We start from the raw sequence: 61,603 nt of genomic DNA, 5'->3' as shown, positions 1-61,603 counted from the left end.
TCTCAATGATTGTCTCGCATTTCAGTTCTATCAGCAATGATTTGAGTGCACGAAGCACTTGCTAAAGAAAGCATAGCTACGACAAGGACGAGCTAGCGCTTATAGCTCTTGCTTCACAACGCAAGGAACTATTAGACAAGCTTTTGCATGACCTTGATGGTTTGAATCTCAAAAAACCACAAACGAAGTGGACAAGCGCTCGTCAAGCAATACGTAGCATGTGGAAGGAAGCTTATATACCCGAGATCTCGAAACGGCTGGATGGTTTTCGAAATCAATTGATTCTTAGACTTGTAGCTCTTTTGGCGTACGCTTTCACGTTTCAGTTTTCAGATAGATTTCCATCAGACATTGCAATAAAAGCTAACTATGTACTGTGTTTAAGTGATAAGCATTCTGCTATTAGTATAGCACTCATGGGATTACAATATAACCAAGATCGCACAGAACCAAACATCATGGGTTATATTTCAGGCTTAAGAGATGATTTATCTACCCTGTCTCGAGATGATCGCAATTATTAACAGACCAAGGCTGCATTATGGGACAAATTATTCCAACATATCGAAAATGGTAGTACAGTTGCTACTGAGCGAGCAGTCCTTGAAAATTTCAAATACGAAGGAATGGGTCGACGAATTTCCAACCTTGTTGAAGCTCATAATGGCACCTTCGATTGGATATTTGATCCTCAAACGACTGGATTCTTACAATGGCTCCGTGAAGGCGATGATATATATTGGATCGATGGAAATGCTGGCTCTGGTAAATCTACACTCATGAAGTACCTAGTGGGCAATAACGTTGTGAAAGCTGCGCTACTGGCTTGGGCCGGCACAAACCCTTTTTATGGGCAATTACTTCTTTTGGTATGCTGGGAATGAATTTGAGAAGTCTTGAGGAGGCCTCCTACAATCTCTACTTTACGACATCTTCTTGAGAAATTGTCCTTCGGTATTGCCAAAACTGCTTCCAGAAAGGTGGGCATCGCCTCACCACCCGGGTATTAATATGGATGGCTCTTGGTCACGAAAGGAGCTTCTTGACGCATTCGAAAAATTTACCAAGAAGTAGTTATGGCCAGGCAGGTTTATTTTCTTCATTGACGGTGTGGATGAGTACATCGGAGATTCGGCAGAGATTGCACGCCTTCTGAAAGCATTTGCGACATCCTCAGATGTCAAACTTATCGTCTCGAGTCGGCCTTGAATAGAAATTGAGACGTTTATCGACCCAATCCCTGGCCAATTGCTGCCCTTACATACTTTACCCGAGCAGACATTCAACATTATACTATTGACTTAATCACCAACCATCCTGATTTCCGCATCATACAAATAAACACACGTTATTGGAATCTTATCGAGCAGATATCCAGCAAATCTAGAGGTGTTTTTCTCTGGGTTGTCCTCGCTGTCAGGGAGATACTGAAAGGGATGACATCTCAAGATACAAGTTCTGAGCTGGAAGCTAGACTGAAAGATATTCCACCTGGGCTGGAAGAAGTCTTTGATCGAATACTCAATACCATCGAGAAACGTTATCGCCACCAAACATCACAAATTATTCAAATGTGTTTACTTACTAAAGGGATGTGGCCGGTGATAACCTTTGCATTTTTAGATGAGGAACAAAGCAATCCTGATTATGCTACTCCAAGGTTGAACCTATGGTCGGTAGCTCACTAGGACAGAGCGCAATACATTACAAGAATACAAGTTATAGCTCGATGCCGTGACTTCCTGGATTTCACTGACCACAACGTCTGCTCACCATTGCATCAGTGTTGTGTTATTTTTCTGCGCAGATCGGTAGAGGAATTCTTTCTGCGGCCTGCCATGCAAAAGCTTTTGTTGGATTGGACAAAATATCCATTTGATCCTCATCTATCACTGTGTCCCTCATTAGTCATGTGATTGAAAGTCTTCCCACCGGCCGCAGATACGACATTATACTCGAGATACGATGGTAATTGTGATGGTCAGCTAGTGTCACTAATATTGACCTTTTTATGTCATTTTAAGAAGCAGGACCTTTGCTGTCATACAAAAGTATCAATACTGATCGAAGAGGTTGATCAAATCGCGACTTGTCGGTCCAGTGGCAATGATTTCAAGAATTTATTCATGATGGGGTACCAGAAGCGGTGGAAACAGGGTTGAATTCGGGCTTTGTGCGTGAAGCGCCGTATATCTGAATATGTTCGGCAGAAGCTTCAAGGAGATCCAGCTTTGGCAAACGACCTTGACTGGTGCTTTCCCCTGCATATCGCTTTGTGTAGAAATACCATCTCATTTCTAGACGATCCAAGGGACGCAGATGATTGGGTGACGATAGTCAAAGTGCTTTTAGAAGCCGGAGCTGATCCGAATCAGCCTTCTATAATGCGTACGACCCCAGGCGAGATCCTGACCAACAATTTCATGGAGAAACCCCTACTTAAGGGGACATAGGGTTATTTACAGAAGTCTGATTCAGGGAACAGATTCAGATTGAGTATCATGCTAGTAGTTCGAACAAAACCATTCAGATTGCTACTTGATTATGGCGCCGATCTTTCCGTAAAAATTGTTGATCGGCAAAAGAAAAGGGCGTAACAAAGTCATATATGTATCACAGCCTATCTGAATATCTGGAAAATGTGCTTTCCGATTCAGTTAAGTGTTACAACCTCCTCCTCGAATGAATAAGGAGGGTAAAGTAAGAAATTGAAAATGAAAGAGGATTGAAAACAAATAGGCTTCTATCGTTTATTAGATCTCTGATTTACTTTTAGACAGCTTAAGAATGCGGATAAGATGAGACGAGATAGAGTGAGTGCACATCAAATTTCCCCGATAGCTGATAAACGAGACGGTTCTACAGTTTCCGCGATCAGAATAAATATCCGATTTAGAGGACTGTATATCTCATATTCCAGAAACTTTCCACGCTAGAAACATATACAGATACATATGCCCAGTATATACGCCCTTTCTGATCATCATCATCATCATTGCATATAGATACACATACACACATACCTCAGAAATCCACATCACTCCAGTCTAAACCCAAACCCAAGCCAGCTCAAATCAGACCAGTCTTTAATCACTTCCCCTTTCATCCGAGTAACGAAGCGAGTATAACGAATCGACGATTTCCATAATTCATAGAAATTTTATTGCATTGCGAATGAATATATGATTACCTCGGTAGATAAGATGCCTCTTTACTAGAGTACAGCAGAGAGAAATTGATACGATATTCTAGTCTACTTCATCTCCTTCCATCTCCTTCCATCTCCTTCCATCCCATCCCATTTCATCTTATCTCAATCCCACCAAGACCAAAATAAACAATTTTCCACATAACTTAATAGAAAATTGATAATTTAAAGAACATTACTTCCACAAAAGTAAATCTTTTCAACTCCCTTGCTCATTCTATCCTAAAATTTTCATTACATCCGCAATAACCACATACCTCACAAGACTTCTCGTACAATTCTCGCTATGCCACTTCCTCATTGTCTTTCCATTAATTTTTAATACAATTCTTCGAATCAATATAAGATGCTAAATATGATACAACACAAGATAAAATCCCACTTCCCAATCTACTAATTCCTTTATTCTTTATCCTACAACATAGAACAATGCTTTGTTTCAACAAGCTGGGATCGCATGCCTGATTGTTAAAATTTCAGTCTAGTATTATATAAGATCTTACAAGAACAAAGAGGGAGAAGAAGAGCAATAATAGCAGAAGTAGCAATTATAGGGACAGCAACAAGGACAATAAGGACAGAATAGGAAAAAAATATGTACGAAAAAAATAAAAAATTGAAAGCATTATTCTCCCATTACAGCACCACCACAGTATCAAAACAACATCACAATCTGCACTATAAATGCACACTCCCATCCCATCTATCACATTTTTCTTCAGGCACTTGCTATCTACTAACTTACATCCCACCTTCCATCTTAGACTTCCCACCCAAAATCCAAGCCAGAAACCCACAAGTACAGCGATATCCCAAACCCAACCTCAACATGCCTAACCCCTCTCAAAACAGGCTTTTCGCATTCCGAAGAGGAAGTCTCGACAGCAACGACCGCAACAGAGCAGCCATCGTTCCTCCCCCGAGAATTCGCTCGAATTCTCTCCCCTCTCCCTCTCCCTCTCCCTCCCCAATCCAAGCCAGACCCATCAATCGCGGCCGTCATCCGCGGAACATCAACGCGATCCGACCCCGAGCACGACGAATCGACGAGATCCAATCTCAGAGACAACGACTCGAAGAGATCGACTCGATCCAATCTCAAAGACAGAACATCAACACGATCCAATATCAAAGACGACGACTCGAAGAGATCCGATCTCAGAGACGACGAAACGAGGAGATTCAAGCTCAGGAAGCTGAAGAGGTTCAAATCCTGATGATGGAGGCGGAAGCGGAGAGGATGAAAAAGAAGATCGACGAGACGAAGAAGAAGTTAAAGGAGTTGAAGGATCAGCTGGAGGCGGAGAAGAAGAAAAAGGAAAGAAGATCTTCTCAGTAAGTGGATGAGGTTGATAGAGCGAGAAGAGGCGGTTGACGGTAAGTTGATCTGAGTGTTTCCTTTGTAGTTTTCTTCTCTTTTTCGACGGACTTTAGGTAAGTCAGCAGTCTTCTCCCAAGCACCGAATATCTTCAAACACCCTTTTTCTAAATAAATAACAATCTTTAAAATTTAGCAACATATTGACCCTTTTGTGAACGGAACTTTTGACTTACAGTGAAATTGGAACTTTGAGAAGAGCTTTTGAACTCCATCTCCATCTTTGAATTGAGGAAACACTAATCAGTGTATAGTTGAATTGTATGTACTCTTCCAATCACGACCTTGAATCTCCATCTTGAAGTTCTCCTTACATTTTCCCCAATCCCTAAAACAATCCGAATTCCAAAATATTTCTCATCCACCTTAAAATAGAGCTGGGATCGATCCTTCATTATTAGAATCCTGACTGCCACTACGTTTGCGCTGAGATCTTGTTTCAGCCAATGCTGCCTGATTAACTGCACTTTTAGTATAGATATCCACTGCACAACTAACTTCCACAAAATCTTCCATCTCTTCACTAACTGTCTTAAGCTTTTCTTTTACCGATGCTATCCCTTCATAACCCACAATATGTCTTGCTGGTGGATTTTCATGACCCCCAATCGCCGTCAAAGCATGAACAGTTTCCATGACCAGCTTATCTCTCGATTCGCTAGGTAGATTAGGAAATCTCGACTGAATGGTAGTTTTCCCAGTTTGTAGTTCCATCCGAGTATCTGGATGTGAATTTAACACGTGCGTCAAGACTTCCCTCAATTGTGGAGCCGGATTATTTTGAGGTTCATATTGTGGTAATTGTGGAGCGAAAGTAATTTTGTTCGTGAGTAGGGGGATCTCTTTATTTGGTTGAACAATTGTCAATTTTATATTGAATGGGGCAATTTCATATGTCAGAGCATCACAAAATCCTTCCAGAGCCCATGTCGCAGCACAATACATGGACATTCCAGGTGTTCCTATGTGACCAGTAATTCCAGTAAGAATGAGAATATGACCATCACGTTTTTGTCGAAGATGAGGTAGAGCGGATTTGATAAAATTGATCTGACTGAAGTAGATGGCTTCGAATTGATCACGAACAAGACTTCGAGTAGCTGGATTTGTCGAAAGTTCCTCTACCGTACCGACAACAGCTACACGGGTATCAGCATAGTATCAGCATAGTATTGAAATGGAAACTTCGTCATAAAATACCTTCTGATGAAGAACACAACAAAATATCTATACGACCGAATACTTTGATGGCTTCTGCAATAGCTGCTAAACATTGTGATTTGGCCCTATTAACAAATTAGTAAAAATTCATCCCACATTACGGCAACGGGATATATACTAACCTTCCATCAACCCTTATACCTCGAATTCTATCTTTCCATCCCTCACATTGCTTTTTACTACTATTGCAATCATTAATGAGTTCCTTAAACTCTATACATCGCTCATCATCCTCGATTTCACTTGGCGGTAGACCAGCAGCCACATAATCGCCATGCTTGAGGAGAAGTCTGATTAATCGGACAGACAATGGGGATAAAGCGGAAGTTAAGAACCAAACTCGAGGTGAGTTATGTGTAGCTGTTATTTTTTAGTAAAGGAACATTCGTAGGCAATGAATGACAATACACACGAAATGATGCAACGGGGATTTTTATAGGACTGTTTGAAGGGCCAGCTTCTGAGTTCTTTCGTTCCATTGTCATATCGTACCGACATACAAAGTATATCTATAAATAATCGAGGACGATTTCACGATTGAAGTTTGATGAGCTAACAAGAGCGGTTTGAGGTGGTTGAGGAAAAGTACGTTGATGAGATGTATCAAGATCACGTGAAGCGTTCTTCTAACAAGGGTTCACCAGTGGGTGTACGGACTCACGGGATAGCGTGATAGTAAAGCACAATTTCACATCTCAATTAATCAACTTCAAAATTCAATAAATTTTTTAATTATAATTGAATATTATTTAAATAATTATGTTATATTTTTTAAATATCAATTTTTTTTTAAAAAAAGTTTGATTTGGAAAAATAAAGATTTGAATTCAAAAACTTAATAATATATTTTCTTATTAAATATTTTAATGAGAAATTATATAATTAATTATAAAAGCTTAAATTTTTTTGAATCTTTTTTTTAAATCAATTTTTTTTTAAAAAAAAATAGAATTTTTTTATTTAAAAGATTTAATGATAATTTTAATTTTAATTGAATTATTAAAATCGCTTTTTTTGTATAAGAAATTGTACTTTCTTCTTGAGTGTCCTGTGAGTTCGTGCACCCACTGGTGGTTGCCTCACATAATCTGCGCCAATTTCACTGAACGAATCAGAGAATCCGGGGTAAAGCTACACATCACATTTCTCCTCCCTCCACTCCATCAGACATTAACAACTCTCCTAACACAACTTTCATGAAGCATTTGAACTCTAGTCTTCCAATCTGATTTGAGACAAGAATTGAGGATGAGTAATTTTTGACCGAGCATGTTAGATTTAATAACGTTATTCACTTCTATCACATTCTCTGACATTTTGTCGTACATCGGTTATGATGACTGTGGATTCGATTCCATCGATACAATTAGTCACTCATACAATCCCACAATCATAATGAAGAAACACAATCTCCAAGCTTCTGAAAGAAAACAAGATAAGACTAAAATTGTTTTGTAAGCCCTTGTCTTGTTTTGGACTTCGAGCCGATCGGCAAGAATAATAACAAGCCAGATTGTGAACAAACTGATCCAGCAAAGCAACAAATAGACACCATTTCTTTCCCCTCAACGTCTTTTTCTTCCCTCCCACTCTATCTTTTCAATACTCGTACACCAGCATGAGCAGTATGCGATAAATGAAGAGCCCATACTCACCAATTTCGAATCAAGTCAAAAAATGATAATTGATGACAATCATCAAACTAACTAAGCATTGCAAAGACGTAGAGAACCCTATTTTCCATTTACCACTAGCCGCAAGACGAGATACGGGATTGAGGTTTATTTCCACCCGTTATCGGCGACGTAGGTCATATATGTGCATAATTCCAACTCTTTGTTTGTGTGCATGGTCGTCTATAAGAAGCATGCAGCAAGACCACCAGCAATGACAGCAAAACTCAAACCAAGAGTGGCAGCACCTGCTGTGACTTGAGTTGGTTTGGGAGCAGTCACAGTACTGTTGATATGATTTGCAGACCCAGGACTAGAGGGCGAACCTACGCCATTGGCTACCGTTGCGGATCCGAGACCTGAAGGTGGATTGGTGGCATTAGCGGTAGCAGATGCAGAGCCCAATGGCGAATATGTGCCGCTAGCCATGGTAGCATTTCCGGTACTAGTCCCAATCCCAGTCCCAGTGCTCGAGCCAGTGCTAGGTGATATGTTAGATGATTTAGGCTTGGAGACTGTTTGATCGTAGAAGTCACAAGTATTGTTTGGCGCTAGAGGGCATGTATTATCTGTGCAAATTGATTGCAATTGACGTCCTTGTTTGGGAATAACAGTCGTTGGTGGCAGGCAACGGTATCCAAATGACTCTTGGAGTGAGAGACCGATGGTCATAAGATCTGATTCAGAAACACCAAAGGATGCAGCGGACAATGCAACTTGTTTGATGAAATAATTGACTTCAGCATCAGAGAGATACATGAACCTATTCAATGCTGTCAGAAGTTTGCCTTTGTTGATTTTGTAAACTTGAGTTTACAAGAAGAGAATATTATGATCAAGGTGACATACTTATGTAGGTTATACTGAGATGCAGAACCAGAATATGCTGGGAAATCAGTGCCACCCTGTTTAGAGCATGAAAGTAGTACGCCAAAGTACTGGTAGAGATGGGTCAAGAGGAAACTATATTATTAGTCTTGTTTCCTATTAATTGTCAGGGGAGCTCACTATTGATTGGTTGTATCAGAATTGGCAGGCTGGTAATTACGAAGACTGTCTGCTCCTCCTCCATCGAGAAAGTTGACAGAAAATGGTTTGTTCCCTCCGTTGGTAGAGACGAGCGCACCGTTGAAGTATGGCAACAAACTGACTTTGATACCGTTATAAGTTCCGTTGGTGAGAATACCGGGGACATTGACACTAGGGGCTGGTTGATCTCCTGCAAGAGATTGATGAGTGAAGAATTTTGCAGAATTTTGCATGGGGACTTACCCATATTACCAATAAGAGCCCTATTGACTACGTGGATCAATAGTTTCTGTTGATTGGAGGCAGTATTGTCTTTAAACAAAGTAGTGGTATAATAATCACAAATACTACCGCCTATCCGGCCTTGTGCAGCAGCTGTACCAACAAGGCTTAATGCCGCAACAGCAAGAAATTTGAAATGCATGATGAGTGAATTTTAAGAAGATTCAAATGGTAATCTTCAAATAATAAACGCGAGAACAAGGATCGAGGTTTGATTTAACCAAAATTGACGAAGCAAAAACAATCAAGTAATAAAGCCAGACGAACTTGATGATGATGTTGGTGATGAAGAGAAGAAGGATTGGATTGGGAGAAGAGAAAGGGATTATAAATGGGATGTAAATAGACTGGGTGGGTAAGAAGACTTCGTTCTTTCCATAATGTGTTGTCTTTGCAAATTGAGAAGCGACGTTTATGAGTTTGAGCAGTTACTGACTTACTGTGAAGCATCGAGGAAGGAACCCAACCCAGATGCGAAAGAAACAACCTTTTCCGTAGCTGGTAGTCAAAATTTGAAATCTTCCTTCGATAGACAGGGTAATGAGGCAGGTGCTCGGGAGAGAAATCCTCGAGCACCTACTCAGCATCTCCTTGACCATCGACATCGGGCACCCGTAGAAAAGTCTTTCTTTGTCAGAAAGACAGATCCGTAGATATTTTTTGCGTATGGAGCAATTCCGTACTCGATTAGTAGGTACCATCCCACCCAAAATCAGGAGATTGTAAGAGTCGACGACTAATGCCACATATCGAATCACAATAATTGCTAGTAGAAGCTGCAGAGGAACTCGAAAACTAGTATCATTTTACCCCTAAAATGCTTCTTCCTCTGATAGTGGCAGTGCCAGATTTGAAAATGAGAAACAAGAGCAGCATTGAAATAGAATCGGCCGAAGAAACTACCAAAGCTATTATTCAAAGTTCTGGAAAGTGTCTAAATTGTAGTACTTGGTACTGTGTCATCCTTATATGCAAGTCTCTGCACACACGAACAGATACCGCATTTCGAACAATGATACTTATTTCAGGAAACAGACAGTTGGATATAGAGTCGAATACATCCAAAACAAATTAGAGTAACTCCCTCTCAAAAAATACATCTTGTACTTGTTCTCCAGATCATTACAATTTGATGAGAATATCCTTCGAGTATGAGCTTGTAGAGAGAGTTATATCCCGGTTCACCCAAAGATGTGATTCCACCTTCTGTACTTTTGTACCGAGACAACTCGATATTTATCTGAATGACTTCACAGCCTCAGAAATACATCATTTGACTTATTGTAACATGACATCTTAACGATAGTTAGTAAGAGGTGATGGTTATCACTCTGTACTCGTGTATCCTATCCATCATCACCAACGCACAAAGCACAAGAGCCCAGGTGATGCACATCCTACATCTACTTTACATTCACCTCACACTCAAATACACTGACCTATCTAGGTACAAAGAGAAAATTGCAACTCAATAACATACGTAATCTTACATACCTAGTATTACGCCTCACCATACACCATCCAACATCCAGCAGTCAAAATATCAGCCCTGTGAATCCCAATCGAGTACAATTTATTATTTCGTATCTCGTGAAACGGACAAACAAACCAGCATTAGAACATAAATAATACCACTTACCTTAATTATACTAAAAAATAATGATTTTATACATCTTGTATAATAATTTATTAATATTAATAATTATATTTTTCAATTAAAACTTTTTAAATGAATTATTTATATAATAAAGACTTATATTTTTAGTTTTTTAGTTTTAATATAAATTATAGAATTAGTATTTTATAGTTGAAATAAAATCTTATAAAAACTCTTCAAATTTCGCTCATTTTATTATTAATAAATTTTAGAATTTCTAAATTACTATATTTTAAAACTATATAATATAATAAATGATAATCCTAAAATAAAACTATTTATTTTCTTGAAATCTGTAGTTAGAACTCAATAGGATTCTATAAATGTATATAACAAATTCAGATATAATTGTATTTAAATTCATTCGTTTTAAGAATGAATTTTGGTGTGATTTAGTATCTGTACACAGTGAATGTAGTTTGTTATATTTTCCTGTGGAAAGAAAGATTGAGATCTAATCATATCGCATCGCATCGCATGATATACGATGTGTTGGTACTCACTCAAGTGTACTCACCAAGTGTGCTCACTCGCTTACTCAATGTATGTATGTATGTATGACGAAGTTTCAGCTCGTCATCTTTGTTCGTCATCTCTGTCAGGATCAAGATTTGGTGTTTGGTATTTGTTGCAGACAGACTTGGGTATAATTATAATCGGGGATGACTTACCTAGGTACTTGCATGGTGGCTGGAAAAAGGATTAGTAATACTTGATTTGATATTCGGTGATGTACTTGAATAGCTAGAATGGAGAAGCTCCTCTTATGAACATGCTATCTGGGCATTTGGTACAGTTTTCACCGTTTGAGAGACACCGCATTTATGCATTGGTGACATAAGGAATGATGGGACTAAATAATGAGAGTCTCGGTGTATGTCTTCGTAGTTCCGTGAACATGATTCTAGAAGGCTTTTGGATGGGATTGGAAAGATTCCAGGTGAGTTGTGTATGTGTAGGAGAGCGGGTGGTGTTGTAGATGGGACTATGGACTTCTGCATGGAGAAGGGAACAATGGCTGGATTATGTAGTATGGAATGTAAAGTGTGGAATATCACAGACTATAGCTGACTATGGACTGGATGGACTATGGATGGTATGGCCTGGACTGTGGACTATGGTTGACCACTCGTATGGACTGGACTGTGGATTATTATGGTATTCCGAACTTTGGTGGATTGTGGAGAGAGAGAGAGAGAGAGATCTCCCGGAATCCTTATCGGTTGATGGATAGATGGATGAACAGACGAATGGCTTCTACACCCGGTATAGCTTCAGGACCAACATATAGTATCTAGACACTCCGTCAACAGTTGATTCATAAAAACAAAGTATAGCCTCAAGCAAAACCAAGCAATCTCTCCTAATAAATGTCTAATAATAATTTGAAGAAATACCGGTACGGAGATATCTGATCCACATCTGTCAAATGCCCCCCAGCCACTTTCAATCTTTTCTCCATGTTCCACCCACCCACCTGGGCATGGAAGCTTCAATTTCCCTCCCAGTGACTACTTTGTATATATCCAGATTAAAATCAATATTAGCGTCAAAGTATCAATTTCATAATAATTTTGATAAATTTATAATGTTACCCAATCTGGAGTTAATTTTAAGCCAATTTTGAGCCAATTGTGAGCCAATCTCTCCTAAACACATGCAATACGATCAATCATTCGTCAATTTTAGTTTGACTTTTCTACCATTTCTTTTTCCCATGTCCTATTTACTATCCTCTATCCTCTTTTTTTTTATTCAATCCGTCTCCATCGTCTCCTCTTTATTCCTGGTACCTACATTAAAGTCAACCTACCTCTCGTACCTATTAATCATTCCATATGCTCTCACCACCAATCTATTATACTCGTTACACTCTTTATCGTATTCCTTGAAACTTTCCGCTTTCCGAGAGCTCCGTCTCCATTCATCTCCATTCGTTTGCATAGAATAATTGATAGGGGGAAAAAGAAAAAGAAAAAGAAGAAGAAGAAGAAGACGAAAAAAGAAAAACTCGCAACTTCCAAGAATTCTCCACACCCAGAAAGAACGAGATCACAAAATCAAGAACATCGTCTCGTCTAGTCCCTTCTGCAAGGTGCGGTGTTCAAGACAACTTGTGTACAACGACCCACCTGAAAGAAAATCAATCAATCATGCAAGCAACCGCCTTGAACGACGAACTACGAAGCCTGTAACAGGGCGTCACTCGATACAGCTTGCATTACCTTTCAACCTCTCTTGATCACCACACTATTATGTTTCAACCTTTCTTATGCTTGTAGACAGACCATCACTCTTTTAAGGTCTCTTGTGAGCAATGCGCCTGCGATTTCCTCATTAAATTAATACACCTCTAATCAGAAAACATAATCAAACATGGACAGTACAACAGTTATGACTCCTTCTACCTCGAGGCTTGCTCCTCCACTGCTACACCCCAGATCTTCCTCAAGAACAAGATCCCCAAATAGATCCTCAAGCCGATCACATATTGCCGATGACCTCCTATCCGACCTCACGCCCACCACAACCCTGCAAGCTTTCACTTCACCCACAGGAAAATTGAAGACGAGCATCGAAGCAGCTTCTCCTGCCGATCGAGCATTTGGCTTACGAGCAACTTTAGCATCCAAGAAAGTACAAGAATGGTTGGATGAATTATCAGATTGGCCATGGCCCAAAACTGGAGGATCAGCAGGATTCGAAGCTCCCGTCTCTTCAAAGAAGATAAAAGTATCAATACCCAAGTCGGACAATGAAACAGAACAACAGGATGAAGAAGATACAGAGCCGCAGTATTGTGGAAGTCTTTTGCTCGATCAGGTTGTACGATACGAGTATCGGATAGAAGAAATTGGAGAAGGTATGGATGATTTGAAGGTGGAAGAAATAAAACGACAGGTCTTGGACACACACTTTTCTGCGAACTCTCGACCTTCCTCTTCGACTTCTACCGTGGCCATACCAGCTTTCCTTGCCTCGTATACAATGATGGATGATTTCACAGCTATAGTTACGGCCACGGTATTGCAGGCATTACCGAATTTGGCGAAATTGACGCGTTTATTGGATATATGGGGTATTCGTCTATCTGTACTTCGAAGAGTGCCGCCTTTGTTACTAGGGCTGGATGATGCGGAGATGGCGTTAAATTCGGGATGGCAGGCTATAAAGATGGCAGGGACAAATGCGACTGGTTCTGGTGAAATGGGGGATACAGTTCTTTCTCGACAAACTTTCGAAGTCATGAAAAATGTTTTACAGGCCAAAGTTACGATTCTTGGGAGAGATCTGGATTATATGCTGGATACTTTGGAAGGTAGGATGGATACCTTACCGGATAGCTGGTTGGACAGGATGGAACAACTTGAACGGGATTACGGAGAATGGGTCGTTTCAGCAGATTGTAAGATTACAGATGGAGAATTGGCCGCAATTGCGACTAAACAGGCCGAAAATGATGCGACGCGGGCAGAAAATGCTAGAACCCTATCAACATCTGCGATTGAAAATGGTCCAATGGAAGGAAATGTCAATCTTCACGAAGTGGAGCCTACTACTCCCCATCAATCAGAGTCTATTAGTATCTCCAATGGGTTATTGTCTACACCGGCGAAAACACCAAATCCATGCGCTGCTCAAGTTCAAAACCGCGAAGCTACGCAAACTTCAATTACGAAAAGCCCATCTCCTCCTCAAACGCCATCTCCATTATTAGATTCTCATCACTTACAAGCTGGCAGCGGTGCACTCTTACACACTCCATTGACTCGCTCGTCTAGCGTCAGGAGCTTCACCAAAGTTCCCAAATTCGGACATACTTTCGCAAACGCATTGAGACGTACCATTTCGAATGACGAATCACCACAAAACTCGAGTCATAATTTACACGTCACAGCTCCAAAAATTTCTATACGATCGTCATCGGCGATTCTCGATACGTTTCCGAGCCCAACTATGAAGTCCCCTACAAGATCTAGACTGCCAAGATTGCGTAGTTCGAGTTCACCCCATATCATCGGAATAGAACGGGGATTCTTTGCTTCCAAGGATTCAATCATTTCTCCAAAAAAGGATTCCGTCTTAAATGCACCAGCTTCTAGCATTGCTTTAGCGAAACAGCTGGGCATTTCCTCTACATCCCACGAATCGGCACAGAATAGTCATCTGAAAGCTCAGAATGTGAAGGCACCAGCATATTCTAGCGCCTCTCACAATTCTGCAATAGCTAGCAGTGATGGTGCTTCAGAAAGTGCTCAAAGGCTTGGTCATGATGCGATAGAATTCGATGTTTTGGATGCACAGATGGAAGCACGCAGACCTTCCATAATTGTTGATGCTTCAGATGATTCACTCTCGGACCGTTGCGAATCTAAAATGACGCCAGAGGCTAGTCCAAGTCCTGTCGATCATGACTCTGATGGAGCATCTACAGTAACATTTGGGGATTCCCCTCTTCCACGGAAATGGTCACATGATCTTCAGAAGTATGATAACACTCCACCCGGTTCTCCACCCGGAGCTCCAACCAAAGCTCTACGTCGCCCTCCTCAACTTCTCGAAAGTCCCGATTTCTCCCACCTAATATCTACAGCCGATTCTTCTTTTTTTCCTAGTGGCAATGCTCTCGAATCTATCCCTGCCTCGCCCGTCAGCAACAACAGCGATGACCAATTGCAACAACAAATTAGTTCTTTACTTCAATCAATTCCAGCGCATATTCGGCTTCGCTCCGAACCGGAAGAAAAGTCGGATACTAAAGGAGTTTGTACTCGGAAGACTCGTCGCTCGGTTACTCCCTCGATGCCTGCAGTTCGTTCGCAATCTTCAATTGGCAGCTTACGTGCCCCAACTCCATCATTTACCCTCGCTCCTGCGTATGCAAAGAGTGGCACTCCGCGTCACAGATCTCAGAACGGTAATCCAGAGATTAAAGTTTATCATCTATCTCGGTCAAGTGGTGAAAAGCCAATTAAGCTTTTTGTTCGCTTAGTGGGTGAGAATGGTGAAAGAGTCATGGTACGTGTTGGAGGTGGATGGGCAGATCTTGGAGAATATCTCAAAGAGTACGCAAGTCATCATGGACGAAGAGCGCCAGTTGATACCGATAAAGTTGAGGTTCAAGATTTACCATCACGTATTCCATCTGGTGGTTCTACTATTCGTGATAATGGACGCACTACACCTGGGCCAGGTCGTAACACACCCGGTCTACGCTCTGCATCTGCGATGAGTGTTCGTCCATCAACTGCCGTTGATCGACCCAAATCATCCCTTGGTGTTCGCAAAACGAGAAAATCTACATTCTCTTCTTCTGATGCCGTGCCTCCCCTTCCAGCTACACCATTTACTGAAGTTCAACGTGAACCAGATACCAATCAGACCCCTCAATCAGCAGTTTCTAGAAGTTCATCAAGGTTAGATTGGAATGAAGAAGATACTTCATTAGGTCTCGCTGGACCAAGAGGTAAACAAAAGGAATTAGATCAAAAAGATTTAGAATGGGTTGAAGGTATGAAGGAGAAAGTCATGCTGGCAAGTACGGAGAAGGAGAAAGAAAGACGTAAGGGTGGCCATAGACAAAGTCTGGGAGAAATGGATAAGGTGGGAGGTACTAAGAGGTTGTTTAGAAAAACTTCAAGGTTAGAGCTATGAGTGAGGTTGTCTACATCTTTGTGCATTGCGATTGGATTATTGTTTTTATTGCATAGCGTGCGTTGCTTGCTTTCTTGGGAAGGAAGGGAAAGGACTTCTACTCATCTCATTTGTATGGAATGGAGATGGAGGATACTGAGTAACAGGATGGGTGGATGGATCGGTATATCTCAATGAGGGTCTAGCTGGCTAGCATGGTCATGATATGATATGACATGCACGATGGATCGGCGGATACATTATATAGTTTTTTTTTTCGTTGGGGGTATATTTTTTCACGGGGAACAGGACGGATTTGCTGGGGTCGGATAAGACAGGATTGATGGATTCATTGTTAATTGGAAGTTCGGACATGGATATAGGGTAGGGTAGGTTAGAACAGAGCATGGCATAGCATTCAAAGCATGGAAGGACAGAACCAAAGATACTTTGACTTGAGGTGCGAGGGATAGATAGGTAGATAGGTACTTGAGACACTTGAAGCTTGAATGAAAGCAAGAGCGTACTTCAGATAGGGGATATGGAATACAAAGATGGATAGAGAAATAAATACCCCTTTTTGTGCATTTTCTTGGAGAGTTATTGGTTTTGTGTTATGTTGTGTGGTACTGTGTGGTGTGGTGTGTTCTTGAGACTTGGTGAGATGAGACTTGGTGAGGTGAGACTTGGTGAGGTGAGACTTGATGAGGTGAGATCTGGTGGTATGAAGTGATATTAATTGATATTAAGTGATATTCATTGAGATTGATTGATAACAAATAAATGGGATGAGGAGATTGTATTATAGATGGGGTAGCTGAGGGTAGTTGAGAAGATGGAGATGAAGAAGTAATGGAGATGAGATGAGTAGTTGAGTGAGGGATTGAAAATGAGGGATTGAAAATGAGGGATTGAAAATGAGGGATTGAAAATGAGGGATTGAAAATGAGGGATTGAGAATGAGCAAGTGGTTATTCAAAAATGAGACTTCAAAATAAAATATAGTAGTAGTAGTAGTAATAGTAAATTCTTAATCGATTCAGTCTATCTATAGCTACGCTACGCTGACTATGCGATGCGCCTAAGTGTATCTAATTGTATGAAGTAGATGGGGAAAAATAAGAATAAAATATATAAATAAAAAATAAGAATAAAAAATAAGAATAGTTAGATAGATAGATAAATAGATAGATAAATAGATAGATAAGTAGATAGATAAATAGATAGATAAATAGATAGATAAATAGATAGATAGATAGATAATAGATAGATAAATAGATAAATAAATAAATAGATATTATAAGTTAATAAATAAATGAATGAATATTAAATATTAAATGTTAAATGTTAGAATATATTATTATTATTAATATTTATTAAAAGTCGTCGATATAATAATTAACTAAATAGATTATAGCTTATCTAGAGATCTTCTTTTTCATAAAATCTTAAATTAATTAATAGATTTAATGAACCTTTTCTTTTATAATTTAATAGTTCGATATTATAAAGTAATACTAATTAATAGTATAATATAGTTTAGTTTAATTAATATGTATATAATTAATATATAAATCATACATTTCATTTTAATTTAATTCATTATATTATAATTCATTATAATATAATAATTTCGATTCAATTCATTTCATCTTTAAGATATATAGAAAGAGAGAGAGAGAGAAAGAGATTCTATAATTACTTCATTTTTTCCCCTATAAATGAAAGTATCTAGATAGTAAAAGGGTGAAAGAGATAATAATAATGATGGAATTTAATTTAAACTATAATATTAGATAGATTATGAAAACGAAAAAGAGGGAGGGAAAGAGAAAGAATAATATATTATTTTGTTTTATTAATATATTAATCAATAATAAGAGTAATAATCAACGGGCTATTAAGTTGAACCTCTTATTTTCTAATCATTCCTATTTTAGACTACTCATTTACATTAAAAATTACTTCTTTAACTTATTAATATCTTTTTCAAAATATAATTGAAAGTTTACTATTGGAACACGTGACTAGAGGCGTAACATGATATATCATACTTTACTTTATATATATACTCTGTATATAAGCGGGGTAGTCATATATATATAGATAGTAAGTTTCTTTTTATATGAAGAGAGTAGACAGAATTACAAATATCTTAAAACCCTATACGCTTTATATATATACCTTATTAAGTCTACTCAACATTTACCTTCTTAATAATCTTATTATTTGTAAGAATTAAAGTATTATATATGTATAAAAGTTAATTCGTTTAGTTTGAGATTCGATTCAAGCAATGTAATTAGTTTAAATCTTTATATATAATATTCTTAGTGTTATAGTGTTGTGATTGAAAATAATTTTCTAATAATAGATTCTTTTATTAAATTTAACTTCAATTAAATGAAAAAAAAGATAATTATATAGAATAAACTAAGGGCTTTTAGTTAATTTAATTTTTTTAGTACTAGTTTCAATATTAGGGTTTATATAATAAATTAAAGTTAAATTCTTGTAAGGACTTTAAAGCTTATATACTTAATATAAAAGAGGATATATTAAGTAAAGTAGGTTCTATTCTAATAAATTATTATCGTGTTTAAAACTTTCGTAGTATAGTAATATAATTATTGATTCGAATAAAAAGAATTAAAATGTGACCTATATATATTATATAATGAAATGTGATTTAAAATAAAATGATTAAATTGTAATTCTATAAAAAAAATTGTGAAAAATAAAAATAAAAATAATTCAAGAATATACCGACTTTGCCTGTAAGCATTTAATAAATCTCTTTTTAGATTTTTATAATTAGAAAAATTATTATACTATACTTTTTCAAAAGAACATGAAAAAACCCAAGAACAGTTTTTCTCGAAATAACTCTCTAATTTATATTATATTTAAATCAGGGAATTATTCTATACCTTTTTTTTTTGTAATTATTAAATTAGTATCTATTCGAATTAAATAATTAATATTATTAATAGTAATAGTAAATTCATAATCGATTCGGTCTATTTAGTTATACTAAGATCATATAATACACCTGTATAATTATGGTTCTAGATAAATAAAGTAGATGGGAAAAAGAAATAAAAATCCACCCCCTTTTAAACTTTTTTATTAAGATCTATAAGCAACCTCCCAAACAATCCTTTCAAATCCTTCAAATTACTTATATTATTGATCTGTTATATTTAAAAACCTTTCTCTTATTAAATCCTTTAATATATCTATAAAAACCTTATACTTTCTATTTTATTATAATAATCTTTTTCTTTTTATTCAACTTTTTTTAAAATATTATAAAAGTTATAATTAGTTATAATATTATATTCCTCTCAAAGAATTATCTTTGCCCTCTAATACTTCGAATTCTATAGGAATCTTATTATAACCTCTAATTCATTACTTATAAGCTTTATATTCATCTTCTTCTATAATATATTAGTAATATATAATTTCTTCTTAAAGCCTAATATCTCTCATTCTCTTTCCTTTTATTAGATTATCCTATTAATATAGGATAAAATATATTAGGGCTTATTAAATCATTCTATTAATATAAAGGACAAGATTATATTATAAAACTAAATAATTAAATAAAATCGAAATAGTAAATATAATAATATATATTCTATATTAAAGAATTACTACTTCTTTAATTATAATTAATAGTATATTATATATTATATAAAATGATATCGAAATCAATATTTTATAATAATATTATATATTAATATAAAGTATTATATATCTGAATCAATATATTATAAATGTTTTTCGAAAGGTTTGACTTTTCTTTTCATTTATATAGAGTAGTTATAAGCATATTAGTAGAATATCAAATATTATATTAATATATCTTTTGTAAAATATTTCTTGAAAAAAGTAAAACCTTTTAAAGAGTTTTCATCCTTTATTTTCTTATATCTAAGAACCTTCTTCTTTATAATTAAAACCCCCTTATAAGATCTTTAAGTATTGAAAAGCCTAAATCATTATAGGAATCTATAATTTAATCTTTTTATTAATTATATTCAATATAGTAAGCTTATTGTTAATGATATTAATATTAATAATTTTGATATGAGTATACTAAACCCTCTTTCCTAATACTAACAATAATATCTCTTTAATCCGAATAGGTATTAATTCAACAACTTTAGGAAGAGGTAGAGAATGATATTCTGATTCGAATATAGTAAAGATTAATAGGTTTTTCCAAGAAAATCTTTTCTTAATTTTTCGTGTGGTTTATATTACTAATATAAAAGAGGAAATATATTATATTTATATTGAATATTTAAAATGATTAATATTATTATCATATAAAATTATATTATATCAAATGAATTAATAAAAAGAACTCCTTAAAGACTTCTATAAGAATTCGAATTTTTTAATACTTAGTAGTTTTATAAAAGGGGTTTGTATATAAAGAAGAAGATTCTTGAATACATGAAAAATGAAGAAGGAAAGTCTTTTCAAAAAGTCTTATTTATTTTAAAAAATACTTTTAATGAGATTATCAGTATACAAAAATGAAATCTTTATATGATAAGTTACTTAAAAAGAAAGTAGTAATTCTTAATAATATAAAGTATATATTATATCAAAAATCGATATTATAATTTGTTTTATATTCATTATATTATTTGTTTCAGATTATTAATATATTAAATATAAATTAAGATTAATTATACAACTATTAACTTTCTTTGTTATAAAGCTTTAGAACCTTTTTATTAAAGGAATAGTATTAATAAAATGAAATAAAAATAAAGATAATAAATTTCGAATAGAATTTAGTTTCATTGAAGTATTAAAGAAAGAAGATTAGAAATGGAATATTTTATAGTATAAAATTGAAATTAGAATTATTAATATTATAAATAGGATTTAAAGAATTCAAGCGTTAATAATTTGAAAATGAAAACATTTTTGTAGTAAGATAATAATATATTAATTATAAGATTTGATATGTTAAAAGGAATTCAATAGAATAGATAGGAATAATAGAGATAGATATAAGAAGTAGGAGATTATAAAGATTATAAGAGAGTAAATAAGAAGATTAAAGGTTTTATAATATAATAGGACTTTACAATAGTAAACTTAAATAGGCTTTAGAGTAGGGTAGGTTTTTTTGTTATTTTTTGTTATTTACTTTATATAATTGAATATATATAGATATGTTAGTATAGCTTAGCTATAGATAGATTGAATTAATTAAGACTTTACTACTACTATACTTTTTCAAAGAGTAAGAAGTTCGAGGGCTTATAGACTCCTAATATAATTCATTAAAAATTTATATATATATAATTATAATCGTTTTAGACTTATTCATAAAAATTTCGATTTTTAATTTTTTTCTAAATAAAGATCTAAAGCCTCGAAATTTCGATTTTTAAATTTATATAGAAATTACATATAAATTTAAAACCTATTTTAAATCTGTTAGAACATGTGACTAGGAGCATGATATTACATGTTACGCTTTACTCTATAGTTATACATATTTCGTATAACGTGGTTTATCAGTACATACATTATATTAATATATGCACCAATTCAAAATATATTAAAATTAGTCTTTTATTAATATTTTTATTTAAATCATTAATCATTATTTTTTCTCTGAAAAAGTTTCCTTATGAATAATAAAAATAAAATATTTATAAAATTTAATCTTTTTATAGATATCTCAATTATAACTCAACAATATTATATTTTACATTACAAAAATCTATTTCTTTAAATAACTTTTTTATTATTATAAGATTTTACTATTTTAATTCATTTTTATATTATTTATATAGATAAATATAATATATATAAGGAAAAATTAAATTATATTAATAAATAAAGAAAGTATACGGTTATATACAGTCGTTTTTTATATATAAAAATAATGATGTATATACTAATATGATGTACGTACTAATAAACTACGTTATAAGTAAAGTTAGTATACATATGTATATAGTTAATAAGTTCTTTTTTATATGAAAAGAATAAATAGAATAAGATAATTCTTCTTACTCTTATATTTTATATATATATACCTTATTAAGTCTACTTAGTAAAATCTTTAATAACTTCTCAAATTATAATTAACAAAAAGAGATTGATTACTTTTTCAAAAGTATTAAGCTTAAATCTATGTAAAGAATCAGAAAAGAATTCAAAAAACTAATATTTTTAAAAATATAACTCAAATAAAAATAGATAATTCCTACAATTTTAATAATACTCCTATAAATACTTATATATTAATATTTTTATAATTTTTTTTAAATCTCTTATACCAGAAAAGGCGTAAGTTTATAATAAAAATTTATTTTTTATTTTTTATTAATTTATTCTTAAAAAGTTCTTAATCATTTACTTAAAAAATTATATATAATTCTTATACAAATTTAAAAGCCGATATTTTAAAGCTTTAAATCTCTATTCAAAGTAATTCTAAAAATTTGAAATTTTCAAAATAAACTTAAAATAACTTCAATTATAGATATACAAATTATCAATAAATTCTATTCAAAAATAAAAAGTTTTTTTGTTGATTTTAATAAGAAAAGATAGCCCCCTTGAAAAATGACTAGAAAATAAGAGGTTTAACTTATATCCCCATCTCGACATCCTAAAATAATACCGCAAAAGCCCACTAGGCCTCATCAGACGATCATATTGATTTTCTCACCATCTCTAAACCTTAGATAATCTCAAGAGTAATAATAAAAGATAATAGTTATCATCATCATTTACCGAATCTTATTTATCATTTACTTCCCCTCTTATTTCTCTCCGACTCCGCATCTGTTTGTACTCAAAACCCAATTTCACCGCCCAACTAAGTTACTCACTTATAGACAAATTACCTTCCCTGGTTCCGTAACCCTTAATCTTTAATCATAATCTCCTTTATCCGAATTTTGAACAAGTATATACCCAGCTTGATAGATCTACCCACTAAAGCAAGGTAGCTAGCCTAGTAAAACAATCTCGCCAGTAACGGTCAAAGGACTAACGGTCATCTCGCTTGCAGATACTCAGACGTCATACATACGATTTCTCGCTTCGAGTGCACCTTTAATAGCTAATTCCCAAGTTAGCAACCACTATATGTTCGAAACTCACACCCTTCCATCCATAAAGAAGAAATCAGAATCAGATAACTTACCATCACAACTATCCTTAGCATCACCAAAAAGCATCCTCGTACCCGGCATGTAAAACATAGGATTAACCACATCAGCATATCCACTTGCCATACCTCTCTTCATAACAATCACCTGTTTACTCTTCCAGGCATGTAATACAGGCATACCAGCAATACTAGAACCCCGTTCAAGAGCGATAGGATTGACAGTATCATTTGCACCAATGACAAGTGTTACATCTGTTTCTCCGAAATCATCATTGATTTCGTCCATTTCGAGTACAATATCGTATGGAACACTAGCTTCCGCAAGTAGAACATTGCATTGACCAGGCATGCGACCTGCGACGGGATGAATGGCGAAGCGGACATTAATACCTTTACTCTTAAGCATTCGGGTGATATCGCTGATAGCATATTGAGCTTTTGCGACTGCCATACCATATCCAACGACGATGATAACACTTTCGGCATTTTCCAGGGATTCCACGACTTCATCGATATTGGTTTTGGTGATTTGTCCTTCAATTTTATGCTCAGTCTCCGTGCTAGGAGCTATTCCTCCAAATAGAACGTTTCCGATAGATCGATTCATCCCGACACACATAATAGAAGATAGGATTGAACCACTAACTCCTATCAAAGAGCCAACTGTCGTTAAAAGCGGCATATCGAGCATGAAACCTTCAGATACAATTGCGAATCCGGAATATGCGTTAAGCACGGTAATAACAACAGGCATATCTGCTCCACCAATAGCAGCAGTAGTTGTGTAACCTTTAATAAAACTGAGAACTGCATTACCACCCAAGCAACAAGCCGCAATCACTGGCGCAGCAGGTGCAAAAGTAATGAAGGCTGCCATATTAGCCATGTTGAGAGCAAGTAGAGTAGAGTTTACTGAATGTTTGGGACCTGGTAGCCTAATTGGTTTGGAAGACATCCGACCAGCAAGTTTGAGGTAAGCTACAATCGATCCGGTAAACGTAACACCACCTAGCAGAAGTTAGAAAAGAATGAAGAAAATAAGAGTTGATTTTACTTACCAATGAGAACACCCATATACCCAGCTATGAGGTGAAGTTGTGAGATGTCACCAATATCTGCCATGACTGATCCGAAACTGGTCAAAACAGCAGCAAGACCAACCACAGAATGAAGTGCCGCGACAGTTTGAGGTAGATCAGTTGCGGTCGTCCGTCGTCCAATCCTCAATCCTATTACGAACAATTGTGAGTTGATTAATCTTTTTACACACAAGAAAAAAATAGCTACTCACCGATTAAGGCCCCGCAGCCAGCTACAGCTGCGAATTGTGCAAGTACTTCGACAGGGAGTCCAACCGCGGCTAGAGATGCAAGCATACCTACTCCAACACCCAAAATACCCAAAAGATTACCTTGCCGCGCCGTCGTCTGAGAAGCAAGACCAGATAATGATGCTAGTAAAAGTTAGCAGTCATTCCGTTAAAAAGTTCAAAATGTGGATTTACCAATGCATAGAAGACTGCTAGCGATATATCCTGCTTGAACAAGTCCAGCCATGCCAGTGGATGCAGCGGCGATATACCCGGCACCAAAAACAACAGCAGGTACAGCATATAACCATGGGTATTCCTTTGGATCGGTTGGTCCTGTGAGAAGTCAGCTAAGCGGCATTAGAAACGGGTATAGTACTTACGCTTGAACATATCTAACATTCTCTTGGTAATCAAAAATCCACCAGATACATTCACAAATGCAAGCATTACAGACAAAGCACCGAGAGCTTGAGGAATAGTATGTGGTACAAGACCACCTCCCATGATGAAGAAACCACCTACACCGACCATACCAGAGATCGCATTTGTAACACTCATCAGTGGCGAATGTAAAGCAGGAGCAACTCCCCATACGGTTCTGTAGCCAATCAATCCAGCCAGTGCAAATGTGAAGACATTGTTCATGAATAAAGGCCCAGTTGCTTTACCAAGAAAAAGTGCAAGACTCATTCCACCAGTAATAGCTCCGACTTCACGTGTTTGCTTTTGCCAAGGAGTCAATGGTACGGTATTAGCAGCTGAAGCGTTAGCATCGATAATTGAGGCAGCTTTTGGAGCTGGAGGAGCTGGTCGTGGTGCAGTTGGTATGATTTCTCCATTGTGAGTAACAATTGAACCACGGACAACTTCATCCTTGAGGTCAATTCCGAATTGCTTCTCTTCAGGGGCAATAGAGAGAAGAAACTTAGTAATGTTATTCGAATACAAGGTGGAAGATTGAGTCGGTAGTCGAGAAGGAAGATCAGTATATCCTGCAACTAAGTTAGCTTTCCCTCGGAATCCATCATATCACGCCACAAACCTATAATCTTGACTCCTTTATGTTCAATCAGTTGACCTGGAACAGTAACATCACAATTACCACCAGCTTCAGCTGCCAAATCAACAATGACAGAACCGGGTTTCATTGCTGCAACCATCTGTGAAATTAGTCAGATCATTTCTGACAATTTTACGTCTGTGGAAACTTACATCTTCGTGAATCAATTTAGGAGCAGGGCGGCCGGGAATCAATGCAGTGCTAATGATAATATCAACTTCACGGCATTGTTCCAAAAATAATTTCCTTTCGGCCTCCATGAATTCTTTTGACATTTCCTTGCCATAGCCACCGGCACCAGATCCATCTTCTTTGATCTCTACCTCGATAAATTCGGCACCTAATGATTGAACTTGTTCACGTGCAGCTGATCTGGTATCAAATCCTCGTACGATTGCTCCCATGCGTCGAGCCTAATTAGGAAACCCATCAATATCTATGTCACAAAGTAGAATTATATGCTTACTGTTGCAATGGCACTTAAACCAGCCACACCAGCACCGATAACAAGCACTTTGCAAGGAGGAACCTAAATTGATTAATGACGCCCGTAAACAAGAAGCGGATACTCGAGTAAGTACCTTTCTGAAATTCGCTTGATTAGTCTAGAACGCTAGCAACGTATTGATATTTACTTACCCAGCAGCAGTGACTTGGCCAGTCATGTAACGACCGAAATGATTCGAAGCTTCAAGGACAGCTTTATAACCGGCAATATTAGCCATAGAACTAATCACAGTAATGTGTGAGCTATTGTACTTCTTAGCTGCGAGATAGAAGCTTTGCATACCTCAAAGCATCGAAGACTTGAGCTCTGGAAATTCTAGGAATCATATCCATCGCGAAAGAGGTAACCTCTCGATGCGCCAGTTTCTCCACGACATTTTTGTTTACCGCTGGATATAAGAACGAGATAAGAGTTGCATTGGTCTTGAGCGAATCGACTTCATTATTAGGCCCCTCCGCAGTTGGTGCGCGGACCTTCAGAAGAATATCACTTTCTGCCCAAACATCCTTCCTATTTAACACTTTAGCTCCCGCCGTTTCGTATGCCTCGTCTGTGAATTGAGCTTCGGCTCCAGCACCGCGCTCAACCAGAACTCGGGAGAACCCTTTCTTAATTAACAATTGTGCATTTTGTGGAGTAATCGCAACTCGTTTTTCGTTTGGGTATGTCTCGCGAGCTATCCCAATTGTCAAATTCGAGTATGGAGTGGTAATTAAATCCGGCGTAACAGCAGCAGAGGATGCTGTAGAAAGGGACGCAGTTTTCGGGACAGCAGATGTGGTAGAAGGATTAGATGTCGATATATATCTCTTGTACTTTTTCTGGCTTGTCGGATAAAGTGATCGTACGTGAGTAGCTATCAAAAAGACATATTAGTCTCAATCAAGTAATTGATAGACGGAATCGTGAGCTAGAATGAACGTCGGGAATGAAAACATACCAAGACTATCACCAATCTTTGGACCTGGCAAGAGCACTTCTGAATAATTATTGGCACGACACAATCTAAGTATCGGCTTCATTGTTGAAGGCCAGGTCATCCTTTAGACCCGCATCTGTAATTTTGATATTGTTTTTGTGAGAGAGAACAGAACAGAAGAGAAGAGAAGAGAGGAATGGAGAAGTTCGTATGTTGTGTTCTAGGGAAAGGAAGAATTGTTCTTGTGAGGAGGCAGGTTAGAAAGCTGGATGAAATCCAAGAAGAAGCGATATTTTAATAAATCTTAGGAGTACACGAACAGAGAATGAATGTTAAGATCATCTGTCACAATGAATTCTACCGTGTTTCTGTACCATTCCCGAACGAATGGAAAGAGCGTTGGGTGAATGAAGTAGAGAGTCTCGATAGAATTGGAATTGTTCGGATTGATCGTGTTATATATATATGAGACGGAAGAAGGGTGCAACGTGATCGTAGCCAAAACTGGGTATACATAGAGGAATGGTTACCTACCTACCTACCTACCTACCTGTCTACTTACCTACTTATTACATGGTTTCCTTTATAATCTAAACAGGCTGATATGTTGGGATCTGGTCTTTTTGTATGGAATTGGTATTTCAATGACACTCTCGATGAAACCCTCTTTTGCCTATCAGCCAATTTAGCTTTCCCTCATAGGTTTATTGGATTGACTGAAGGCCCTTGCTATTTCATACCCACGAGCTATTCCTGGATATTCCTGACTATTCCTGGCTATTCCTGGCTATTCCTAGCTATCCTTAGCCATCCCCGCGCAATGGATTCACATTTCCCCGCATTCCTCTCACGACAATTGGTTTAATGATTGACCGAGAGAACCAACAAGTAAGAAGAAGAGGCCGTGTTCGGTTGGTGTTACAAGAGGGTTAAGAGAGAGAAAAGAATAGGAAAACAAGAAAGCTTTGGCAATTGGGTGAAATGGAAAGAAAAATCACCCGACCAACTATGAAATGTGATGAAATTATCAATCACGATACACATTGATTCTTCCTTGGGTATGGATTGGAAGGTCCGATTGATGATGCCATGAGATGAAGAAATGCAAGCCTCATAATGCTGTAAGACAGAATGGAATCTTCTGTGCACAAGCCACGGATTGAAGCACATATGCACGTGATACTGCAACTACCGGTAATCCATCTAGGTCCCAATTTTTGTTCTCGAATATTTCATTTTGTGAAAAGTCGTAGGCTGATGGATGACTCTACATGATCTCTTGTTCATTCAATATTACCAAACACACACATCGCTATCATTACCCATACTCCAAATCAATCCAAATCAATCCAACACGTGATACTCCGCAATCCGCATTCCCCCCACTCCGGTCTTCATTGAACCTCATCACTACCCCTTCATTCTTTATCATCACCAAACTTGTGACAAAGATCCTGAAAGCTCAACTCCAATTCAAAATATCTAGTCTCCTCTTTTCCAAGATCTCGCTGCAATTCCAAAACTCGATCATGGGAGCGACGTTCCTCGACCACACTTCGAATGATTTGCTCTTCTTTCTTCGCAGATGCAATCACTTGCTCGGAGTATCTTTCCTCCAGCATACGACATTTCCTCTCCAGTCCCTGATTTCTGTATTCTGATTCCTTGAGACGTGCCTCTAGCTCCACGGTAGCTTTTGCGATTCCCTTTTGTATTCTATCAGCTTCCGCATGAATGCTTGTTCGGCTGGCGTTGTTGATAGCTTTGGCGTCTCGCAACTCGATCTCCAGGGAATTGATCGTACTGGCACAGCTGCTATGATCTTTCTGTATATCTAAGAGAGCCCTTGAGATATCTTCGAATTCGGAGGACTTCGTAGCGAGAGCTTCTGTGGCTGTTGATAGCTCTTGTTCCTTTTCCCTCAAAGCCGCAGTGTTCTTGGCCAGTTTGGTGTTAAGCTTTGCTAGTGCTTTTGTGGAACCTTGTTTTATCTTTTGCAAGTCTGCAGAAGCTTGCTCTGCCTTGGTAGTCGTAGCCTCCAGATTAGCAGCCAACTACCCAAGTTCCTTCCTGTGCTTGGTCTCAGCATCTAATTTCGCTTGACGAAAGGCCTGTTCTTGTGCTATCGCTTCTTCTTTGAATTTGTCGATTATGTCTAGTAGTTCATCCGTCTTCTTTTCGTAGATACTGATATTTCTATCCACAACCTGTGTTACAGCCTCTACGAGCTTCACCTTCAGTTTCTCATCGCTTAGCTTAAGTTTGCGTAGAACAACTTGATGTTCAAGTTCGCTCGATCTTTCTTCTTCGGAACGGTATCTGTAGTTGTCGGTTTGATTTTTCTGGACGTACTCTCTAATCTGTTGTGTGATGTTAGCTAGAGTACGATATTAATAAGCTGCTGGAAACAACTTACCTCATATAGAGCTTGGAAGGGGTCTGGTCTTTCAGACATTTTTTTAACAAGAATCTTTATCGTAAAGAGTGGGAGTGTTTCAGAGTGCAGAACTTCGAGATCTGATCCTTAGACTAAGAGAGTTCTTGCAGAGGGAGACAATGGAAGATAGGATGATGTAGAAAGAGACAGTCTAAAGAAAATACTGTAAAAGGAGATTTTTTCGTGTCGAGAAAATCGTTGTTGTGATACAGAAAAGTGAAAAGATGCACATTAACTTTTCATTCTCCTCTAAGCTCGGGGTAAAGCTCCCTCGTCTCCGAGAATTCTGCCTGGCAAGCTTGTTATCAGTATGTCAATAGTCTATTTCTTGCGGTGAATCTTTATAGGTGAATGATGGAAAGTGAATTTCGTTGGAGGGATAAAGTCCGAGCTTGATAATTTTCTTTATAAGAGAAAGATAGATGTATATTAATATCATCTTATTACCATCAGTCAAGTTAATTAATGGTTTCAATTTGAAGAATGAACATATTGTTTGATCTAAGTTATTATCATCTAACAATAGTCTAATGAGACCTTTCTGTTACTCTGATTACCTCGAGGCATAAGTTGAATGTGATATGCACCCTTATAAGAGGTATCGAGGTATTTTTCTCCTAAATCTTAGAATATGTTTCTTTTTTATTGATAATTGATAGGTGTGCACAATACTCTCATCTCTCGAATAGATCATACTCATCCTCAACCTCTTTTGATTTTCTTGTCTTTAGAAGTCTAAAGCTAGTCTATTTTCTTCTACCTTGCTATGAAAATAGCATTTCGCGGGGCCTCGTTTAGTTAATATGTCATATATATCAATTTTTAATAACTTATAATCTTTTTTAAAAATATTATTCTCATCTCATCTCTGCATTCAACGCCAACACCTGCTGACTCGCTTATCTTATAGAGAGATTATGGAATTAACATCTCAGATATCGACATGATCCTGATTCTCTCTCCTTTTAAACGAGTGTATCGAATGTATCTCATAGTATTAGTGCAAGTTCTAACACTTGTTGAGGCATAATCTGGATTTCTTTTAAAGTGCTTTCAACACAGAATTCGGAATTAGATACCATTCTTCATTTCTCAAACAAGAATATTCTGCTACTTCTGTCTCGAATATGGGAGATAGTGATCTATAGTGATCTATCGTTAAACTCCCGAATAATATTGATAAAAAGCTCTTATTTGATCATATGTCGCTAAACTTTCTTCCGCTCGAAATCTACAATGAAAAATAGTTATAAGCGGCACCTCCCACTTCCTCATCATTCTATTTTGACACATAGATTTCCCTTCTCAAATATCGATAATCGAAACGTTCCTGTCTCGGGGATATAAAACACCACACTTCGCTCAATTGGGAGACGAGAGCGGTACTGATAAAATTATCTGAGGATATCAAATAAATGGCGTGACTCCAAAGAACCAAACTCTACTGGAGAGTAGGTAAGAAGAAAAATGGCTGAATCTCTTCTCAATAAGACGAAGAAACTTTCCTTCGTTGCCAGTATCTTTATGTACCTATAAATGGTATGTGCTTGACAGACTGTTTACAATATATAAGATAAACCGATCATGGTTAGAATTCTCTGACAGATTTCCTGGAAGTAAAGGATTTGCGCTCGCTAAAGAACTGAAAATATAGCATTGATTGCAGAATAAGTTCAAACTTGACATTTGGCGTTTTGCCTTGCGTGAAAGTATACAATCCTATCCGCGACGAATGTTGAAACACAAAAATAAATGGATTCTAACAAACAAATAAAAAGATGATGAAAACGGGAAATCCCAAAGCAATTTTTTTACATCTAAATCTATTGTGGCATATATGGCAAAAAATAGCAAATCCAACCCATGAACAAACAGTACTCCCATACCCAAACGCCCACCATTCTATTCTATCATTTTCTAGATCCATCAAACCTTTACAAGGATGGTAAATAATAGTATATCGACAAAATGAAAAATGCAGACAAAAACAACACAAAAAACATAACGAATATAACAAAACAAAACAGCAACGACAACATATCAAAAAATCATACCTTTCCCAAGCCACCTACCTCTATCCAATATATCCACTTCCAGACGGCTTGTCTCGCCTCGAATTTTTTGATGGGTCTTCAACAACCTTTTTTGTACTCCTAGATCGTAGTGGTCGATTATCACTACTAGAAGTATTTCGATCATCCGATGAAGTCGATGGAACAGTACTAAGAGAGTCGCGTGTTCTTGGTTCTGCAGTTCTGCTGCTACGCGAAGGTTCTGCTCTCCTCTCAACTCTGGGAGGAGCTTGCTCGCCTCTGTCTCTTTCTCTGTCACCCCTTTCTCTGTCACCTCTTTCTCTTTCACCTCTTACTTTATCACCTCTTTCTCTATCACCTCTTTCTCCGCCCCTCTCTCTATCACCTCTTTCTGTATCGCCTCTTTCGCGGCGGGGTCCACGTATCGGCATCTGTATATACTCAGGACTGGAACTTGCAGCTAAATTTCGACGCCCATCTGTTGTAATGGGTCTTCTAGCATCTACTCTCGAGGATGATCGAGATATATCGATTGGGTTGCTTGGCTGTAGTGAGCGCGACTTGTCAGAGGTCTCACGTTGTTCTCTTCTGTCTTCCTCTTTATCTCTTCTTTCAGACCTTTCTGGTTGTTTTCCTTTTCCTTTACCTTCATCTTTATCTCTTCTTTCAGATCTGTCTTTCTCCCTTTCTCCCCTTTCTCTCCTTTCTCCCCTTTCGGACCTTCTTGGTTCTTTTTCTTTACCTTCCTCTTTATCTCTTCTTTCAGATTCTTTTGCTCTTTCTCTTTCTCTCCGTCTGCGTCTTTCTGATTGCTCTTCAGGAGTCTCTTCTTGGCTTGAATGCTGATCATCTCGTCTATCGCCCCTTCTATCTCTGCTTCTACTTCTATCGCCTCTTCCATTCCCACTTGGAGTTTCACGTCTCGACCCACTTGTTCCTCCTGTTACTTTACTTGGAACTGCGGATGGGGCTCTATCACTTTGCGATTGAGATTCACTAGCTGAAGTAATTGCCGCGTCCGAACCATTCGGGTTATCCTTAATCAGATCGATTGCGGCACTTATAATTTCGGCATCGCAATCCAACCCCGGGTCTCTATATTGGGCCCATGTCCGTTCACTCGGTTCCCACAGTCCCACAATCTTGGCCCTTTCCATATCTCTGCTTCTTTTCATGATCCAAAATCTCATTTCTGTCGATGCACATGTGACTGCATACATAAAAAGTATATCAGGGTTATCCTTCAGCCATTGGCGACAATATCCTTCTACTTGATTCTCGACCTCGGCAAGTTCACCTGGTGTCATGTAGTCTCTGCCTTTTGGATGTCTTTTTGCTTCAATCATCATCAAAGGCTGTTGGAGCATGTAATGAGTGATATAACCCAGTAAATTATCCGCTTGTTTTTCTGGACCCTTCCTTGCACTGACTCCGAATTGAGATTTCAAGAAAAAACCGTTGTTCCGAAAATACGTCGTTTAACCATCGCTCAAAGAATCCTACTGTTGCGGATTCCTTTGCATTGTTTCCCCCGATATCAAGGTTTGATCTCGCGGTGAGATAATCTTCCTCTAGACGACGAGTAATAAGACCATGGTTTCTCCATGTACGTTTGTCGATATGTGCATTCCAATCGCGCTTCGCCTTTTCATACGTCGAGCTTGCCGATTTATTTCTCAAGTGGGGTCTAATACCTTCATACCATCTCACTTTCCTTTTAATTCTTTCCGTCTCTTTTTCCCTTACGTCAGGGTCGACAGGTACCTCTTCCAGCGGAGTTGGCACCGTCCGCCAGTTAGACGCAGACATTTTTCGTAAGAAGGAAAGAGTAAACTTTCTATATATAAAAAGTTAGTATGTATGATATACTCATATGTAGCAGTTCAATCCTGAGTCAAGGTTGCGATCCTCATACTTTACTGAATTGCAATATATATATCAACTTTCAAATTTGCATCCGCTGTATCCGAACTAATTCTCCAAGAACACTCTCGATTTCAACTCAAAAAATTCGTTTATACTTCAAACAGATAATGAGAGTAGTGATTATAAATGTAGTTCGTGTAATGTTGCTATGATACGAATTGATCGTCGTCGAGTTGGCTCTCTTTATATTGAAGTCCTAGTGCTTCATCAGAATAATATCCAACAAATACATTGCCGTTACGTAAAGACCTCATCCCAAATCACCGGACCTACTACTATTCTCAATAATCTTCACGTATATGCTGGAGTCGTTAGTGTAGGACAAAAGAGGCTTAAGATTCTAACGTGAAAGTAACGATACTCCCGACAAAATTTTGGGCGCAGTATCAATCTCGTGAAATTAGTGTCCGAGAGATAGATCCTTACTGGATGAAGCTCATGCCTTTCATCAACTATAGGACACGACTAAGGTCTCCTAAACAGGTTTGTGGGGCTTGGCCTGAACTTTTTGTCAAATCCAAGTTCGTAGCACGACCGGCTGTCCTCCAACTGTCCTGCTAGCATACATGGGAAAGGGGCGCGGAGGGCCCATGACAGACGACCCTAAACGCCAACCTTATCGTTCGTAAGTCGATTTGGTTGGGTTGGGTCTCGTAAGCAGGTTACGGCGTTAGACGCTACAGCCTTTCACAGTGGATACTTGACTACAAGCGAGAGGACAAGCGATGGTCAAGAGGTTGTGCACCCGAAAGGGAAGATCAATATAGGAATAGCTATGCAATGTTCGTTACATGACTTTTAAATTATTTAGACTTGGGATGAAAAATATGAAGAATCTTCTATAATGATAAGTGAGAACATTTAGCTACCACATTATTTTATTTTCATGACATTTCCTTTCTTCGTGATACTACCACATCAATAAATGATAACTATTATTAATTGACGCTACCCACGAGAGCGTATCAACATCATTACAATCCGCATACTCATTAGTCTGTGTAGCTCGCATTGAATCTCAAAATTGGTCCTAGCCACGTATCATAATCCTCACTCTTCCCCACCTTCCCACCCCATCTCAGCACGCTTGCGAAAAATCGATAATCACCATCTCCTACATTGTAGCTCACTCCATCATCACCAGTAACTTGTGCACTCGTCCAATACTGGATATAATTACCTGGCTGTATTGGGCCACTTGCTACCGTCGCCGTACGGTTCGTGTAAGTCCCAAAAGATAGATAACCAAAGATGGACGATTTGGGAGTGGATTGAGAAGAGATGTAGGGGAAGCTTTGAGATGTGTTGAACGCGTGTGTGTTAGCTGTAATATTTGTATTGGCGGGTAAGAGATCGAATCTGAACGCAAGTGTATATTGTTGTGGAATATCAGCAGCTATTCCATATTGTCTGGTGGGATTGATCTCGAGGAACCCGGTATCTTTTTCCGGTGTTCCAGCTGAATTGAAACCAGCAACCTGGATAACCGAGAAGTATGATGCATTGAATACTGAATAGGGTGGTCCGATGTAGGGGACTGTATATGCTTCACCGGCAGAAGAGCTGACCTTGATGAAACCACCGAAGACGGGAAGATTTGATGCAACGATGCCCATGGGGGGAAGAATAGAAAAATCAACGGTTTTAGACTCACCACCTGCGAGAGTGACCGTAGGGGTGGGGAAAACACCAGTTCCATAAAGCGCAATCTGGTTGTAGTTTCGTCCGGACAATTGGCCATCCGTGTAGCCAGCACCGATATGAGATAGAGTGTAGGTCTTACTAGATCCTGAGACATTATCAATGGTGATATTTGCAGCCCCAAAAACAGTATGTGTAACATCATCTCCAAGAATGATCTGCCCGGGAGAAATTGTGGTTTGCGCAAAGATAGCATCATATGCATTGATGAGACCCGCACCCTGTTGTGCAGTCGCAGAAAGGATTGTACTATTCCAGACCCAATTGACAGGCCTAGCTGTGGTTTGTAGTAGATCCAATATTTGAGATGTGCTGGCGGTGGAAATTGGGATTTAACGAGCGCAAAACTTCCTGCGACATAGGGAGTGGCCATTGAAGTCCCAGATAAAATCGCGTAATTGGAATTTCGGCCTAGAGGATAGGTCGAGAGGATATGTCCGCCAGGTGCAGAAATTTGTGGGTTTTAAATCATAAGTGAAATGAGTCGGACCGAAATTCGAGTAATAATCAACCAAGCCTCCTGAGTGTTGCGGAGGGCTCTTGAATTGGTTTCCCGTGAATCTTAAAGTGTAGTTAGGAAAACCTCCAACCGAACCATGATTGTTGACAAGAGTAATTCCATCATCGGTGTTGAGATTGATATATTGTACTGCGCCAAAGTACGAAGGACTGAAGACGTTATACTCGAGTAAGTAAGAATTTGCGATGTCTGAATTGTAGCCCACGACATAGACAGGTTTTACCTTACTTGAACCCCAATTCGAAGCAATCGAGTTCGGATTGCAGTAAGTAGTCGTTTTGAATGCCTCGAAAGCAAAGATTGTGGCATTTAAAAGACCACTTTGACTGACAGTATTGAGAGCAATAGTCCATGCTGAGCTATCACACCCATCAGATACAAGATATACATATACAGAAACAGTAAGGTTGACTGGCCAGACAGATGCATAACCGAGAGTGGAATTGGCAGAATCCAAGGCCGGATAGACAAGCGGAAAATCTCTGTTTGCAATGGCTCCAACAGCGATGGCACCAGGCTCCGTGGAAGGGTAATCTGCAGTGAATAACTCTGTAGCATATTGACCTAGAGAGCCTTCATTCCCGACTGCCACAATCACAGCAATTCCGGCTTGGGTAATGCTCTGTACAACAGAAGCCAATGGATCTGGGGTCGAAGGGTATTCAGTTCCAACCGCAAGAGACATGCTGATAATATCAACACCATCTTCTTGTGCTTTCAACATGCCGGCCATAATAGTGTCACTGCCGCCTGCATTTGCACAATCAAAAGTACGATACATGTAGAGATGAGATTCGGGAGCAACACCGCTGATTGGAAAATAGCCATTTTCAGATATGGGATCCATTCCAAGAATACCTAAAGAACATTAGCTTGTCATCAAATAGCGAAGGGGACAAAATCTGCCCACCTGACACGTGGGTTCCGTGCCCTCCAGTGAGACAAGTGGATAAAGGGTCTGGACTACCCCCCAAAGTTCCGTTATCGTTTACAAAAGAGTATCCGCCAGTTATTTTGAACCCCGTTCCAAATCCTCCACCTAGAGCAGGATGGCGATAATCAACCCCAGTATCTATAATCCCGGTTTTGATTCCTTTGCCTTTGATGCCTTTTGCATGTAGCTTATCGACACCGCCCATCTTGAGAGCTGAGGCTAAATTTCCTGTTCCAGTCGCCGTTGATTGTCTTTTGTGTAACAACGGAATGTTTGCATTGAAACTATCCTCGTTTGTGGAATTCGGAAGTACACCGGGACGAGGGACTTCGTGAACTGGCCAGACACCTACTACTCCAGAGATTTCTGAAAGTTGTCGTTGCAAGTCCACATTGGTGCCACTTTGGGTGACAAAGACAGAAAGCCCTACAAATGCTACAGAATCGAATTCATGAAGGACATCGTAGCTGATTGACGCCGCACGTTTGTGGAAGGTATGACGAAGATCTCGTCTAGAGAGAGAGGTGTCAACTCCCCTTTCCAGTTCAATAATGAATGCCTTATCAATAGTGTTGACTTTTGAATATAAGGTACTATCATCCGTGTTTCTGTATCTCAAGTTACTTTCTGGTAAAGTGACTCCATTTACAGCAGCAACAAAAGCTAGTAACGATGAAGAAAGAAGCATATTCCGGGTCTTCAGAGGAATCCAAATAACTAAGTGACACACACTTTGGAAGAATGATAAGTGGTGATGACATAGAGCGAGCTTCTTTATAGTTCAGTCGCACTTGACCGCTCTGGACTATTACATTGTGTAATTGGGAGGGGGGAGACAATGATTCGGACGGCCCGCAACCCTGTTGGCTTAGCAATACTGACATGTAATCCACTTATTTTTCAAACAACTGTCATTGAAGTTTTGGTTCATCTAATATCATATAAGTATGGACAGAGTTGAGAAGAACCGTTTGTAGATTCCAGAGACTCAGTACCAACGCGATGATGTATGATGATTGGATTGAATGCATATCGAGGTCGGAATTGAAGCTCATCGAAACTACAACAATTGTCGGTCTTGACTAATATTGGATTCAGTACTGCATGTCGATGAAGTGATTTTGCGTAGATTACCATGCATATGAGATGAAGGTTAAGAAGATACTAGGATTTAGACCGGGTATGGTTAGACCTTCAGGAGGCTTGCAAATTAAAGAGTGGAGACAGGAATATGTGAGATTAAGCTTTATTCCCACAATTTCCTTGCAGGCTCACGAGATCTGACCCAATCCTGGCTGATGATTATACATGCATTCAAAGTTGTCGATTTAAAATGGGCAGAAATGAATTTCACGACACTCGATGTCTAGATAACATCCACAAGTCTTGACAGGGAGCAAAGATTTGGCCAATCGCGAGGCGCTGATGTTGTGCTGAACAACCTCAATACAGACAGGGGTCTTTATCAAAAGATGGAACCGAATTCGTTGATCGTCTCATGTCCACTGGGACTCGAGCAGGGTCCCAGGCACTCCATGCATCTAAAAGTTAAAAGAGAAGGTGCTATACACACTCCGGACCGTTATTTTGTAACAGCAAAACGCATTCGATAAGGAAAGTGATGACTTCTGCAGAACAGAACATGTCATATTTATTCATGTAACTGTAGCTGGAAGAACATACTTATTACTTCCTGATTTGGATCCAGCAGCATAAACGAGATACTGCTCTAGATCTATCAGAAACGGAGAACATCTCTTCAAACTGGTATGATTGTAACGCAGGCAAAGAGGAAAAAACAATGTCTAACCCTATCAGCTGACATTGTACAAGCCGACGATAAGCAATATTCTGCCCGGATATCCAACTAATGCTGTAATTGACTGGGTGTCAAATCAGACCAAGTTCGACTTCGACTGATAAGCATATAGCCATCGAACCTTGCCTCAAACGTTGGGTTTTGACATGCGGTTCGAATCGGGACACCCGCTACAACAAAAGTTGCTAGGCGCTGCAAGGAATCCTCGTTAACACAACAGCCCAACTTTCTGCATATAATGTCTGCATCTAACATTGAGAGGCGTTTCTATGCCGGGCACGCAGGACTTGCATTTAATTGCTGGATCTCGTTTGATTAGATAGAGTCCTGTCTTCGGATGCGGTTGAGCCACATGGTTGCATATATACTGCAAATGAATTCTTCAGAAATGCTTCTATCTAGTTGGAGCAGCATGATTTGAGTCTGACGCTCGTCTCTTGCCACCTAGGTGCTTTAAATACCGAAAAAGAACGTCTGCAGCATGAAGTATTAGGAGAGTCATGATTTGTTGATTTGGATCTTGTAATACATGTAGGTAGTTCTAAGAAGAGTCTCGATTGCATTTTAGCGTCAATGAGATCCTAGGACGTTTTAGGAGCAAGGTCAGGAACAGATTTCGATTTAGATGTTAATCCGCAGCTCGGCCTTCTGAATGCGCTAAGGGTACATATCGACACCACTTCCAGGCAAGTTGACCAGGCTGACTGAACGTACCTGCAGGTGTCCTCGTATTGATATAAAGCACACTTGAATGGACGATTCATTGCATTGTCTAGAAAAACTTTGGGAATATCGGGGTTCATTGGAAATAAAGATGATAGCATATACAATTGCTTACGAGCGTTATTTGAAGAGTTCCCTGAAAGCATTGGCAGAAACCATATCCATGAAGGAGTTACATCGGTCGGCCGTCAACCAAATAGGTCAGTACGATGTCTCATTGAGCGAACAATCATGGCTATGCATGTTGGCATTCTAGAGACTTGTTCTTTCGACCATTGAAATCCCAGAGTGTTGGTCTTTTTATTTCCAGAGTATTAGTGGAATAGAATTTGTAAGAACCAACTGGATTCTGTCAGGGAAGATAGTCGGTTTGACGTGATGATCTATATCGTCTCTGTAGTGATGAACTTATAATGGACACGTTCCTTTGACCTTTAGCGAGTTTTCTTGCCATTGATTGATGGCTGTGAAGTCGCATTTTTCACTTCCCATTTCTCCCACCCAGCCTGGCATAAATCTTCCTCCACAACTAGATCTCTCATTCGGAATAGTCTCGTCACTGGCAGATCTAAAATCCATGCAAGTAATCCTGACTTTCTCACAACAGTTGTGAATAAGAACCATAATGTAGCACTCCCTGCTCCAGCTAAACAACCAACAATTACCTGCTTTGGTGTGTGATAGTTTAAATAGATTCTGCTCCAAGCTACCAGTCCGGCATTGATCAAAAACAGTCCGGATAGACCAATCCGGGACGTGATACTCAATGGAGTATGCGAAGGTGCTGGCTTCCTTGGGACATGTCGAAAAAGCAAAAATAATGTCAAGCTTATTGAGAAGAAAGCCACAAATTGGGAGTGGGAGGATGGCATTCCATAGCCTTTTCCATGCATTTGTTTTGGGCGTTCTTCCTTCAGTATACGTTTTAGAATAAAGTTCAACGCCTCACACGCCATTTGTCCACCAAACATCATGAGAATTTCGATTTCACGCGTCGACCAAATGAGAGTGGCATACACAACGCATAGGCCTTGGGGTACGAGAGCCAGCCATGCGCAGAAGTAGGAGACTGGGTCATTAGGATCCTGAGTTCAATTAGCATAGTTCGCATGGAAAGGAGAGCTAGCACGTACATAATGAACATGCGTCAAGGAAAGTGAGGCTAATGGAGTTTCTGCCATGTTGATAATCTCGCGCTGAATGTTCCAAATAGATCGCGCTCCTTGTGGACACTTTTCACAATTGAAGCTCAAAATTCGTTATTTGGGGGACTGCTAGGTGAAATCTGTTACCTCGTTTCTATGTGGGTATTCAATGTGATACCCTCAATGGGCATCAAAGCTACAAATTTTATATCTTGGCCGGTGACTAAGACGGTGGGTTTTCAGATCCTTAAAAGCGGCAACATGTTTGTGCTAAAGCGGCTCTGCAAAATACTTTCATCATCCTCAGATTGCGCCCCATTATAATTATTATCAATACACATCCGCCACTGAGAATATCTTTCACTTACTCTCCCTAACTTTCAGAACCGTGAAGTCTGGATGTCTTGGTCGTTTCGCTCATATTTATGACCTTGGTGGTCGAATCACTTCTACTACCTAGAGAACCTAGAGCAGAAGTTGTTCTGTTAGCCTGTTTCGCTGTTCGTCCTTTTGTCTCCTACCAAGATGGAGGATCAGCGAACAGAGGAGTTTGAATGCGTCGCCGCTATCTTTCCTGAAATCGAATTTAACTCCACTAATAAGTTTCGCGCATCCATCGAACTATCTGTTAAGCCTGGGAACCCGGTCACCGTCTCGTTTCCCACTGCATCCGATGGTGTGCTAAACTTCCCTACCCCGCCATTGTCTGCCAGTTCTGACAATGCGGAGGGCAATGCAACCAATAATCCTTTAGCTAATAATACCGAATCGCACGAAATCACGTATTTACCATCGCTGCAGCTGCATATTACTTTACCAGAAGGTTATCCGGAAACTGAGCCTCCCAAGTTTGAGCTGTCTACAACACCCGCATGGCTTCCACGAACGCGCCTTGATGAACTTGAGGCCGATGGAGTTCGCATGTGGGAAGACATGGGTCACGATTTGGTGGTATTCGCATACATTGATTCACTACAACAAGGAGCTGAGAATGCCTTTGGTTATGGCGAGGAGGACAAAATGTTGGAGATTCCACAAGATGATAAGATCGCTTTGCTCGATTTCGACATCAAATCTATACAAGAAGCATTTGACAAGGGAACCTACGATTGCGGTATCTGTCTTGGTAGTGTGACACTGGCTTATTGATCCATCTAATTGCTGACTTGCCTTTAGATCCAAAGAAGGGTTCCGCTTGTCACAAAATGATCGATTGCGGGCACGTCTTTTGCATCGAATGTTTACAGGATTTTTATAACAATGCAATCAAAGAGGGGGATCTAATATCAGTCCGTTGCTTGGCCCCGAATTGCGCCAAAGAGCGAGCCGAAAAGTCCACCAAAAAGTCTCGAAAGTCGAAAACTCAATTGAGTCCCAGCGAACTTCTCCAGATACCCCTTGAACATGATGTTGTCACACGCTTTGTCAAACTCAAACATAAAGCTCAACTTGAATCTGATAAAAACACTGTTTACTGCCCACGAGCTTGGTGTAGTGGAGCCGCCAGGTCAAAGAAATATCGCAAACCAGAAGGTCTTGAGGACGATGAAAGCTCAGACTATGAATCCGAAACAGAGATGAAAGGAAAGGGAAAGGGTTTTGTTGCAGGGGCGGATCTTATTGCAATCTGCGAAGACTGTTCTTATGCTTTCTGCAGTCGATGTTTACAGGGATGGCATGGAGAATTCAAGGCTTGCACTCCAAAGAGAGAGAAAGAAGAGCTTTCTGAAGAAGAAAAGGCTTCGCTGGAATACATGCAGCTTCACACCACACCTTGCCCCACATGTGCCGCCCCGGTGCAGAAAACACACGGGTGTAACCACATGATATGTTTCAGATGCAATTCCCATTTCTGTTATCTCTGCTCTGCTTGGCTGGAACCAGCAAATCCTTACAAGCATTTTAATCAAGATACTACGGGCTGCTATCAGCGACTTTGGGAACTCGAAGCAGGTGATGGGGACGATGTGGGGCGCGGTTTTGGTGGTGGAGTACAGGAAGTAGTCATTGAGGTCCCTCGGGAGGAAGAGATGGAAGAACCTGAGGTGGAGGAACCAGAGCAGGACGCTCAGGAGCCTGACGAAGAAATTGAGCAAGGCGAACGACAGGAAGTAGAAAGACAAGCCCCTCTTGTCTTACGTCTAAATCAGCCTCGTCAGGTTGCACAGCCTGCCCCCGCAGTCCCTGATGCCCCACAGGCACGTCGCGGGCAACACAATAGAGGAAATCGACAAAATCAGGGTCGTGGTAATGGGGCTCCTCGTGGTCGTGGTCGTGGTATGAATAGACAAGAAATTCTACGGCAAGGGGCTGGCAGAGGTCGAGGTCGAGGCCGAGGCGGAGATAACATAATTGCGGATGCCGAGGATCAAGATCAGCATGCAGCAAACCAGGCTTGGGTCCAAAGATTTGTACGCATGGCATTAAATGACGAAGAAGATCAGTTAGAATGGGATGATGATGAAGAAAATCATGCCGCCTGGGAGATACCAGTTCGGTAACACATATGATAATTATTAATCGAGTCGAACCAAGGACGTGGATTGCGATGGCGCTGGTGATAGAAATTACACATTTAGTGGCGTTAAATGGTCTGTCGTTTTAGACGATTGGGATATCTTGGTTTGCATATTAGCGAAGGGGGTTCATGAAGGAGTACTTTGATCTGGCTGAAACATTTGACATGATAAAAACTTTATCTAGTAATTAAGAGATATTACTCAATAAGTGCCCACATAAGGGTCGTAATGTATCAATCTCTTTTGATCTCTTTCAATTTAGGAAGCATCTCGTCGAAAGGGACGTATATTCAACTACCAAAGGTGCAATCTTTTGCGACATTCACAGCAGCAATTTAAGACATGGATAGAAGCTCTAGTGAGCCTTATCTATCAAAAGTCAAAGTAACAATTCGATTTGAGACATTGGGCTTTTTGAAATACAAAACATTGGACATTGAAAAATCCAGTAACTCAGCCATTAGTCCCTGGCTATGATCGCTACTATCGATGACATCACGACTTAATAAGCTGACACGAACAACATATAACACCATAGTACCTTTGGATCAAATCACGCAGAATGTACAACGTCTAAATTTATAGTGTCTTAACAATCTCGAAATTGACAACCAACCTTAACAATCCCTTCATCTCCAAAAATGTCAACAGGTCCCTCCACCACTACACCCGCCACCAATCATGAACCTCACCCTGATCCCATCGCTCTCACTTCAACTCCTGAAAATCTTAAAGAAATAAACTATACACCTGATCCCACAAAATCTATCTCCCTCTCCCCTTCGCGTCAGAAGATCGTAACAAGTATTACATCGCTATATAGCGGGAGTTGTGTGGAAGGAGGCACCGGGGAGGAAGATATGCATGTTTATTCTGAAAAGGCAATTTATGATGATCCATGGAGTTATTGCGATACGAGGTTTAAGATTGCCGGACAGTGGTATGGTTAGTTGTCCCCGGTGAAAGATGTGAATAGTGGTTTGATCCTGAGATGAGTTCGAAGTGCGAGGAATTTCAAATCCAGATTTGAGGAACAGACTTATAAGAAAGGAAACTAATTCGACATGGTTCAATAGGGATACCTATGATAATGGGATCATCCGAAACTCTTGCCACGGAAGTCGTGATGTCTTCGGATGATGAGATTGTGTTTAAATTGCGGCAGGAATATAGGCCAAAACTCTTGCCCAAAGGAAAGGCTGTTGATAGTATGTACTTTCTTCTCTTTTCGGTTATTTATCTCCTTAGAATCTTTTCCTTCTAGTCAATTTTGACGAGGTAGATAAATACAGAGCTTACCCAAAATAGGTCTCGTAAGTTTGAAACTCGTGAAAGAAGGAGATGAAGAGAAAGTTATTTATCATAAGGATATGTGGAATGAAAAGGATTATAGTCACGAGGGGTTAGGAAAAGTGTTTAAGACGCTGAATGGAGATCATTTGACGGGCATTACGAGACCTCCAAAGAGTTTGTAGAGGCACAATATTGTCTCTGAGCCTGATTAGTGGGCAGGGTAGGCAGGGAGGGCATCAAGGGGTAATTGGCAGGAAATGTCTTTTTCTTATTTCTTCTTTATAATCGTATTTGGAAGCGAGTGGAAATTTTCCATCTATACTTTACAGATGATTACCAATGGCAGCTTGCCATTTCTTTTTGTGGGGAAGGCACAATAGTTTAGGCTGCGCAAAACTAATCTACACTACTAGATGATGTTCAGATAATTCAATATGCAAATACTCTATTAAGAATCCTTCCTATCCTTTATACTATCTACCAAGCCTTGCTTTGTGGTAGTCCCGCTTCATTGCCTCTAATTCGTATGATCAACTGTGTTATATCATCTCTCTCTTCTTCACATTGTCCTGTGATCAATAACTTCAGCCATGCTCTTCGACCTAATAGTTGGCTCTCGTTATGGTCAAGTGTAACATACTGCTTTAAAATCGCTGACGGGGTCCCCTCCTCCAAATGAATCTTCTAATAGAATGCTACTTCTATCCATCAATCTTTGGAGATACTCCTTCAATCTATCATGATATCCATTCAACCCATAGCTAGCATTTCCAAACTACAGATTCAGTTCTAGCCTAGCTACACATTCATAATACAGTTTTTGTTGAGCAGACTTGGTAAGATGTGTATATATAATATGTATAAGTAAAAGAATTATTTATTTCTATCTATCCTTTTTATATGAAAAGAGAATTACTATATCTATATATATATACTATTTCTATTTATATACTTCATATATATATAAAGTAAAGTATAACATATAATATTATATTATTAATTATAACGTAGTTTATCATCGAGTGGATTATATTATTAAGTAGGTTATTATAAATATATATAAAATTTGTTTGTATATAACCATGCACTTTCTTTATTTAATAATATCATTTTATAAAATTTGAAATTATGAAATCTAATTATATAAATATTATAGAAATTTAATTTGCTTTTTAAAATTTTAATTAATATAAAAATTATTATTAAAATAATATTTTTATAATGAAAATTGTGACAATTTATGATTTTTATAAAATATAATATCAATTTTTATATAAAAACTAAATATTTGTATAAGAAATCTTTTTTCTTTTTTAAAAAATATTGATTAATTATTAAAATGTAAATATTAAGAAATGACTAATTTTAATATATTTTGAAATGACCCACTCAATGATATAATCCATTCGATGATAAACCACGTTATATTCCAATATAAACTTAATTTTCTTTTTTATACAAATAGAATTTATACAAATCAAATTAATATTTGAAACTTATAATAAACAGTTATTTTATTATTTAATTTAATTCCTATTTCCTATAGTAAATCAAATAAGTATAGTAAATTTCGTTCTAAATTAATTAAATATTATACTAGAAAACTATTAAAACTATTAAAATCTAAATCATTCTATTGTATACATATTCTTTAATTATATTAAATAATATATTTAGAATTGGTATCATATTAATCCTTTTGAAATTATAGAAAATTCAAATTTAATTAATTGTTTGAAATGTATATTAATTTTTACTAAGATATAAATAATTTGTATCATTAATTATCCTCATATTTACTATTAGTTTTATATTATATATAATATACTGATATATTTATATAAATAGAACCCTTTAATTATACAATATAACAAATGTAACGATAAGTTCAAATCAAAATCCTATTCTTCCTATTAGTAAGCAAATTCTTATATTCACCAGTGGGTGCACAGACTCACGGGACATTGAAGAAGAAAGCACAACTTCACACCAAAAAATGCGATTTTAATAATTCAATTAAAATTTAAACAATTGATATTTTTCTTTGAAATTGAATATTATAGTTTTTAAGCATAAGGATTCTATATAATAAAAATCTTATATTAATAGAATAGATATTAAAGCTTATATAATCCATTATATAATTTCCCACCAAAATTTTTGATAGGAAAACGCACTACTGAATTTTGAAGTTCAATATTTTTTTTTGAAATTCGATTCTTGAATTCTATATAATTCTTATACTTAAAAATCATATATTTTATTTTGAATAAGATTAAATGAAATTTCGAATTTTGATTGAATTTTGAAGTTGATAAATTTGGATGTGAAATTGTACTTTCCTGTTATGTTGTCCCATGAGTCTGTGCACCCACTGGTGATTATATTATTATAATAATCTTCAACTTGCTTTTTTGATAATATTAAATAATTCTGTTTTATATATATATATATAATCGAATTATATCTACACAAATTCGTATAGTATAAATATTATATATAAATAACTTATTGATACAAAATTGTAGGATTTTTATTAAGAATTTTTATAAAGAATATTGTTATTATAATTTTACATTCTTTTTAAATTATTATTATATATAAAAACATTTCGATAACAATTATAAGAATTGTAAATAAAAAGATTATAGGATTTAGTATGTACAATTCAATTATTCATAACCTTATATTATTAATAAATAATACCAATGTTACGACGGCATCCAACACACCGCGTCACATGACATAAATCGCACGTGATGGAGCGTCAAGGAGCTTCAGCGCTCCTGGAGCGCGTTGCAATCCTTAACGATCCAACATATCGGAGAGGTCCCAGGGACCAGGACAAAGCACGAAGGTCTATATAAAGAATGGGATTTCATTAAAATGTAGAGCTTCGTGCTCAAGAACAATCATTAGTTTCATTACTATAGTTACGAGAATTGCAACCAGTTACAACCTTATTGAATTCCTACTTGAAGTCTAGTCTAAACCACCTCGAGAGATCTCTAGCCACTTCCACGTGACCCTAGAGGCAGCTCCCGTAACATATTGCTAGTAATTCTTTGTTGTATATTTCGTAATTTAATTTGACTAGTGATAATTTTCGAGAATAGAATGTAATTGGTTGTTATTTCTCATTCTAGCCTGGTTGGCTCAAAACTATACCTATAACGAAATCTGAGGAATCCGTTTCTATTATGATTGACTTTTTAGGATTGAATGTTAACAATATTGATTCTTTTGCTATTGTTTATTTGAGTATATCGAATAACTCCTATACCTTAATAATTTATTCGAAACTTTCTTGATCCTTTTTGGTTAAGTTGATTAAGGATATTATAATCCCTAAATAACCTCTAATAAATCTTCGATAAAAGTTGATAAATCCTAGAAAGGATTGTAATTCTTTAATTATATTTAGCTGTTTTTATTTAAACACTGCTTTAACCTTATCCTTACTTATTTTGAGCCTTTAACTTGATATAATGAATTTTAGAAATTTAGTTTCTATAATATAGAATTCATATTTACTTAGTTTACATAGCAAATCAGCTTTAACTAAACTTTCAAGAATATTACTAACATTTTTGATATATTGAATCTTATTGTTTGAATATATTAGAATATCATTCAAATAGTATATATAATAAGTATTCAAATATTATAATAATATATTATTTATAAGTCTTATAAAATGTTACGATGGTCTGCCACAATAGACGTCATGTGACCCCGACGCTTAGGTAACCGGATCAGAGGGATCATTAGTGATCCAGTTGATCGGATCAGAGGGATCATTTGTGATCCGACTGAGCACAGAGAACGAAGGTCTATATAAGGGAATGGGTTTCATTACAATGTAGAGCTTCGTGCTCAAGAACAATCATTAGTTTCATTACTATAGTTACGAGAATTGCAACCAGTTACAACCTTATTGAATTCCTACTTGAAGTCTAGTCTAAACCACCTCGAGAGATCTCTAGCCACTTCCACGTGACCCTAGAGGCAGCTCCCGTAACACTTTGAGCACCATTTCTGCTTCAAGTACCGATTCAATACCAACCGACGATATGGCACCCACCAGTGCATCCGCGAGCAGTCAGGCACAAGCACCCGACACCGACGATGTCGAGATGACCGATGCTCCCAAGGAAATTACCATCAACGAAACACTCAAGATTGCCTTACCAGACAAATACCAAGGAAGTCGACAGGAACTCGACACCTTCCTCTTGCAACTTGAAATCTACTTCAGATTCAACGAAGACAAGTTTACCGAAAAGGAATCCAAGAGTGTATGGGCCGTATCATACCTCAGAGGAGAAGCAGGCAAATGGATTCAGCCATACTTGCGGGACTACTTCGAGAACAGCGAGCGATACCGCATGAAACCTACCAGAGTAATCTTCGAGAGCTTCGAAGGGTTCAAAACAGAAATCCGTAGGATTTTCGGAAACGCCAACGAGTTAGAGATAGCCGAGGAAAAGATCTTTAACATCAAGCAAACAGGATCAGCCCTCAAGTACGCTACGGAGTTCCGAAGATATGCAGGAATGACCAAATGGGATAAGACCGCCATCATGAGCCATTACCGAAAAGGGCTCAAACCAGAAGTACGATTGGAACTAGACCGAGACGGCGAGAGTAATGATTTGAACGACTTAATCAAGGACTCTATTGAAGCCGACGATCGTCTCTACAGATTTAAGCAAAGCCAAAGATCATACAAACCTCAAGAAAATCAAAACCAAGGGCGTTACCGCAAGAACGAGGGTAGACCACGATACAATCCACAGAGATACGGAGACCCTATGGAGTTAGACGCCACGCACCACGCAAACAGGAATGATGATCAGGAAAAGAAACGTAGACGAGAAAACAACTTATGCTTTGAATGTGGAAAAACAGGGCACCGGGCAGCGGATTGCCGAAGTAAGAAGACAGGAGGAAAGAAAGGCAACTTCAAACCCAAGTTCGGCAAAGGCCAACTTAACGCTACCTTTGTATCCCAGGAACATCCAGCTAAGACCGAAGAAACTGAGACCTTCACCAGTGAAGAATTCCGGAAATTATTGGATGAGTTACCACGAAACCAAGAGGGTATGAATGCAGTAGATTTGTGGGAACAGGAGTATTACCGAACCCCATCACCGTCGGTAACGGAAGAATGTATTAAGGAAGAGATACCAGCAGATCACGCGATGATGAGCTGGACTGCTTGCTATGATGAATTCTGCGGAATCCATCGATCAGATAAAGAAGCAACCGGATGGTTCCCCAAGAAAAGAAAGACAAGGAACCAACAATCCAATGAAACAGACAAAAAACAAGTTACCCAGCAATTGAATGCTACAGGACAAGCAGGACAGATATACTGCAAGGTCAAAATAAACGGACAAATACAGCAAGCCATGATAGATTCAGGGGCTACAGGAAATTTTATTGCACCAGAAGCTGCAAAGTACTTGGGAGTTCCACTCCAGAAGAAACAAAAACCCTACCAATTGCAGTTAGTTGACGGACAACTAGCAGGATCTGACGGGAATGTTTCACAGGAGACACGACCAGTACAAATGAACATAACCCAACATTCAGAGGTTATACAGCTTGACGTTGTGCCATTGGGCCAACAACAGATCATCTTAGGGATGCCATGGTTGAAGGCACACAATCCTAAGATAGATTGGTCACAAGAGACAGTGACATTTGATCAGTGCAAGAACGGTCACGACGACACGTTCAAGGCGTCCGCGAGACGTAACACGCGCCAAGGAGAGTTGAACGCGAACAACACCGGCGACGTAGGACACCCAGTCCAGGGTCCTCCATTAAGAGCGAAGGCCAGTACACCTCCTCTACAAATGCAGAAGCCAACGACACGGCAGGAAATCGCAATCAAGGCAGAAGAGCCTATGATACCAGAACAGTACAAGAAATACGAACATGTGTTCAAGGAACCAGGGATCCATGAGGCTTTGCCAGAACACAAGCCATGGGATCATGAGATAATATTGGAGGAAGGCAAGATGCCTGTGCACACCCCAATTTATTCAATGTCAGCCGATGAGCTGAAGACGCTCAGGGAATATATCGATGACAATTTGGCCAAGGGATGGATCAGGGAATCCACGTCCCAAGTGGCAAGTCCAACTATGTGGGTACCCAAGAAGGATGGTACTAAGAGACTAGTTGTGGACTACAGAAAGCTCAACACGCTTACCAAGAAGGATCGATATCCACTTCCATTAGCTACGGAATTAAGAGATCGATTAGGCGGAGCTACAATATTTACCAAGATGGACCTACGAAACGGGTACCACTTGATTAGAATGAAGAAAGGCGAGGAATGGAAAACCGCTTTTAAGACAAGATACGGGCTATACGAATATCAAGTTATGCCCTTCGGGCTAACTAATGCACCAGCTACTTTCATGAGACTTATGAACAATGTGTTGTTACAGTACTTGGACACTTGTTGTATATGCTACTTGGACGATATCCTAGTATATTCAAACAACGAGGTCCAACACATCAAAGATGTCAGCAACATTCTTGAAAGTTTAACCAAAGCCGATTTGCTATGTAAACCAAGCAAATGTGAATTCCATGTTACGGAAACAGAGTTCCTAGGATTCACCGTGTCAAGCCAAGGGCTCAAGATGAGCAAAGACAAGGTTAAGGCAGTGCTCGAATGGAAGCAGCCGACCACAATCAAGGAAGTACAATCCTTTCTAGGATTCGTCAACTTCTATAGAAGATTCATCAAGGGTTATTCAGGGATTACTACACCCTTGACCACGTTAACCATAAAAGATCAAGGAAGCTTTGAATGGACCGCCAAGGCGCAGGAGTCCTTCGAAACGCTCAAACAGGCAGTGGCCGAGGAGCCAATACTGTTGACATTCGACCCTGATAAGCAAATCATAGTGGAGACGGACTCCTCAGATTTCGCTATAGGGGCAGTTCTGAGCCAACCAGGTCAAAATGAGAAATAGCAACCAATCGCATTCTACTCTCGAAAACTATCACCAGCCGAATTGAACTACGAAATATATGACAAAGAATTACTGGCGATAGTCGACGCATTTAGAGAATGGCGAGTATATTTGGAAGGATCAAAATACACAGTACAGGTGTATACGGATCATAAGAACTTGGTTTACTTCACCACAACGAAGCAGTTAAACAGACGACAGGTCAGATGGTCGGAGACCATGGCCAATTACAATTTCAAGATTTCATATGTTAAAGGATCAGAAAACGCTAGAGCCGACGCTCTCAGCCGAAAACCAGAATACCAAGAGAATAAGTCGTACGAATCATACGCAATATTCAAGAAAGAAGGCGAATCACTGGTTTACAATGCACCACAGCTTGCAGCTACTCATATATTGGAAGACAACCATCTCAGAAACCAAATCCAATCACATTACGACAAGGATGCTACAGCTACACGCATACGCAAAGCAATAGAACCAGGATTCACAATAGAAAACGAAACCATATACTTTCATGGGAAAGTATACATTCCGAGTCAAATGACTAAGGAATTTGTGACGGAACAACATGGGTTGCCGGCACACGGACATCAAGGAATTGCAAGGACATTTGCAAGAATCCGGGAAATCAGTTACTTCCCACGAATGAGAACGATAGTTGAAGAAGTTGTTGGAAGTTGCGACACCTGCATACGAAACAAGTCATCACGACATGCTCCGTATGGTCAGCTCCAGACCCCAGACATGCCTTCTCAGCCATGGAAGTCCATTACATGGGACTTTGTGGTTAAACTACCACTCTCGAAAGACCCTACTACAGGAATTGAGTACGACGCAATACTCAATGTAGTAGACAGATTGACAAAATTTGCATACATGATACCATTCAAGGAAACATGGGATGCTGAGCAACTAGCATATGTGTTCCTAAGGGGCATAGTAAGCATACACGGAGTACCAGATGAGATAATCTCGGATCGAGACAAGCTCTTTACCTCGAAATTCTGGACTACCTTGCTAGCACTTATGGGTATCAAGAGAAAGCTATCGACATCTTTCCACCCACAAACAGATGGTCAAACAGAGAGGACCAATCAGACAATGGAAGCATATCTTAGATGCTACGTAAATTACCGACAGGACAATTGGGTAGAACTATTACCTATGGCACAATTCGCATATAACACATCGGAAACGGAAACCACAAAGATTACACCAGCACGCGCTAACTTTGGGTTCAATCCTAAAGCATACCAAACACCGATACCACAGGAGGTTAATGCCGAATCAGCAATAATACAAGTCGAACAATTAAAGGATTTACAAGAGCAGCTTGCTCTTGATCTAAGATTTATATCATCCATAACAGCAGCCTACTACAATACGAAACGTAGTATGGAACCTACGCTTAAAGAGGGGGATAAAGTTTATCTGCTACGACGAAACATCGAAACCAAAAGACCAAGCAATAAACTAGATCACAGAAAACTAGGACCATTCAAGATTGATAAGGTAATAGGAGCCGTTAATTATCGGTTGAAACTACCAGACACGATGAATATTCACCCAGTGTTTCACATATCCTTACTCGAACCAGCACCACCAGGAGCGCCAAGTGCGCCATTTACGGAAATCGAACCAGTTAACCCGAACGCCATATACGATGTCGAAACAATACTAGATTGCAAGTACGTCAGAGGCACAATCAAGTATTTAATCAAATGGTTAGATTATCCACATACCGAGAATTCATGGGAACCAAGAACAAACCTCAACTGCCCTGGGAAGTTGGAGGCGTTCCACCAGCAATACCCGGATTTGCCCAGAAAGAAGGAGAATCCATTGAGGCAAGGATCGAAGGATCCAAAGAAGAAGAATCGAAAGCAAAGGAGTCGTCGCTAGGATCAGCAGTCGAAACAGATGCTTGTTCCCGCTCCTTTTCAACACGTTCATTTTCCAACCTATCCTTTTCCTCAGCTGCATCCAGCTCATCCAAGGTTTTCAGACCACGACGCAACATGGCACCAGCACGGTCACGAAGGGATCGTTGCTGAGTGTCGAGGCGAATCAATTTAGAAAGAGTAGCACGGCGCTCCGTTTCCAGACGTTGTTCCTCGCGCTCCAAAGCATCCCAATCCGAGACAGTGGGAGGAAGAAGGTCACACTTCAGACCAGCTTTAACACACTCACCACAACGACGAGACTCTGACAAAACACGACATTCAAGTTTGCGGGAAGAACAACGAGCACAAGGATCATCCATAATAAAACCTCTTTCTTTGAATTTGGTATACAAGCAAGCACGATTTTCAGTTGATTTGGGAGTCCTAACAACAGGCATTATGAAAGAAAGAAATCAGTCATTACATTATTACAAGAAGTGGGGTAAACACTATAAGTAACGCTTGGGGACAAGCGCTAAGCTAGGAAGGGGATAGTGTTACGATGGTCTGCCACAATAGACGTCATGTGACCCCGACGCTTAGGTAACCGGATCAGAGGGATCATTAGTGATCCAGTTGATCGGATCAGAGGGATCATTTGTGATCCGACTGAGCACAGAGAACGAAGGTCTATATAAGGGAATGGGTTTCATTACAATGTAGAGCTTCGTGCTCAAGAACAATCATTAGTTTCATTACTATAGTTACGAGAATTGCAACCAGTTACAACCTTATTGAATTCCTACTTGAAGTCTAGTCTAAACCACCTCGAGAGATCTCTAGCCACTTCCACGTGACCCTAGAGGCAGCTCCCGTAACATAAAAGTAACTAATATGTTAGTTAGCCCGAATAATATAACTTAATATTCGTATAATCCATATTTTGTTTTAAAAGCAATCTTTTATTCTTCGCCTTCTTTTATTCTAATTAAGTAATACTTGTTTCGTAAATCTATCTTAATAAATATTGTTGCTTTACCTAATCGATCTTTTAATTCCGTAATTAATAAAAATAAATATTAATCTTTCTTTATAAGCATATTGAGCTTTTTGTAGTCTACAACTAGTCTCTTAATACTATCTTTCTTAAATACTCACATAGTTAAACTTACCATTTAAAATGTAAACTCTCTAATCTATCTTTTAATCAAATTGTCATCGATCTATTCTTTAAACATCTTTAACTTATCAACTAACATTGAATAAATTGAAATATACACAAACATCTTGTCTTTCTCTAATATTATTTTATAATCCTATAACTTGTATTCTAATAAAGTCTTATAAATCTCTAATTCTTTGAAAACATATTTGTATTTCTTATACTATTCTAATATTATAAGCTCCTTTGTCTTGATTGCGATTTCCTACTGTATCGTTGACTTCTACATTTGTAGAGGAGGTGTACTAGCCTTCGCTCTTAATAAAGGACCCTGGATTAGGTGTTCTACATCACTAGTATTGTTTGTATTCAATTCTCCTTAGTGTGTATTACGTCTCGTGAACGCCTTAAACGTATCATTATGACTGTCCTTACACTAATCAAATGTCACTATTCCTTATAACCAATTTATTCTAGGATTATATACCTTCAACCATAGCATTCCTAAGATGATCTGTTGTTAGTCCAATGATATAACATTAAGCTATATAACTTCCAAATGTTAGGTCATATTTATTCGTACTAATCGTATCTCCTGTAAAACGTTCCCATCAGATCCTACTAGCTATCTATCAATTAGCTACAATTGGTAAGGGGTTTGTTTCTTTTAGAGTAAGACTCCCAAGTACTTTATAGCTTTTAATATAATAAAATTTCCTATAACCTTTGAATCTATTATGGCTTATTATATTTGTCCATTTATTTTGACTCTACAATATATTTGTCCTACTTATCCTGTAGCATTCAGCTATAGTGTAATTTACTCATTTTCGTTATTCTAAATAATCTCATCCTCTAGCATTACCTATCAAGGCTTTTTTTCTCCTAAATAAACAGTATTAATTCCTAATCTAATCTTATCATCAAGTAAATCCTTCTATAAGGTGTATCAACACATTCTTTGGATTACTCTTATTATTGTTCTTACCATTAGTAGTAATAGTATAGCCTAGGCCTAAATACAATACTCTTCTTTAACCTTTTTACAAAAGAATAGAGTTTGATTCTCATTGTTCTTTAATGTATAGTAGTAAAAGACTTCCCATAGTTCCCCTTAGCCTAACCATTCTAGATGTTCATTGCTAATTCTTTCCAAAAAGGATAAATTTGTAATAATTCCAAACCATAGGATTCGATATTGGTTGATATACCGGACCTTATAAGTTTCACCCTTTTCAATATCTATTATATTAAGGTTATAGTTAATAGTTTCTTTATTAGTATTTCCAAATTTCCAGATATAACAGTTCCATTAATCAATTTCCTGAATAATCCATAATTCTCCTAATTATAGGTCTTTATTTACTCATAAAAGGTATTCAACCTTTTCTTCTTCTTTAAGCTCTTCTTCATAAACTGATAGTAATATGACTAGCCCTGTCATACTAATAATATATAATTATAATATGAAGATAATATTAAATTGATTCTTATTGAACTTATTCTTAAAGTTGTCCTTTTTACCCTCTATTTTCTTACTTCAATATTCTACTACTCAATACCCTACTTTTCCACATTCAAAGTATAAGTTATTTTCTTATCTTCGTTTCTTTTTCGAATTATTATACCCACTTTTGTAATATATAACATCGAGTTCTATAAGGTCTTTATATCTCTATAAATTGTAATATAGTCTACCCTCATTCTTACAATAATACTCTTGCTTTTGATTTCCCTGGGGTTTATATAATCTTTGACTTTATCAATATTAATAAAGATAATCATTTGATTCGATAGAGTTCTAAATTAGATTGTTCAAGTCTACATTCTCGATAGATCTTTCTAACTTCAATCTGATTTCTAATTTGAGTCCTTTACAATAATAATTTATAATAACAATTTCGTTCTATTTAATTATTTCTATATATCTTCGAAATTCTATAGCATATTTCAATACTAATCCTATCTACTTGAAATTGAAGATCTTATTTTCTACTACCTTTAGCTTATTAGAATTCCTAAAGATTCTATAAATCTCTATCTTAAATTCTTCAAAATTGTTAAAGATTGTTTGATTGGATTATATATAATCCTGATTATTATACTCGAAATAGTTTTGTAAATATAATTGAATTCACTTATTTACTTTTCCTTTAAAATAGAATATAGTTTATACACTCTTAAATTCTATAACAATAAACTTGTCCTTATTAAATCAGAAGTAGATTTCTAATTGTAAAAGGAAAGTATTAAGTTTCTATCGACTACCTTAATACTTGTCTAATAAGACGATCTTAAGGGTTTTATTAATAATAATCTTTTATAAAGTATTAACCATTTCGATATTGTTAATATTTGTTATTAATATAAATTAACCTATAGCAATATTTCTAATTGTTATATTTAGCGATAATTTATTAAATTAATATTTGAAATAGAAAGAATACTCAAAGTATTACGGGAGCTGCCTCTAGGGTTATGTGGAAGTGATTAAAGATCTTTCGAGATAGTTTAAATTAAATTTCAAATAGGAATTCAAATAAGATTATAATTAATTATAATTCTTATAATTATAATAATAAAACTAATAATTATTCTTAAGTATGAAGCTCTATATTATAATGAAACCCATTCTCTTATATAGATCTTTATATTTTCCTAAATAACTAGAAAAGTTAATCTCTCCAAAACATTATCACTCTATATTTATTTATTATATAATATCTATCCTTATAACTTGTAATGATACTATTGCTTATCTAATCTATGCTTACTTTATAACCTATAATCACTATTCATTCTATCTCTACTATAAAATAAATGCTAACAAAAATAAATACCTATCTTTTAATCACTAATTACTTATCTAGTTATCTTTATCTTTAGTTACCCTTCAATTCAACTATCTTTATAGTACTGTTTTCGTAGGTTCTAATATCAAGGCCTTAGGTTTATCTTATAATCCATATTGCGGTGCGGGTACCTCCGTAATAATAATATATATAAACGATTTATATCTTATATATATATAAGAAATAAAGTGTTTATTAATATAATTAAAAAGGTAATATTACTAAAACGTGTTTTGATTGAAATATTACCTTGTGATTATATAAAGTCTTTTCTAAACTTGATATTATATTAAGTATTATTTATATATTTCATATTCTTTTCTTTTTTCAATATTTATATTTGAAGTTCTTTTATTATTGATACTCTTGATATATTAGTATTAAGAATAATACTTTGAAAAATGTTGGTCGAATATTAATTTTCGAATTGAAAAATCTTGTTTTTATTAGTTGTCTTTTTATATAATTGTTTGAATTAATTTTGTTGTAGAAAGGTGTATATAAAAGATTGTTTATTAAGAAGTTCAACCATGTATATTTTATTAATAGATTTTATTTTAGTAAAATGTGTTTTATATTTTACTAATTGATTATTTAATAAATTATTCTATTAATATTCAATAATATCTTATTTATTTATAACTTTATTAAATTTAATTTCTATATTGTTTAAATTATTCTTATATATAAAAAGAAATTAATAAAATTAATCTTCATTTATATTATATTTTATTATAAATTGATTATATTAAGGTTTTCGTTCTTATATAAAGTAATTTGTGAATTAACAATCTGATTTCTTGTATATATAATATTTTAATGATAATATACAAGGATTGTTTTAAAATTGTATAAATTATAAATAAAAAGAACTACTTTAAAAAGGAAATGAAAAACTCCTTTTATTTCGAATTCCTTAAAATCGGCCTCACCCTTAATATAATCTTTGGCCTTTATATATATAATTAATTCAATATATTTCTATATTAGGTAAATTATCAGTAATAGAGGTTAATATAAAAAAACTTATTGTTTTTATATATTCAATTTGTTTAATAGTATTTCATAGGTTAGTATAAAGATCTTTATATATTAAACTAATTATAATAATATAGGGTTATATTTGGGAATATTATGATAAGTATTTATAATCTGATTTTAAAGTATTAACTTTGATTAATATAAATTAATTAAACTATATTATAAATTCTAAAGATTTTCAAATAGGATTTCTAATTGTTAAAGAAGTATCTTTTCGAGATTGTTTCATATAATTTGTAGAAATATTATATTATATTATTTAATAAGGTATTTCTATTATCTCTTTTTAGTTTCGAAATATATTTATATTAATACTAATATATTCTCAAAATTAAGATTTCTATTAATGATTTTATTAAAATAGAATAATAAAATATTATTCTTAAATATCATTGAAAAAGTATTATTATATTGATTTGATTTAATATTAATATTTTTATAGAATTTATAAAACATTTAAAAAATTTAATTAAGAAAATTATATTCTTTACTATTATATTTATAATCCTTATTAATATATATTTTTATTAGATTTAAAAGGAGATTGTGTGTATATTCTGTATATAATATATATAGTATGTTTTTTTGATATCATATGATTTAGTATTATATAAAATTTGAAATAAGGTTGATTTTGATCTTATAAATATAATGTAAATATTTGATTGAATGAATTTAAGGTAAATGCTAATGTATATATTAAATTTTTTGGTTTAATTATTTTATATGTATTTGAATAGCTTGTTTTTAAATCTTTTTTTTTTAATCTTTTTTGTATATTTGTTTGATACTTTTTTTGAGATAAGTTTAATAAGAATTTTAATATAATTTAAATTACTTTTTGATTATTAAACTTGGAAATTGTAGATAAGAAGTTGAATTCGTAGGAGTTTAAATACTTTATAATGTGTGATTTTAAAGGTAGTTTTGATTCAATCTTTATATTATTCTTAAAATTTGTCTTATAATTGTTACTTTATATATTATTTGAATTATAAATTAATAATTTATATAATGATATCAATATTTATTTGAGATTCTATAAGACTAGGATTGCTTAAATTCAATTATTTTCTTTAAAATGTAGAGTTTACTTTATGTAGAAGTATTTTAGAAATTAGAAAAATCATATTGAATAATGATATTCAATATTGTATTATATAATATATATAAGAGTATAATGAATATAAATAGAATCAATTTAAATCAAATTATTCTGAAGAAATTATAACTATAGTTAGGAATCTTTTCTTAATATATAATTCGAAAAGATAATATGGAGAATGTAGTATTCTAATCCTTTTATATAAATTATATGTAAATTTAATTTAGTATAATTTTGTTTATCTTTTTAAAAGATATCTTTTTTTATTAGATTTAATCTTATTGTTTTGTAATTGAATTTAATCAATTATTAATTAGTATTGAACAGACTTAATAAAGTATATATATATAATATATATAAATAAAAGGATTGTTTATTTCTGTTTATTTTTTTTTTATAAAAAGGAATTGTTATATTTATATATATGTACTACCCTTATTTATATATTTTATGTATATATAAGGTAAAGTGTGATATGTAATGTTATATTGTTGGTTATGTGTTCCGACAGTTTTAATAATGTATCTTCCATGAAGCTGGTGGTTACAGCACTAGTGACCTCTAAAGACCACTTCATAATTCACTATTTGGACATTGTGTGATGCCAACAGAAGATAGAAGATAGTAAAGTCAACTTACAATATTCTCAACCTTTTGGTAGTGCCATATGGGCGCAACAGCTTGCAGCACTTCTCATCCAAGTCTTCTGCAGTAATAGACAGGCCATAGAACCAACCTAAAAGTTACCTTCTGATAGAGGTAAAGGGTTCAAGTTCCAATTTTACCAGAACGCACCAGAAAATATGAAAGATCAATACTTCCATATCGCTACGTGAGGCAAAGAACCATCCATAATAAAAGATAGAATCAACTCAACCGATCAACAACGATCCCCTATACTACTAATTCCTATTCATCAACACACAAATCTTCCCCCCTTCTTTCTAAACCCACAGTCCACTCGCCTCTTGTCCACATCTGCCATCCCCCCATAACCCACATCTCCCTTGCAAAAAACACACGAAAACAAAACCCTTCCTCGCCAATCTTCAAATCCCCATCTCAAACCACCCCCGTCTCACCATCCATTCACCGTTCTATAGTCCACCCCCTCTCCTAGTATCCACCCCCTCCCGCCCCCTGCATTATTCACTTCCACAATTCCACAAAAGGGAACTCGAGACGAGATCTCAACAATACCGGTAGAGGAAAAGAAGAAGTAATTAGTCTACTCAGCATAGGGCTGCAAGAGATCGACATCTGTGGACGTTAGGAGCGTTATGGATGCGGGAGGGGGGTTCTATATTTGGAAATTTGTAATCGGGGTAGAAGGATGGAAGGAATTGGGATTCTGGAATAGTCGAGAAGGATGGGAGAAGATTTGTAGAAGGGGATCGGCGGCGTCTGGAGAATGATAGGAATAAAGTTAAAAAAAAATGAGATTGTGTGATTTTGTAATTTTGTAATATATGAATGAGTATTATCATTTCTCAATTAGATATAAATAAAATCTAATTAAGCTAATTATCGCAACTAAATCTTCCTCCACATTAATCCCATTCGCAGACTCAAAGTTTGCCTTCAAGTCCTCTATCTCTTTCCTTCCCGCACTCACCTCGAGTCAGAGAGAAAAGTCAAAAGATGAAACAACGTCGGGAAGAAACACGATGGGGAGCTAAGACCAATTCCGTCCGAGTCGCGAAGAATTCTGGATTCGCAATCTAATATTTTCATAGATAGTTTATGAGAGCTATGGGTAGTGGATGTCTGATCTCACCTATCGGATGGAAGACTAATATTTGGATGATTTTGCGGTTTGGTGTATTTTAGTATACTACTGCTACTGGATCTGAGAGTTTCGAAATATAGGAGAATGAGGGGGTGATGAACTTGGTAAATTTTGTACGTTAAAGAATATTGTCAAGGGGATTTAGAAAGTAGTATGGGAACCGAGTAGTATCATCTCATAACGACCAATTCTCTAAAAGAATTACAATACAGTACAATACTCGGTACTTTCTGTTCCACCAAGTTCATTATATCATCGTGAATCTCATCTCCTTGTCTTTTTACCACCACGCGCTTTTCATACGTATCTTCTAAGAAAGAAACATTGAATGTGATCCTCTCCAGACTATGTTCCTCAGCCGATGCCACAGACTCTAGTAGTAAGGAAAGTCTATCTCGCTCTAGAACCTTAGAATACAAGAGGCGTTTATAATAAGCAACAAAAGAGATATCCACCGCTTCCGGGAAAACTTGCAGGTCTCTGTCGTAGGTAGTGATACAACACAGTATATAAACGCCACATGAAACAATCATAATCTCAACCTCCCACGTTCTAATTCCTCCATAACCAAAGACCCTAATAATAAACACAAATGAAATGTAATACATGAAAAACCAAACAAGCTGGTATCATTAAATCCAAAAGAACTCCCGTGCCTAAGTGACTCCATCCTTATT

General features: G+C 37.0%; 10 protein-coding genes across 10 annotated transcripts; 3 read left to right on the top strand and 7 right to left on the bottom strand.

Moving 5' to 3' along the window:
- Positions 1 to 4,952: 4,952 nt before the first annotated feature.
- EAF01_008931 (uncharacterized protein) lies at positions 4,953 to 6,286 on the bottom strand (the record flags this gene model as incomplete). The annotated part of the gene is made up of 4 exons (XM_038917187.1): positions 4,953 to 5,725; positions 5,787 to 5,872; positions 5,930 to 6,167; positions 6,220 to 6,286. 4 exons carry the CDS (start codon positions 6,284 to 6,286, stop codon positions 4,953 to 4,955), a joined length of 1,164 nt encoding a protein of 387 aa, XP_038767581.1.
- Positions 6,287 to 7,663: 1,377 nt separating this feature from the next.
- On the bottom strand, positions 7,664 to 8,933 carry EAF01_008930 (uncharacterized protein; the record flags this gene model as incomplete). The annotated part of the gene is made up of 4 exons (XM_038917186.1): positions 7,664 to 8,243; positions 8,330 to 8,443; positions 8,489 to 8,699; positions 8,753 to 8,933. 4 exons carry the CDS (start codon positions 8,931 to 8,933, stop codon positions 7,664 to 7,666), a joined length of 1,086 nt encoding a protein of 361 aa, XP_038767580.1.
- A 3,891-nt stretch (positions 8,934 to 12,824) lies between these two features.
- On the top strand, positions 12,825 to 16,103 carry EAF01_008929 (uncharacterized protein; the record flags this gene model as incomplete). Its single annotated transcript, XM_038917185.1, has 1 exon — positions 12,825 to 16,103. The coding sequence occupies one exon, from the start codon at positions 12,825 to 12,827 to the stop codon at positions 16,101 to 16,103; it is 3,279 nt and encodes a 1,092-aa protein (XP_038767579.1).
- A 6,488-nt stretch (positions 16,104 to 22,591) lies between these two features.
- Positions 22,592 to 28,109, bottom strand: EAF01_008928 (uncharacterized protein). The gene is made up of 14 exons (XM_038917184.1): positions 27,784 to 28,109; positions 27,065 to 27,716; positions 26,407 to 26,980; positions 26,256 to 26,345; positions 26,186 to 26,201; positions 26,083 to 26,145; positions 25,769 to 26,029; positions 25,599 to 25,716; positions 24,937 to 25,548; positions 24,749 to 24,889; positions 24,536 to 24,697; positions 24,303 to 24,473; positions 23,278 to 24,252; positions 22,592 to 23,193 (listed from the first exon to the last, which is right to left on the bottom strand). The coding sequence occupies exons 2-14, from the start codon at positions 27,162 to 27,164 to the stop codon at positions 23,147 to 23,149; spliced, it is 3,330 nt and encodes a 1,109-aa protein (XP_038767578.1). The 5' UTR covers positions 27,165 to 27,716; positions 27,784 to 28,109; the 3' UTR covers positions 22,592 to 23,146.
- Positions 28,110 to 28,461: 352 nt separating this feature from the next.
- EAF01_008927 (uncharacterized protein) lies at positions 28,462 to 29,498 on the bottom strand (the record flags this gene model as incomplete). Its single annotated transcript, XM_038917183.1, has 3 exons — positions 28,462 to 29,097; positions 29,278 to 29,403; positions 29,460 to 29,498. 3 exons carry the CDS (start codon positions 29,496 to 29,498, stop codon positions 28,462 to 28,464), a joined length of 801 nt encoding a protein of 266 aa, XP_038767577.1.
- A 2,056-nt stretch (positions 29,499 to 31,554) lies between these two features.
- Positions 31,555 to 33,322, bottom strand: EAF01_008926 (uncharacterized protein; the record flags this gene model as incomplete). The annotated part of the gene is made up of 2 exons (XM_038917182.1): positions 31,555 to 32,938; positions 32,970 to 33,322. The coding sequence occupies 2 exons, from the start codon at positions 33,320 to 33,322 to the stop codon at positions 31,555 to 31,557; spliced, it is 1,737 nt and encodes a 578-aa protein (XP_038767576.1).
- A 1,109-nt stretch (positions 33,323 to 34,431) lies between these two features.
- EAF01_008925 (uncharacterized protein) lies at positions 34,432 to 37,634 on the bottom strand. The gene is made up of 2 exons (XM_038917181.1): positions 36,571 to 37,634; positions 34,432 to 36,518 (listed from the first exon to the last, which is right to left on the bottom strand). The coding sequence occupies exons 1-2, from the start codon at positions 37,280 to 37,282 to the stop codon at positions 35,473 to 35,475; spliced, it is 1,758 nt and encodes a 585-aa protein (XP_038767575.1). The 5' UTR covers positions 37,283 to 37,634; the 3' UTR covers positions 34,432 to 35,472.
- A 1,936-nt stretch (positions 37,635 to 39,570) lies between these two features.
- On the bottom strand, positions 39,571 to 40,317 carry EAF01_008924 (uncharacterized protein; the record flags this gene model as incomplete). The annotated part of the gene is made up of 2 exons (XM_038917180.1): positions 39,571 to 40,221; positions 40,270 to 40,317. The coding sequence occupies 2 exons, from the start codon at positions 40,315 to 40,317 to the stop codon at positions 39,571 to 39,573; spliced, it is 699 nt and encodes a 232-aa protein (XP_038767574.1).
- Positions 40,318 to 40,806: 489 nt separating this feature from the next.
- On the top strand, positions 40,807 to 42,782 carry EAF01_008923 (uncharacterized protein; the record flags this gene model as incomplete). The annotated part of the gene is made up of 2 exons (XM_038917179.1): positions 40,807 to 41,407; positions 41,458 to 42,782. The coding sequence occupies 2 exons, from the start codon at positions 40,807 to 40,809 to the stop codon at positions 42,780 to 42,782; spliced, it is 1,926 nt and encodes a 641-aa protein (XP_038767573.1).
- A 659-nt stretch (positions 42,783 to 43,441) lies between these two features.
- Positions 43,442 to 44,275, top strand: EAF01_008922 (uncharacterized protein; the record flags this gene model as incomplete). The annotated part of the gene is made up of 3 exons (XM_038917178.1): positions 43,442 to 43,745; positions 43,877 to 44,008; positions 44,109 to 44,275. 3 exons carry the CDS (start codon positions 43,442 to 43,444, stop codon positions 44,273 to 44,275), a joined length of 603 nt encoding a protein of 200 aa, XP_038767572.1.
- Between the last annotated feature and the right edge of the window lie 17,328 nt (positions 44,276 to 61,603).

Source organism: Botrytis porri (assembly GCF_014898465.1).
Source record: "Botrytis porri strain MUCL 3234 chromosome Unknown BPOR_012, whole genome shotgun sequence".
In the NCBI taxonomy this organism is placed as follows: Eukaryota; Fungi; Ascomycota; class Leotiomycetes; order Helotiales; family Sclerotiniaceae; genus Botrytis; species Botrytis porri.
Note: the sequence above shows the minus strand (reverse complement) of the source record. Positions and strands in the feature narration are given on the sequence as shown.

What these genes read in the sequence shown, in the direction of transcription:
- EAF01_008928 (XM_038917184.1), bottom strand. Translation starts at nt 27,164, where the DNA reads ATGACCTGGCCTTCAACAATGAAGCCGATACTTAGATTGTGTCGTGCC. An exon ending in TAAAGGAGTCAAGATTATAG is followed by an intron (nt 25,549 to 25,598) that starts GTTTGTGGCGTG and finishes ACTTAGTTGCAG; the next exon opens with GATATACTGATCTTCCTTCT. An exon ending in AATGTTAGATATGTTCAAGC is followed by an intron (nt 24,890 to 24,936) that starts GTAAGTACTATA and finishes GACTTCTCACAG; the next exon opens with GACCAACCGATCCAAAGGAA.
- EAF01_008925 (XM_038917181.1), bottom strand. Translation starts at nt 37,282, where the DNA reads ATGCTTCTTTCTTCATCGTTACTAGCTTTTGTTGCTGCTGTAAATGGA. An exon ending in GCACGGAACCCACGTGTCAG is followed by an intron (nt 36,519 to 36,570) that starts GTGGGCAGATTT and finishes AATGTTCTTTAG; the next exon opens with GTATTCTTGGAATGGATCCC.